The sequence below is a fragment of the Cannabis sativa genome, chromosome 4 (assembly GCF_029168945.1).
Source record: "Cannabis sativa cultivar Pink pepper isolate KNU-18-1 chromosome 4, ASM2916894v1, whole genome shotgun sequence".
Classification (NCBI taxonomy): domain Eukaryota; kingdom Viridiplantae; phylum Streptophyta; class Magnoliopsida; order Rosales; family Cannabaceae; genus Cannabis; species Cannabis sativa.
Window position 1 is genome coordinate 47,665,439 of NC_083604.1, and position 72,089 is coordinate 47,737,527.

The window sequence follows — 72,089 nt, forward strand, 5'->3', positions numbered from 1 at the left end:
TAAGTCGACGAAGTTTTCCCACGTCGATATCGATGCCTCAGGTAATTGGGTGAACCAATCATGGGCATTCTCCTCGAGTGTTGCCGCAAGAATGCGACACTTCGCAAGTTGCGGTACCTGGTCCACTTCCATTATAGTATTGAACTTTTCTAAGTAATCTAACGGGTTAGAAGTACCTTTATATTTGAGGGATTCGGATAAACGAAACCCTTTTGGAAGTTGGGCCTGCCGCACTTCTGCGGTAAAAGGCGAAGTGCCATGCAGCTTGTATATAGGCTTACGCTGCTGCTCGAGCATCTTCAAAGCTTGCAGCAGCATGCTTTGATCAATTCCTCCTGTCACAGGGGTTGGAGTCGCTGCGACTGCGGGGCTCGCAACTACTGCGGCAAGGTTCGAGGGGATATTAATCCCAGTGGTCGCGATCGGCGCGATGGGCGGGTTGTTAACTGTGTTGACACCCTGATCGCCCGTATGGGGATCATGGAGCGTCTCAGTGTTATGTGGGCCGCGAGAGCGTGCCCTAAAAACTGCGTTGAGGTGATCACGCAGATCACCTCGGTGTACACGATAACGTCCTCCCTGCTGTGTCTGTACAGAGCCAGACCTCGTATACCTGCTCGGAGTGCGGCCATGCGAGGATGAAGAGGCTGATTCTGCGTCGTTGTCTCGAGATGGACGACTGCGAGGATTGCGGCGCTCAGGATCCTCGTCGATTTGTGCGCTCTGGTTAGGAAACCTTGCAGATTGATCTCTTGACATCGGGTGATTCAGGTCCAGAGCTTCAGGGTCAGTTCTTCGTTCCCTGCGTACACGGTTAGTTTGACGTCTGGAAACTGTTACCTGAGGGTTTTCGTTGCGAACGGCAGGAACTCGAGGAGGGCGTCGAGCTCGACTCTGTCCATCTACCTCGGCTTGTAGTGCTCGCAATTGGTCCTGAATTGCAGCATATTGATCGGTCGTGAGCTGGACCATTCCTTCGGACACTACCGCCGGGGTGACGGGGGGAAAATGCATGGTTGCTGGTGGTGTGGACGTGTCTCCGACTTGAGGGCCAGTCGTTTCTGGGAATAGGTTGAGAAGTCTGATGTTGCTCCTCCCTACTCCGCCATCGATGACGTCCACAGGTGGCACTCCAGCTCCAGGCAATGGTACGCTCATCATTCCAACATTGATAGATTCGTTGTTAGCTCCGTTAACGTGATTTCCAGCCATGATGAATGGTGTTCTTTGAAGTGAATGAAATCTTTCAGTCGAATTCCCACAGATGGCGCCAAATGTTGTCGAGTGAATTTCGCAACACCAAAAAGTACTATTTAACTGATATAAAAGAGAATTTTTAGAGAAATGACAAGTGCGAGTATTCAACCTAGAATGGCGAGTACTCAACTGGGAATGCAAGAACAAACAACAAAGCTGGAAAAAGTAAACAAGACAAAGAATTATAGTGGTTCAGTCAGATTTCGATCTGCTTAGTCCACTGTAGCAAAGGATTCGTAGGTGCATTTTCATGGTGGATCACCCTTTTATATACAAAGTAGGTGTCCAATCGGTTACATAAGGATCACATTCATTGTTAATCCATTATTTACACATTGAATTGCAATAACTAAACTCAAACAACGTTAACATTAATAAATGTGTGACAGTTACTAAGTTCATCAACGTATGCGTCTTCCGCATCTGCGAGTTGACTGTTCATGTTCCGTTTGTTGAGATCGCAGGATCGCCAGTACGTTTGGAACGTCTGCGTCATTAGGTAATCGCCCATTGTAGATATCGCATGTTTGGAGCTAGTAAAATCTGGACATGCGAATTTATAGTGGTCTGTCAGGGCTATTGGGTCGTTGGGACCAGACTGCATCATAGGGAATTGGTCTCTATACTTGTCGCGAAAATATAGAGGGGACACTCGCACATGTTCTGACACATGCGAGTTGGATCTACCCTGCATGATGAGAATCACGGTTACGCGGTGCGACTTAAATCGCACTTGCAGTATCTCGCTGGTTTTATCCTGAGAGAGGTCAAAACTTCGAGACGTCTCTCGTGGACATTCAGCCTTCATTGGAAATCTGAATACACGTGTCCTTTAAAGAGGAGTCTGGTCTCGAGTATCTAGGTGAGAGAGAAATCTCACTATAACATAACACAAAATCAATTCAGAAATTATAAGCACATAGCAAGTAGGAATGATATGAGAAAATACTAAAAAAAAATTCAATCCTAAATAATTTCCAAAGTTTTTCAACAAACTGATATCAGTGTCCCATTTAGGCGAGAGTCAAAGCTATCATCTATTGAATAGAGTTGTCAGCTTATCTAAAATGTTAAACATTCTAGCAACCTTTTATTCGATCAAGATTGGAATCCAGCGTTGTCCCGTTTAGGCGAGAGTCAAGGCAATTCTATCTTATGAGCTACTACCATTGTTTCGAAATTTGCAAGTCAAATATGGTCGCCACCATTAGGGTGATCCATACCATATAAAACACTTACAAACTACTTATCTTTCGAGATTAAACGGTGCAAAATTGCTAATGAACGTTCCTCCATTAGGGAGGATTACTCACTAAAACAAACGCGATGTAAAACCAACAATGGAGATCGAATATCTTAATAATAATAAAGCTCATTCTTTAAAATGTATTTTCTTTATTATTCTAATAAATATATTCATTAAATATCAAATTTAGAATTAAAAAAAAATTCAAAAATAAGAATTTAATATAATATTTATAAAATTATACTTAGATGGTGAATGAAATAAAATTAATTATTTCCATCTTAGTAGTAATTTTAAATATAAATATTAAGGAAATTAATTTAAGTTGTATTAATTTAAATTAATTAGCAACTTAAAAATTTCCATAAGAATATATTTATTGTATTCGAAAAATAAAGTATAAAAAAAACTTTATAAATTTTCGAAAATACTTAATAATAAATACTTAGAAAAATTACTTCAAGCAAAAATATCACCTATCTAGATTTTCTTTTAACTAATTAATTCAATTTCTAATAATATATATTTTAAATTTCATTTATTTTAAATTAATCAATAGATGAAAAAATCATTGATTTAAGTTGGTCCAAGAATTAATTAAAATAAATGATTACTTTACAACTCAATCTATTTTTCAAGATAAATTCAAAAATATTGCATAATAAAATGCAATTTTTCGAAATTGATTAATTAAATAAAGAAAAAATATAGTTTGAAAATCATTTAAATTTAAGTTGAAAAAATTAAATTTCAACCTAAAAATAATTTTCTATTTAATTAAGTGTCATGAAAAATAAATATTTAAGTATTATGATAAGAATCAACTTAGATATTTAAATTTTTCCATTTAATTAAATGTATTAAATTCAAGAAATAAATAATTAAGTGTAGAGAAGGCTTAATTATTAATTTATAGTTTAATACTAGGAAAAATATACTTAAATAAAATTGTACCAAAATTAATTATTTAAATAATTAATTTCACAATATAATATTTTCCTATTTAAATATCAGAAATAATAAGTAGTCTAGAAATAACTATCTAGAAAATATCTTATTTGACTAAGTATCTTTTCATCAAAAATTTGAAAAATATCTAACTTAAGTTGTATAGAAAAAAATCTAAAACTTAAATATTTTCAAATTTAAATTTAATTAAATATCAAAAAATAAGTTGTAACCACTTAATTTGAAAAATATTCCATTTTAAGTTTAAAACTAACTTAAAAAATATCTTAAGAATCTTTAATAACTAATGCCTAGGATTCCTCAACTTAATTTAAAATTTAAATAAAATATTCAAATTTAAGTTAGATATTAAAAATCAGTTAAAATAACTAATTTATAACTTAAATAGGAATATTTAATTAATTAAGTTCCAAAAAGAATCTAGTTAGTTAAAATTCTTTATTTAATTAAATACAAGAAAAATACAAATAGTTTGTCTAGAAAAAATATCTAAAACTAAAAGTGTTTTTCTTAAAATTAACTTTAAAATATTAAAATGAAAATAAATTTTATATATTTTAAAAGTTAATTATGTTGCTAATTCAATTTTATTAGGTCAAACTAATATAATTAACCTAGTACAGTTATTCAAATCAGGCAAATGGGCCTTCACAATTGGGGTAGTTCATGTGAGGGGGTGCTGGGTTCAGTATGTCGTACCCACTTCTATGGCTCCCAACTCTCACACAAGGCCCAAAAGAAAGGAATTTAACCTTAAAATAAATAACTGTTATTAATTGAATAGGTCCAATAACTAAATGGACCTAAATAAAATATATCATGGTGTGACATTTTATTTAGCAACAACCTATATGCATCTATATAATAAAATAAACATATAGGCTCACACAGGCACACATTTGAATGGGTCCTATCATGTTGCTAGGTCATACACTGATGAAAGAAGATTGTAAAATTTACCTGTTACAAATTATTAACTTGACCAAGGGAGCCATGAGTTAAAATCAGATCATTGGATCTGTCAACAAGTTAACCATGACTATTTGCAATCAAGCAATAATAGGTTTTAAAAACTTACAAACAAGCTAAAACCACATACTCCTGCAAAAAGGTTAGCTGGATAGTTGGATGTAGGATTTATTTAATTTTAAATAATTAAATTTGGAAAATAAAATAATTAAATAGATAAATAAAATTAATATTTAATTTTTTCGGAAAAAATAAATAAATAAAAATATTAATTTATTTTCGAAAATTAAAAATAAAATAATATAAATTCAATTTCGAAATTATTTAAAATTAAACCTACAATTTTGAAAAATTAGGTTTCAACTAACCTAAATATCATTTCAAAATTTGCTAATTACTTTTAAAAATTAAATGTTATTTTATAAAATAAAAATTAAATAAAAATTAAAATAGATAAATAAAATATCTTTTTTTCAGATTTTAAATTTAATTTAAATAAATAAAATAACAAAATTTAAAAGTTAGTAAAATATCTTACATCTATTTAAAATTTCATGATTATAGTTATCTTATTTTAAATTTAAATAAGGTCAAATAATTTAAAAAAAATTTAATTTAAAAAATTTAATATCTGACCTTAAATTTAAAAATAAGATAAGATATAATCAAATTTAAAAATAAGATAGATAATTAAGCAAAAAGATAGATATTTACTATTTTTAAATTCAAATTACACTTATATCATTTATTAAATTTAAAAAATATTAAATAAATTAATTATGATAATTAGAATTGAATTAGGAATAGTAAATGTATAAATACAGAACTACACAAAAAATCGGAAGTTAAATCCATGAAAAAGCATGAAAAAACGAAGAAAAACAAAAAAATTGTGATTTCCGCGCGCGTAAGGGGCTTCAGACAGTGATTCCGCGCGCAGGGCGTGATTCAGACAACAAGCTCGGTCGTTGCTTGTCTGAATTCGTGCTGTCCGCGCGCGTGGGTGATGTGCAGCATCCCTATCTTTTTTTCGAATCTTCAAAAAATCATAACTAATTCAAATTAAATCGAAATTGAGTTCTGTAAAAAAGTAACTTGCTTAATTTTTTTCATGCTATCCAATAAAAATAATTCCAAAAACAAAATTTCAATTATTTTTCACGAAAATTCACAACCATCAATCAATCATCATATAACACTCAATACAACATGAAACCATCCAAAAAATAAACAATCATTTTAAAGTCCAAATTTCTTGCAAGCAAATCAATTACCATGGCTCTGAGGCCAGTTGTTGGATATTATTTTACCAGGATCTTAGATCTACTCACAAGTATGTTGTTTAACACCCTAAATATGAACTTTCTAAAACGATAAAATAAACACATATAAAGTTAAGAAAACCTTACATTGATGCAGCAGAATTAATGTCTCCTTCCACTCAGATCTCTAACCCTTGTATCCTTTCTGTCGCAGAGTATAATCAAGATCTGAGCCCGAATGTCCTTCTCTTTGAGTTTGATCCTTCACAGTCTTCCAATCTATGATTGAGTTACTGCTTGCAGTGTGTGGGCACTCACTCTTTCACTAGGGTCGAAATATAGAAGAAGAAAAGAGAAGAGAGGGGTTCGGCCAAGGTATAGAAAAGGGAAGGCTCAGTTTTTCTGAAGAGAGAAATTTCTGTCAGAAGATGTTATGAAAAACATGTTATTTGACTGAGCCATCACTTTCTATTTATAGGCAACTACTAGGTTTAGGTTAGGAATTATTTGGCATTAAAATAATGAAAATATCAATTTGAAATACCACAATAAGTTGCCGGCCAAGGTGTATAGAATGGGCCCCACTTGATTTTGCAGTTTTAACAAATTTTATTTCTATTTTCTCAAAAACGCCAATTTTCTAATTCTAACCATTTAAATGCCAAAACTAATTATGTAATAACTAAAATAGATTATTAAATAATATTGTCATTTAATTTAATTATTAACTAGACATATAAATTCCATTAATAAATAAATAAACCTAGAATCTCTTTTCTTTACAATTTCGCCCCTGCTTAGTGAAATTTCACAAATTAGACATAGTCTAACTTTAGAATTATAATTGATCAATCACGAATCAATTAATGAGTCTTACAAGCAGAATGTTCTCAACTAGAATGGGGACCATGGATCTATATGCTGAGCTTCCAATAAGTGAACCGAATTTACCAAGTAAATTCCTACTTATTAATTCTTCGTTGAATCCACTCTTAGAACTTAGAATTGCACACTCAGGCTTATATAGAGCATATTATATGTTCCACGACATAGATATGCTATCTCATTTAACCATTGTTATAATCTTATTGTGATCAAAGATCCTCTATATAGATGATCTACATCGAGATGGGATAATTTTACTGTTCTCACCCCTCAATGTATTTTGCCCCTTAAAACACTTAGCTACCTGTAAATGGTGTTTAGTGATCTAATAATTAGTCAGTTAAACAAGAGCTCATCCATTTACTTCTATTTGCTAAGCTCGAAGGGAATCATTAGTTGACTTCTATACACCAGTAGAAGCTATAGATTCCATATTTATGTTCAGCACTCCCACTCAATCATACTATCGTGTTCCCAAAATATACGTATCACCCTGACCCAAAAGTAGGCTTAACTAATAAATCAAAGAACATGAATAGTACTCTTGAGTTGAGCCTAAGCATATCAGGATTTAGATTCTTTTAATCTTAAGATCAACTACTGATATTGACTTAGAAAGATATATAACGGTAAGTTTGTAATATCTTAACAAAGTTGCAATATCGGTCTAGTCCAATGTATACTCCATACATTCGAAACTAGTATACTTTACTAATGTTCTGGAAAGAACATAACACTTACTCCAAGTATAAGTACACATCATCGCTGATTATCACATTAGTGTAAATCCAAAACACTGATGAAACAAGGACTTAGTCTTTTGATTCATATGATCACAATCACATTCCACTGTGTTGACGATACTGTAATTGTAAATAAACATATGATCTGAATTTAACTGATTTTGTGTGTAAATGTAATAAACATGTTAAACCATTAGCATGTAAAATTCATGCAAACATAAATCACTTCAAATTTCTTATATTGATAACTAATCAGATTATAAAGAGTTTTATTTAGGGCATAAAACCCAACAATAGAATCTTTGTGTTGGGAAGCTCCATTCACGTCTGAAGAGGTCCGACTAGGTGATAAGGCCTCCAGACCAGATGGCTTCAATGACACTTTTTTCCAAAAAAACTAGACTATGTTAGGGAACAAGGTCATCAAAGCTGCTCTTAGTTTTTTAAATGACAGAGCAGATTTAACACCTATAAATAATACCATCATTGTCCTTATCCCTAAAAAGAATCACCCTCAATCTGTCACTAACTATCACCTGATTAGCCTCTGTTCTTCTACCTTGTATAAAATCATCTCCCGTACCCTGGTTAACCGCCTTAAACCAATACTTTGTCTTATTATTTCACCATCTCAGAGTGCCTTCTTACCTAATCGCTTGATCTCTGATAACATCATCATTGGACAAGAAGTCACCCATTCTTTGACTCATCATAAACACGGCAAAGTAGGTTGGATGGCTCTCAAACTTGACATAGCGAAGGCTTTTGACCGTGTGGAGTGGGATTTCCTCCAGAAGGTCGTGGACAAATTTAATTTCCCATCCAAGTTCATCAATCTCATTATGGCTTGCCTCTCAACTGCCTCCTTCATTTTTTCCATCAATCAACAACTCCTAGGTTTAGTCATCCCTTCCAAAGGCATCTGTTAGGGCAACCCGCTCTCCCCATATCTTGTCCTCTTATGTTCTGAAGAACTTTCTTCACTCATCTCATAGAAAGTCCATCAACGCATTCCAAGGAAGCACGCTATTGGCCTAAAAATTTATATGACTGCACCAATCATATCCCACTTGTTTTTTACTGACGATAACATTCTTTTTAGTGTTGCAACCCCCGTTGCTCCTAACCACATCAAGGAACTGCTTCGTGACTACAATTTGGCTTCAGGCCAACTTATCAACTACGAGAAATCCTTGCTCTATTTTTCTCCTAATGCCACTAATGAGATCAAAATCCAAATCACCTCCCTGCTCCAGGTTCCTGTTCGGGACTCTATTCATAAATACTTGAGACTCCCTCAATCCTTTGGTCGCTCTAAAAAGGAAGCTTTCCTCTACTTTCAGGATCATGTGTGGTCACATCTTAACAAGTGGAACTCCACTTTTTTCTCAAAAAGGGGCAAAGAAATACTTCTCAAATAAGTGGTCCAAGCTATAACGTCTTACGTTATGGCCTGTTTCTTGTTACCCAACTATTTTCACAAAAAAAAAAAAAATAGAGTCCATGATGGCACATTTTTGGTGGGGTGGAACTGAACACAATAGGAAAGTTCATTGGAAGAGTTGGTCTCATCTTTGTAAGTCTAAATTCCATGGAGGCCTAGGTTTCTGCTCCATGAAAGTCTTTAATCAAGCAATGTTGGCCAAGCAGGCTTGGCGTATTCTTCAGGCTACTTCCTCACTTGTAGCTACCTTCCTCAAAGCCCGATACTATCCCCATTTCACATTTCTTGATTCTGGTAAAGGGCACCACTCTTCTCTAGTCTAGAACAACATTTCTTGGGGTAAAGAACTCCTCTTGTAGGGTTTACACAAAAAAAGTGGGCGGTGGTACCTCTATATATATCTTTAAGGATGCCTGGATCACGGGATACAAAAAAAATTACCTATCTCAATACACCAAACACCCTTGATAGGAATGTGTCCATTCTCATATCATCTAGCGAAGAATGGGATGCTTGTCAGATTCAATCCCTTCTTCCAAATGATATTGGCCAAGCTATTCAGTTTATTCCACTCCTAAATCCACCCGGCCAAGATCGAATCTATTGGTCATTCACCCCACATGGAACTTATTGTTGGGTTTTATGCCCTAAATAAAACTCATTTCAATATAATCAGATTTGCTTATTAATATAGATCAGAAATAACATTTAATGTTGCATGGTTCACATGATTTATTTCATGATTATATGTACATAATGTATAAATTCATCTGAAACCCTTTTCACATACTTGATCCTGTTTATTGTGCCGTCAACACATTGGAAAGTAAACATGACTGTGTGAATAAAGTTTCCTAGATTTATCAGACATAGGGTTTTACTGATATGATAATCTACAACAGAGTTTACTTGCATTTGGAGAAATGCTATGTTCTTTCCAGAGCATTGGTTAAAGTAAAGCTCAGGTTGGATGCATGGAGTATGCATCGGAAGGGACCGATATTGAATTTTGACTTAGATTTATTAAACTTACCGTAATATATATTCAAGTCAATATCGCCTAGTTGATCCTAGATCAAATGTTCTTAATCCTGTTATGATTAGGCTCAATCTTGAAAGGCTATTCGTGTTCTTTGATTTGTTAGTTAAGCTTACTTTTAGGTCAGGGTGATACGTACATTTTGGGAACATGGTAGTGCAATTGAGTGGGAGCGCTAGCATAAACATGGAATCTATAGCTTCTATCTGGCAAAGAGTAAGCAAAGGATGATCTCCTTCGAGCTTGACTAAACGAACATAAATGGTGGAGTACTCATTTCACATAAGCTGAAATATCATTTATACAGGGTCAAGTGTTTTAAGGAATAAATACATTGTAGGGTGTAACGGTAATCTAATCCCTTTACAGTGTAGATCATTCATATAGAGGATCATTGATCACATTAGGATTATAACAATGGATAACTAATGATGCATCTATATGGTGGAACATATAGAGCATTCTATATAACTGAGAGTGCAATTCTAAGTTCTATGCGTGGATTCAACGAAGAATTAATAAGTTAGTGAATTTTAGTGCTAAATTCTTGATCTACTTATTGGAAGCTCGGTTATATAGACCCATGGTCCCCGCACTAGTTGAGATAATATTGCTTGTAAGACTCATGTAATTGGTTTGGATTAATCAATTATAATTCACAAATTAGACTATGTCTATTTGTGAAATTTTCACTAAGTAAGGGCGAAATTGTAAAGAAAGAGTGAATAGGGGCATATTTGTTAATTATGATACTTTGTATGGTTCAATTAATAAATATGATAAATGAAAATATTATTTAATAATTATTTATAGTTATTAAATAGTTAGAATTGGCATTTAAATGGTTGAATTAGAAAATTGGCGTTTTTGAGAAAATCAGATGCAGAAAAGATAAAACTGCAAAATTGCAAATAGTGAGGCCCAAATCCACTATGTAGGGCCGGCCACTTTTGTTGGGTTTTTCCCTCTGTTATTTTCATTATTTTAATGCCAAATAATTCAAACCTAACCCTAGTGGAATGCTATAAATAGATAGTGAAGGCTTCAGGAAAATTACACTTTTCTTCTGACACTTCTGATTCAGAAAAACCTGAGCCTTCTCTCTCCCTATCCTTGGCCGAACCCACTCTCTTTTTTCTTCTTCAAATTTCGAAATTCTTAGTGTATGAGTAGTGCCCACATACAACAAGTGATACCTCAATCATAGTGAGGAAGATCGTGAAGAAAGACTTTCAGCAAGAAGGAGTTTCAGCATCAAAGATTCAGAGAAAGAGATCCAAGTTCAGTTATTGATAATTCTCTGCTACAAAAAGAAATCAAGGGCTAGATATCTGAACGGAAGGAGTCATATTATTCCGCTGCACCCAATGTAAGGTTTCCTAAACTTTATATGTGTTTATTTCATCGTTTTAGAAAGTTCATATTTACGGTGTTAATAAACATACTTGTGAGTAGATCTAAGATCCTGGTAAAATAAATTTCCAACACTTATATAGTCAACTCTGGCTATCATCATGCATATGAAATTTTAAACCAATTTGAGCCTCCACCTTCATTTACAAATAGCCAAGAAAAATAGTGGAAGTTGATACGGAACATGATATTGCCTCTGAAAATCAAACATTTTCTTTTGGCATGTATACCACGATGCTCTTCCCACTAGTGAGAACCTTCACCACCACCGAATAGTGAGCTCACAATTTTGTTGTCGTTGTCACAGCCAAGAAGAACGCTAGCACATGCTTTGTTTGGATGCTCCTCTGTCCAGAAAGTTTAGAAATTAACAACCTTTCATGAAATTATTATTAAAATTAACTTCTTATCTTTGTGTTGATTTATTACATCTATGTCCTTGCATTATGGTTACTAAAGACTTTCAGTTTTTTGTTTGCCTACTCTGGAAAATATGGCATTGCAGGAATGAAATACTCCACAAAAAGAAAGTTACAGATGCCTAGGGATGGCAATTATACTCGCACGTTCGGGTACTCGCGGGTACCCGCCCCTAATGGGGCGGGGACGGGGTTTGACTTTCTGAAGCGAGGCGGGTATGGGTTTAAATATGCATACCCCAGTCAGAAACGGGGCGGGTGGGGGAATAGATACCCGCCCCGATATGATATATGTATACATTTAAGTTTTAAAATTATAACTACTACAATTAAAATAACTTCATTGTTTAGGCTTTTTATTGATTATACTCTATTTTTTTTTACTATACACAATATTCCACTTAAATTTATTGTTTTACTGAGTTTTTATGATTATTTTCTTTTAATTCTTTTTGAGACATCATTTTTGTTAAATGGCGGCAAAACCTCCAAAACTTTCATTTTGGTTTCACTTAACCCTCAAAACTCAAATTTGGGCAGTAAAATCCCCAATACTCGCATTCTGTTAGCAATTTAACATTTCCGTCCATTTTTAGGTGTTAAGTGCCATGTTGGACTGGACACAGTGTACATGTGGCACAATTTTATTGGTCCACGTAAAAATTTATTTAAAAAAAATAAAAAATTAATTTGAAATTAAAAAAAATTATAAATAAATTTTTTTTTTCTTTTTTTCCTTTCTTTCTTTTTCTTTTTCTTTTTTTTTTTTCCTTTCTTTCTTTTTCTTTTTCCACGATGAAGGTGTTAGGTTTTATGCCCTAAATAAAACTTCATTTCAATGTAATCTATTTTATTCAACATCAATAAAGAAACAGAAGTATTTTTCATTCATTTGTGTATGTTTTGTTTCACTTTATCAATTGCTTGTCTATTTTGATTTATAAATTCATCTTAAACCCTTTTCACATACTTGATCATGTTTATTGTGCTGTCATCACATTGGAAAGTAAACATGACTATGTGAATAAAGTTTCCTAGATTTATCAAACACAGGGTTTTACTGATATGATAATCTACAACAAGAGTTTACTTGTATTTGGAGAAATACTATGTTCTTTCCAGAACATTGGTTAAAGTAAAGCTCAGGTTGGATGCATGGAGTATGCATCGGAAGGGACCGATATTGAACTTTGACTTAGATTTAATTAAATTTACCGTAAAATCTATTCAAGTCAATATCGCCAAGTTGATCCTAGATCAAATGTTCTTAATCCTGTTATGATTAGGCTCAATCTTGAAAGGTTGTTCGTGTTCTTTGATTTGTTAGTTAAGCCTACTTTTAGGTCAGGGTGATACGTACATTTTGGGAACACGGTAGTGCAATTGAGTGGGAGCGCTAGCATAAACATGGAATCTATAGCTTCTATCTGGCGAATAGTAAGCAAAGGATGATCTCCTTCGAGCTTGACCAAACGAACATAAATGGTGGAGTACTCATTTCACATAAGCTGAAATATCATTTATACGGGGTCAAGTGTTTTAAGGATAAAATACATAGTAGGGTGTTACGGTAATCTAATCCCTTTACAGTGTAGATCATTCATATAGAGGATCATTGATCACATTATGATTATAACAATGGATAACTAATGATGCGTCTATATGGTGGAACATATAGAGCATTCTATATACTGAGAGTGCAATTATAAGTTCTATGCGTGGATTCAACGAAGAATTAATAAGTTAGTGAATTTTAGTGCTAAATTCTTGATCTACTTATTGGAAGCTCGGTTATATAGACCCATGGTCCCCGCACTAGTTGAGATAATATTATTTGTAAGACTCATGTAATTGGTTTTGATTAATCAATTATAATTCACAAATTAGACTATGTCTATTTGTGAAATTTTCACTAAGTAAGGGTGAAATTGTAAAGAAAGAGTGAATAGGGGCATATTTGTTAATTATGATACTTTGTATGGTTCAATTAATAAATATGATAAATGACAATATTATTTAATAATTATTTATAGTTATTAAATAGTTAGAATTGACATTTAAATGGTTGAATTAGAAAATTGGCATTTTTGAGAAAATCACATACAAAAGTGTTAAAATTGCAAAATTGCAAAAAGCAAGGCCCAAATCCACCAAGCCATGGCCGGCCACTTTTGTAGCCTTTTTTTTTAAATTGATATTTTCATTATTTTAATGCCAAATAATTCAAACCTAACCCTAGTGGAATGCTATAAATAGATAGTGAAGGCTTCAGTAAATTTACACTTTCTGAATCAGAAAAACCTGAGCCTTCTCTCTCTTCCTTGGCCGCCACTCTCTCTCTCTCTTCTTCCTTAGAATTTCGAAATTACCTTAGTGATTAGAGTAGTGCCCACACACAGCAAGCAATACCTCAATCATAGTGAGGATGATCGTGAAGAAAGATCATCAGCAAAGGAGATTCAGCATCAAGGATTCAGAGAAAGAGATCCAGGTTCAGGTCTTGATAATACTCTGCTACAGAAAGGATACAAGGGTTAGAGATTTGAACGGAAGGAGTCATTTAATTCCGCCTCACCCAATGTAAGGTTTCTTAAACTTTATATGTGTTTAATTTATCGTTTTAGAAAGTTCTTATTTAGGATGTTAATAAACATACTTGTGAGTAGATCTAAGATCCTGGTAAAATAAATTCCAACAGAAGGTTCATATGGCTTCTGCCATGAGAACCCTAAACCTTGAATCCTTCCCAGCCACCCCCCACCACCATTCCCTTCCTTCCCAGCCATTGCCACCATCTTCCTTCCTTCCCAACCATCGCCATCGCCACCATCTTCCTTCCTTCCTTCCCAGCCATCGCCATCGCCACCATCCCCAAACCAGAAATGTCCACAGTGAGAGGAGAGAAGAAGGAGGTGTGATTCCTTCGCCCAGCCCGATTCCCCGACCACCCCTAACCCAAACCACCTTCGCCCCCGATTCCTCTCTCTCTCTCTCTCTCTCTCTCTCTCTCTCTCTCTCTCTCTCTCTCTCTCTCTCTCTCTCTCTCTCTCTCTCTCTCTCTCTCTCTCTCTCTCTCTCTCTCGTTTTTCTTTCTTTCTCTCTCTGCGTTTAGCTCAGCCCGAGAAGAAGGAGAGAAGAAGGAGGTGCGATTGGAGGTGTGAACAGAGGTGGGCCTAGGGCCTGTTTGGAGGGATTTTTTGGTGCGATTGGTGGTCCGATTGGAGGGAGAGAGAGGTGCATTAGGTTTAGGTTAGGGTTTTTTTTAGCAAAGAAAAAGATAGAATAAGAAGAAGATGAGGAAGAAGAAGTAGGAGGAGGAGGAGGAGGAGGGCGTGAGGGAATGGGATAGGGAATTAGGGTTTTTTTTTTTAATTTTTATTTTTTAAAATTATTTTTTTAATTTTAAATTTTTTAAATTTTAAAGAAAAATATTTTTTTTTAATTTTTATTTTTAAAATAATTAATTTTTTATTTTTTAAATAATTTTTTATGTGGACCAATAAAATTGTGCCACGTGTACACTGTGTCCAGTCCAACATGTCACTTAACACTTAAAATGGACAGAAATGTTAAATTGTTAACAGAATGCGAGTATTGGGGATTTTACCACCCAAATTTGGGTTTTGGGGGTTAAGTGAAACCAAAATGAAAGTTTTGGGGGGTTTTGCCGCCATTTACCCTTCAAAAATATATATGTTATGGGTACCCGATGAGAATCTTTACCCCGTTGGGTAATCCCCACCCCGCCCCCGCTTTAATTTAAACATGTATTGAGGCGGGTATGGGGTTGAATTTAGGAAGCGGGTATGGGGTTGGGGGAGCAATCCCCGCACCTGCCCCGCCCCGTTTACATCCCTACTGATGCCTATACGACCATCCAATGGATGGAAGACTATTTGTTCTAATATCAGTAACACAAATGCCAAATCAACAAAGCACAATACTCATGAAGCTACAAACTTCTCCCATCAATGACAGCCACCACCTCCAAACCTCCTGAAGCTCAACGTTGATGCAGCGCAAGATACTCAACGGAACAAGATGGGCTTTGGCATGATAGTTCGAACCCACAACCATGAAACTATCACAACCTTGGCTACCCCTTGGAAAGGAATCCACCAGCCACTAATCATGGAAGCACACTCTGCTTTATACTCTGAAATGGTGCCAAGAGCAGTCACTTGTGATTCACCAAATAGAGTCTGACTGTAAAACGCTTGTAGATGCGGTTATTTGTAGTTATTCCAACAATCTTCATTTGCAAGATTTCATTGCACAATTCAACAGCTTGCTGTTTTCATTTCCTCAAGCTTCGGTTAGCTATGTTTCACGAGAGGCTAATGACACTTCTCATTGTCTAGCTAAACATGCTTTAGACTTGAATAAGAAGGCTGTCTTCTAATATAAACCAATGTTGTACTCTATATCCTCAACTGCTAAATTTTTATTCAATGGATACTGCTATTCTCTCAAAAAAGAAAAGTCTGAATAAAAAAAAAAAACAGTACATTCCCTTGAAAAAACTATATTCGTGTTTTAGTATTTAATACCCCTGTTTTCAATGCACATGGACAAACCCGATAGGAAAGAGACCGAGCCAGTACCGTAAATAACGAATCAGACCAACAATAATATAACCGTATGAACGGCTGAGTTTTGACATAATAAGCTAAAAGCTTAAACACCTTCAATTAAAAGTTTGAACTCTAGAATTGTAAAAAAGAAATAAAGAAAAAAGAAAAAGAGGAATGTAAATCTGATGTGATCAAGTTAGATACACTCGAACAGTAAATTTATAAGCAAAAATTTGCAAAACAATGTCATCAGTGTATGACATTTTTACATTACAATATAAAAATGTAAGTTACAACTAAACGTATTGGACATGGTTTTTTTATTTTTTTTTAAAAAAATGTATTGGACTCAATTGTTTAAAGTAAAATTCTGTAAGCTACAAGGATGACACAGTAGAACAAGGCGACTTTCTTTTTTTTTTTTTTTTTTTGACATAATGTAACTGAACTTCCAATTTTAAGCCACCATCATTCCCTTTTTCCAAAAAATTCAATCCCTCTGAATATGATTAGTGTCTTTTTTTGCAATTGAATATTTTTCATGCTCCTTGGGGAAAGAAAAATTGTTTACTTGTCCTTCTTTCCACCAGCCAAAATACGTTGAATCTGAAGTCCACGGCTGAAGGCTTGGTTAAATAGCAATCTGGTTTGAAACTCTGATACAAAGGGGAACCATGCCAGTATAGCCACTGGTGCAAATATTACTAGCCCCATCATGTATTCATACCCTCTTCCCAAGGCTTTGACAGATCCCCAAAATCCAAGGCCCTTCATTAATGGCCTGAGAGACTGTGATATCTGTCCACAACATTGAAATCAGTAAGATCATAGTATTACTTTAAAACCCACATATCTCTAGTGATGTATGAGAGCTACATTTTAGTTTGGATGTTTTTCACCAAAACGAACATAAATGGTAAAAGAGAAAAATTACTATGAAAGAAGGTTAAGATCATCAGGATGTACCTGCAGTATTGCCCATCCAGTTGGCATGAAGGCTAGTAGGCTTGCAAATATATCTCCAACTGTAAGGCTAAGGAAAGTAAACAGGATAGTGAGAGTGACTATAAATCCAATGAAGAGCAAGAATTTGAGAAGTCTGAACATCAACTGAAAGTCTGCACTGAATTTCTTTCTACCCAAGGACACAATCTGCAACTCAGAGGTTTACAGAGGTCAGTAAAATAAATCGTCATAGACAGATCATTTTCATTCATCACACATAAGCTATTGGAGGCATGAAGTATAAACCTTTAAGATGATCATCACAGCAACAATGACCAGCCAAGAGAAACCATAAACCTGGGATGCAAGTAAAAGGAAAGATAAATGCTTTCAGTATTTTCTCCATAAATTACTAAAGTTCTTCAGTATAAAATAGACCTATTCACAGGAATCGCAAGCTCTAATTTAATTTTTTTAATATTGGACTATTTTTCCATAGTCCAAGCAATACAATGATTAATTAATTTGCTATCCCACCCAGCAAAAAGAATGAATATTGATTTTTCAAATACATAAAACTGGTCATTGATAGTATGAATAAAAATTCTAGCATCATTAGATTTAATAAAGATGTAACCCGTTAGAAGAAGCCAAGAAAGTAAATGACAGATGATACACTTACGATGATGCTTGTTTCATTCCTGGCCACATTTAAATGGTATACAATTCCATACTGATAAAGAAAGAAGCGCAAAGAAAGAACAATCTCCCAGAATCGTCCTAAGAAGCCAGTGTGCTGCAAATGCTCTTGTTCCTCATCCCACCAGGATTCCCAGCTCTTATTTGCTGGCACACCAATACCACCACGGCTGCTTATCCACTTACTCCAATCATCCCAATCTTCCACAATCTTTTGCCATTCAAATCCCATAGGGTTAAAAAGAAAAGGCGCAAACAGAAAAGATGCCACTAAGAACCACATGGAGAAGGTAAGGAAGGTATAGGTTGCAGTATCAGGTGCAGCAGAACCATATATATGATATGCTACAAGCAATATCATAAGTTCCAGCCCTTTCACAAAGTGACTTCTTGAGTACATTCTATAATTCTCAGCAAACTTCTCATGCTTGACAACAAAACCACGCCCAGTTGCTCTATATTTTGCACCACCATGCAGGATGGTTCGTCCATAATAATGAACCTTTGTGCCAAGAGAAAATGTAAAAAACACAGCTGCAAGCTGCAGCTGCATAATTATCATGTCCCCTAATGCAGTTCGAAATCCTCTCTCTAATCCAATTTCCATGATCATTGGCAAGGCCATTAACAGGCCTAATTGAACAACTGATTGTGAAGCCATGGCTGCCTTCAGAGCATTGTTTCCTTTGGCCCTAGCAAATTTCACTATTGCTTGCTCTAGTCCACTCAATGACAGATATAGTTTCCCGTACAAGTAAACATATACTGTAAGGACAACCAACTGCATAAGAAAATAAATGGTTAGTGAAAAAAAGGATGAAGTTAACTAACCTTTTATTTTAACCAAAAATAAATGGTTAGTAAATACGACTGGCTGAATTATTTTTTCTGTCTATTTATACCACTAACTGTTTCCTTAAACTAATCACATTGGCAACTTTACTTAAGGCAGAGTTTGGTGTGAAAAAACATTGAATATAATTTCTCTATCATGAACTCCCAACTAAAGAAACAATGAAAATATATATATATATATATATATATATATCTATTTTTTTTTGTGAAACGAAGGGAATACTAGTAAGACATAATATTAGTAACTTATTTACTTCAAGTAAGATGATGAATAACCAATGAAGAATAAATATCAGAACCATCTCCTTGTATATAGACTAATCAAATATCTCAATTCTGCATTAAGTAGTAAGTATAAGATTTACCATGGCATTGACATAAAATCCTACTGTCGTAAAATAGCACGACATCATACGGAAGAAGTCGAAACGGTGCCCTAATCGATAGATATCCCTGCTGAGTGTCTGCTCTCCATTACCACAAGCCACCTTTGCTTCAAAGAGAGATATTTGATTGAGCCCAACATCTCTACCCTTTCCAACCTGAAGATACTCGTGGTGAGTGACATTCCCTCGCCTAAGAGTTGAGTTGAAACCTGAAAGACCCAACATTAATAAACAGAAGTTAACAAAATCCCCAGTGCCCATTGCTAAATGAATAATATCGTTTCTTTTATTTTTATTTTGTCATGAGAGTGCTACCAGCAAAGATATCCTCGCTCAAGTTGATTCCGCGAGAAGCCTTGCTAATACCACCACGAGTAATGTGAAAAATTCTGTCGAAGACGTCTGGATGACCATAGTGGAACCGAACCCTGATTCAAATCAATGCAGCTTTAGGTATAATACGGAATGCTGTCTAGACTTTTAGCCTAAGTAGTACCCACACCATCTCTTCTTATAGAGAAAGTTTTGAGTTCAATCCCCACCCCTAAATATAATATATATTTATATTAAAAAGTATAACAAGGTATGATATGGAATATTAATCCTGGAGGATTAAGAAAATGCTTTCCACATACATGTATGATGCCCATTGATCATTTTAATGAGAACATAGCTAATGTTTTTCTATAGAAAGCTGACACAAATTAGTTTAGTGAAAATAAAATAAAATATGTGCCTTCATTTTTCATTACAAATGACTTGCTCATACTAAATACGATGATAAAACAAATACGTGTCTAAAACATAGCTGCTGTGGTGTTTCTTCCCGAGGATAAAGTTAAAGAAAGCTTACTTCAAAGGTCTTGCGAGAACTCTTTGACCTATGGTCACAAAGCTTGTTTCTTGATTTGACATAAACCAAGCCAGAGAAGACACACTGCCATGCATATTATTTATAAAAAGTATCAGCTAGACTTTACTGGATTAAATTAAAATAGATTGGAGCTCCGGATAGAAAAGAAAAAAGAAATAATATTCTCACCTTCCAGTAAAAATATGCTCACGAACTCCCAAGATTGTAGGTGGACGCACCCCATGATCCTCATTGAATTCTTCCAAAAGGTTACGCATTTTCAAAGCTTCTTCCAAATAATTGTCCTACAGAAATTTGAAAGCTTCAAGCCTCAAACTTGGCCTCAATTCAAAAGACAGCATAAAATAACTTCAAATTCTAATGGTAACCTGATTCATGTCAATCGTCTGAAGAGCTTCTCCTCGAGTAAAAATTATAGCATGGTTTTGGTTTTCCGGCTTTCCTTCTCCTATCTTGGCTGAACCCGGCAATTTTATCCGATAGATTTCCTTTAAACCAGAACAAAATAATTATATATATATGGAAAATACTTCTCAATAGATATTACCCATTGATGGTTACTAAACAAATTTAACTATACATATTAATTTTAAATATAAATATATATATATTTATCATAAGGCATAGAAGCACAATTATTGTTCTGAATTTACCTGATCAAGATTATCAACAGCTTTCACCAATACTGAATAATAAACCTTATGTACTTTTCCTCCTTCATTCTCTTCAACTTCATCAATATATGCCACCCTAAGAGAAGGGTTACTGTACAAAGGAAAAAATAAATTAAATTAAACTCTTGAATGAAATGAAGAATTGACATGTCACATTAATTAACAAACAGGGAACATACTTGACCATCAAGTTCAGGATGTCTGTTGCACGACGGTCTCCACTTCGCTTCTGGTTGCCATAGTTTTGACAGGTAGCGATATATGTGAATTTCATGTCAGCAACCGCTTCTAGTTGAGCATAAAGAGATCTTTGGCTTTTTTTATCTTCCTCTGATGGAACTGTTATGGCTTTGTAGCCTCCAAGTATCTCTGTTCACAGCAAGAAATTACTAACATGAAGAAAATATAACTACCTATACTACCTCATAAGAACAGCAAGCAGGAAAAACATTCATTGTGTTCATACGCAACCACCACCGGCATATGATAAAGATGAACAATTAAATAGACTAAAAGAGGACTAGGAAGTAACTAGAACACAGAAAGATACATTAGAAATTTTATGAAGCAACTAAAATAATGTTTTTAGAAGACAGAATAGTTGATGTTGATTTCTATAAAAGCTACAATCCCAATTTGGACCTAATATATGAAAGCACCAGAGTTTACATGATTTTTCAATGTTTCTTGGTTAAAGATATGGAAGTAAATGCTCTTACCACTTTCATTAGCCATGTCAAGAAAAGCCTGAAGCTTCAAAGCTCGTCTATAGTACATCATTCCTCGAACTGAAACACAAAAACTTAGTCAGTACAGGAAGCTGATTATTAATAATAAACATGAAAAAGGAATGCATCCAATACTTGTTCTGCAGAGAGTTTGTCCTCTTAGGGAGACCCAATGACGAAGTTGTAAAATGTTTTCCTCAGTTTCCCATATCTCGCTATCTTTCTTACAATTAATTCTCTCCATGAAGTTATTCCACTCATCTACAAGTTGCAAAATGGTTAAATATTAAATTCAAAGTCATAAATCAAATCTAAAATTTACTGTGAAACATAGTTAAAAGATAGAACCACACACCTGGGAAAATTTTCTGCAAGTAATATAAGATTGATACACCATCTTCATTTTCCAACTCAAGGTCAGTTTTAGAGTACACTGTCTCCTCACTGTAGTATGGGGTCATGACACTGCCAGTAGCAGACAAGTAAGAACAAATCACGCATCAATATTTCATTTTATGAGCCAAAGCTATGGCTGCAAGAATGATCTATTGCAGATAAAATATTTCTTGCACATATAACATAGAAACATAAAATATTTCTAGCCAATTTGTTTGAAGAAAATAACCGCGTGAAAGGTACTGGTAGATTCTATGCTGAGGCCTTAAAAAACCTTGCTATTCTAATTATGAGTACACTTGCTAGTTTCAAGAAGAATCAGACATATAGAATTCAAAGTGTTCCATTTATATGAGTAAAAAACTTTATCCAACCTGAAAGAAAGCATTTTCCGGACTTTGGGGGCACGTGGCATATCCATGAACAGTGAATTTGTGAAAAATGAGATTCTTCTACAAGCTTCGAGGTTAGTCGGCACATCAGTAGCAGATTCCTTCACTGTCAACAAGAGGTATAGGCGTCTTATCTAGAATGATAGCAAGCAATAAGCATGTTTCAGTTAAACAGTTACTACAGATTGCAATGAAAACCCATCTGAGTAATTTTTTATACCTGTTCTTCCCACTGAGCTGTGACAACTGGGGGGAATGCTATGGCAGGTCTTGTATCAGTACCTGCAAAAAGTTGTCTCCCAGTATCCTTGCTACTATGACCAACTTCAACCAATTCCCTGAAATGTATAACATAAGAAATGTATGCACTGAGCATATATATGTCCACCGCTACAATTCGTCTTTAAGACACAGCAGTTTCTTCAAATAGAATGACGTAACGTTTGACCTACCTAAGCTCATTCACCATCATGTCACGGGTGACAACTTCCAGCATATCTTGCAGTAACAACACCACTGTATCTTTATTGGATGGTTCAGCATCTTTCTGCAACAGAGAAATTGCAATAACAAAGTTTATTGCATTTTCAAACTAAGCACATACCATGTATATAATTACATATACATTCTTCTAATGATATACCAGGATTTCTACAAGCTCCACAAATTTCTTGCAGAGAGTAGGTAAAGGACCCATTCTGAAGTTTGCAAGAAGCAGATTTTTTGAGATGCTACTTTCAACTTCTTTAATAATGATGCTAATTATCCTGCAAACCACAAAATCAAATCAGAATTTATAGCAACATTTTATATATGTTGAGACATAATAATTGTTGATATCCACGCTCATTAAAATATTAAACACTTATTTGTAATCTCTACAGGTTACATTATGGTACAGGTTATTTGGATCAAGCATAAGACTGAGCTTAAATGAAACAATATGTGATGCGAAAAAGAAATCGTTGAAATTTGGCTCAGACATGGAAAATGCAAAACAATAAAAACAAAAATGGAACGATCAAAATCAAGTGGTCCACGCTAAGAAAGTCATTGGAAAATTACATTCTTTTAAGACAATGTAATATCTCAGCACCTTTTTCACTTCTCAATTTAGTTTTGAGCTTGTCAATTGTAAGAGCAGATTTTAGGTATGACAAAGAAGTTTCAGAAACTGTAAGAAGTGTAACTCATTGATATTATAGACTACAAAACAAGACATTACTTTATTCTGACTCTTTGATTGCTAAAAACTGTAACAAACAGAATTATATATTCTAATTGTAAAGAAACCAATTGCTGCCAATATAACCTTTTCTCATTTTCTCCAACCACAAGAACACTCAAGACATGCTTGAAAAATTCATAACATTCAATCACTGCACATTTCATGTATTCATCAGCACATATACGCTTCCAGAGATCAGAGTCCTTGGATTTAAATTGAGCTGCCATGTCTAATGCTATTGGTATCTGCAGAGGTAAAAATGAAAAGGTCAAATACAGCACAGTAACATATGTAAGACCTCAAAAATGTTCATACTTACCTTGCTGGCAAGCAAAAAAGGTGGCCACTGAATAATCTTTAGGCCTGGATCTGATGAATAAGGAACTAACAGCAAATCCATTTCCCTGGAGTAAAGAGCCCGGTATATCTTTAATAAAATGATGAGCACAAGTTAGTGGTAATTAATCACAATATGACTGAATTTTAGGCCTTTCCTGTCACTAATGAGATCTTCCTCTCGGAAGCTACAGATAACTTCATTCCACAACTGTGCAAATTTCGCAGCTTCACTTCTCCTGCTTGCTGTAATCTGAAGGGTGCAGTGCAAACAAAGATATATTGAATGAATCTATACAATTTCTCATGCGACTAAAATTAAAAAATTTTAAAAAAGCAACCTCAGCAAAACGCTTGGCAAAAGAAAATCCTCTTTTCTGCGACCTATCTGAAGGCACCAGATATGTGTTGAATGCACCGGGTAAGGACTGGAACCTTGATCTAAGCATCCCCAATGTTCGTATCTGTAAGAAAAGTAGGCATGCTTTAATCAGTGACAGTTTTTATTAAAGAATGAGAAGAAAAGAAAGTACTGATTTCATTCATCACCAGGCTATCCCAAGAAGTGAACAGGAAGCGTAAGATACATCTTACATTAAATTAAATTGATGAAATAAAAATGATAATAAAAAGGAATACCTCTCCTAGGCGATCGAAGGCCCCAATGACACCACCATACAAAGTTGAATAAATTGAATACCAAATTTGTGTATCCATAAAATAAACCTGATGAGATGGGGCACAGCGTCAGTTGTCTTATCAAAAGCAGCAAGAAGTTCCATTTATACAAGGGCATATTAATGAATCATTATATCAAACTTAAGGAAAGATGTAGTAAAAGGACCATGATAACTGGTGCCCAAAGTGATACAACCGCTCCATAGTTGTTTTGAGCTGCGTTGGAAAGAGATTATTAGCATACATAGAAAACAAGTTAATTTTGTGCTCATGCCACAAGAAGAAGCAACAAGTAGTACCCTTGGGGAAAAACTCATGCCATTCATATTCCACTCTGTGAATACTCATTATATCTTTTGTTGGCTTCACTAGAGGTTTAATCTAGGAAAAGACAAATGGAAAGTTAACGTAACAATAGTAGATTGTCTAACATATGGATAAAAAAAAATATACATATGAAATAAATGAATAAAACCTGGGCAAGATAGCTGAATGCAAGCTTGGAACACAAAAGTATCACCCAAAAAAGTGTATACCTGAACATATCAAGAAATAAGAACAATTATAAAGGTTTCACCAAAAAATACAGAGTTGGTAAATATAGTTCTTGACATTCTCACTTTATAAGTGCAAATTGACTTTCGTGCATCCCCCTGCCAATGTATATTCTGGGCTGCATAGAACAAATAATATATTAAAAAAAATATACAAATTACAATTTCTTTAAATGCAAAAAGTTAGTGCAATTAGGAAAATATCGAAAACAGAAGTAGCTTCCAAATATATTTAAGATTCATGGAAACTAATATCATCATAAACAGGGGAAAAGAAAGCAAAATCTGAATAATATGCAATATGCATGCACTACTTACACCAGTAAGTAGTTCGTCTGATGCAAACTTGAGCTAATCAAATATATGTCAGCCTTAAACATTGATTTGTTGAATTCCAAATTCTTAACATCATATGAAAAATAATCTTACAGAACTTAACTTGGAATCAATTATTTCAATTATCATAATTAGTCGAAGTTGTTTATCTAGAAAACTAAATATTATGCTGACTCTGGATACAGGAACAAAGAGAAGGAAATGAAAAAAAAGAAGAAAATACAAAACTTTTTTTTTAAATAATGAGAATTATATTAAGAGTACATGTTAGTGTAACCCAAAGAAGTATTTGAGATCACCATTGTCCTAAAACAAAATGCTGCTGGATGAGGGTTTCAACATTGTACTAAATACATAAATGGAAAGATAAAAAGACCAGAATGATACAAGTACCTGTGACCACCATAAGAGGAACCGAATAATGTGCCAGTCTGAATTTTCAATCCAACGCCGGAGCATTGGGAATATGAATAAAGCTGCTGCTAGCAAATTTGGAATCAAATATATTGCAACGGCAAGGATGTAAAAAGGAGGAACACCATTTACTTGCTTAAGAAATGAAAGCATATCTCTGATTTGGACAGGGGCTCCCTTAAACGAATGCATGTAAAAGAGAGGAAGAATTACAACCCATGCAAGACTAACAATTATCTTCAGAAGATTTCTCAGTACATCAGTAGACTTCCACCTATGATATCCCGGAAAATTCAAAAACAGGTCCAATATACCTAAAAAGAAAAACGAATTCATAACTAACCATAATACACACTTCTATAGCCAAAAACTGTTAGAACTATATAGTATGCATAAAAGACAAAAATGTTCTTCATATAACTACATGCCTAATAAAATATTAGCAGCTGTATTTAAGAGTTGAAAATTATTCATCACATCTCTTGTTTGGAGATTAATTACTTATAACTCTGTTAGATTTCAGATGTACTTTACTTAGCCAGTACCACCTATAATCAGATTCTTCTATAATTATTTTTCCTGTTATCATTCAAATTATGCCTATAAGGTATTCGTGTGACAGTATAATAATAGCTAATGTAAGAAACCAGAGTGCTTAATAAACAAAGCACAGGCAGAATTACTGCTTCTTGCACTTTTGAAATAAAATATCTTAAATTACAATTTAAATAAATAGATCATATAGTTCTTTTAATTAAGATCAACATACTTTGAAGTAAGCGAAGAAAAGCTGCTGTAATGAAAACACTAGATACATGATACAGGACATCCTTTCGGAAAATGTCTATTGGTGAAATTCCTTTCCATGCAATAATAATCATTGCCTGCGATTAAACAAACATTAGTAATAAACAAATGATATGGGCATCCAACTAAGAGCATATCAAAATACAGTGAGTTCTTTCCTCTCTTTTACAGAGCTTGATACCTGTAGAGTAAGTACATAAAATGTCCATAATCGATCAAAACTTCTAAAAATGTGCCAAAATGTTCGAGTTTCAACAAAGTATGACTTTCCTGTGCTTCCAGACTTTCTTCGAGGACCCTTCCTCCCCTGATAGTGACATTGTATTAAACACCAAATTTCCTTTTAAGAATTTGAGAAAAGTTGTGTAAATGTTCAGGGTACCTGTTTCAGATCACGAGTTGATTTGAAAAAGTCGCCATCATCACGCATTGGCCAACCAAGAGAGAAGCAATGAGATGACCTGAAATTTTATAAGTGAAAATGGAAGAATCAGCTTAAGATGACCCAAAGCAGTCAAATCTTTATAAGAAGTTGAAATGAAATGACTTCGACCATACCAGAAATACTCATTCAGATCATCATAGTTGCACCAACCGGAGTGAGGAGCTTTTCCGTTTCCACTCTTGTTCGACTCCTGGAGTATCATAAATGAATAAATAAAAACAATTGCCTAAAACACATATAGCAGAAACTTGCTGACACTACCCATGTTGTTGCTGAATCATACCTTTTCAATAACACGGTAAAGAGGTGTTATAACCTTACGTAGAAATGCCTCATCATCCCCACCATAGGAAGGCTTGATATTTTCACCAGTAACAATGCTCACATTTCCGGCCAATAAGCCATGTAACTCGTAGGCCATCTAAACATATCACTGGACTTTGTTACTGATAAGGTAAAGACATAACGTACAATTTATAAAATAGTATTCAGTTAAGAGAAAACAAATAAGGTAGTGAGCCACTGACATTGTGAAAAATGTAACATAAACACTCTGGCATGAAGCGGACATTTGCTGCTTCACCCCAGATAAGAAAGTATAAACCCATGTAGAGAATTTTCCTCTGCTGTATCTCTTGCTGACCTTGAGGAAGCCTACACAGATTTACAAGACATTTATTAAGGATAAACTAAACTATAAAACCAAATCTGATTTCAAAAGTTAAAAAGAGAAGTGCACATAGAAACTGTTATATCTCACCTTAAACTATGTTTTCGGCCCAAAAATTTACACCAAGTCTTATAGTTCTTAAAAAGCTTGCTCATAACTATATCAACAGCTCGATCATCAAGCTGCATATAAAAAAAAATGAGTTTTACAGGACAAAAGGAGAAGTAACACAACAATTTTATCAAAGAAAGAAAGATGCTATAACATCAAAATTGAAGTAGGATAATTAATTTATACCTTGTTAAGTGGTTCAGCCTTGGGCTGCAGCCTTATATGAGCGTCAGCAAGCAGCAAAATCAAATGCTCTCTCTGGTTCCTGACATTGTCTCTCTGTAGCAATCAATACAATCAAACCAAAAGTGACTTTCAAGAAATCATGCAACTATGATTAACTAATAATGCTATTTTTTTTTTCTTCTAATACTCAAACACACATGCCTGGAATCCGAACATAGCTCTAAGCCAATCAAGGAGGTCTAAATCCCCAGCTTTCTGCCGGTGCTGCTCGAATGCATGAGGCCAATTCAAGCCTCGAGTGTTCCACAAGGCAGCTACGGCAGCCTTGACCTGTTAAAAACAGGAATAGGTAAATTGCAAGTACTAAAAAACATAATGCAAGAGAAAATCTAAAATAGCAGAAGGAATACCTCATCAAGCTGCATGATAGATTGAGAAGCCCCAGCTGAATCCAGAGGGAGAATGTTATATGGTGTATAAATCTCCGTTTTTTCTTGGACATCTCTTGCAGCCGCTATAATCTGTTAACGGGATATTGATGAATAACACCATCCAATTTTATGTACGCAGACAAACACAAATAAGATAATGATGAGAAAGAGTTAGACTAACCTCAGGAGCAACTTCTTCAACCTTCTCACTCTTGTTAACGGCACATAGCACTTCAAAAAGAACTCCAGCAGTCTGGTAAGCCTTGGCGAGTTGGGCTCTGTTACAGAATTGGGAATAGTTATAGTTTCAACGAAAGTAGTGTAAAAACTGGTATTTCTTTGAACACGCAGAAAGAAAACTTGGGAAAGACTGTTCCTTTTTAATTGTTTTTGTCTTTTTTAAACAACGTGACTAACCTATCTGCCTGTTCTCCCTGGTCAAGAGCTCTGATGTAGTGTTCATAGTATTGTTGATAGAAGCTCTCAATTTCCCTTGCATCTGTTTTTTTAACCCGAGAAGCAAGACTTGAAGAATTGTCCTAGATTAAATAAACATGAAGTCAGTTTTCTCTATTCCATTCCATCAGATCACTTTTAACAAGAATTGGTAACAAATGTCGGTATCAGCTGATTCTCATTTTCACATGAATAAAACCAAAGAGCAAAATAACATTATATTTGATCTAACTTGAAGAAATGGACCGTTACCAAGTAAACTTTTCCCCAAATTATATATTTTCTTGTTGAGGGAGAGCAACTTAGCAAGCCTCTGGTCTTTTCGTTTTCAAAAATAAAAATAAATAACTAAATTAAGGATAAAAAAACCCTAAAATTGTATATGACTCACTGACCTGACATTAAAATCGCAAACAAATAGAACTCGTTATTTTTAATAATCTATAAATTATATGGAGACATTATTTTCCTGGACATTTATACTAATGTATTATGAGTTATTCAGTTGAATATATATAAACAGAAAACTTTATAATCAGTCATATTATTATTATATTAGTAATTTACTATTACATCTTATACATTTTTATTTAATAAATAATATTAAAAATCATTATCTACTCATGCTACATCAATATCAATGTAGTGTTAGACCTTTAGCAATGTATGGCTTGCTAAACAAAAATAGTCAAATCAAACTTATTAAATTTTACTTTAAAATGCACAATGTATTTTTTTTTTAAGTAGTATAAAATAAAAAGAACGTGTGAGCATTGCTTAATATATAGAATAGATTATGCTGTAAACATATTTAGTCTTTGAATTAGTATAAAAGTGTTGGGAACCCTGTTTTTTTATTTCAAAAGAATTCCAAATACTATTAGGAAAAAAATAGATAAACCACAGAAAATAAAAATGGTCTTAAAAAAAGAATGAACATTGACAAACGTGAAATGAAAAAAAAAAAAAACAAAAAAAAATCAACACAAATAGAGAGAAATATAGGCTAAAGGATTGCAAACTTTAAAATTAGAATGAGCTAAAATCAAGTACAACTAAACACAAAGATATCATTAACAAACAATGTGTACATGATACTTAAAAATGCCTAAATATGATGGAGAAAAAAGTTTTAAAAAATGAGAATGTGGGATAGCAAGTAGAGAATTAAGATTCTTTGTTAAAAATTAGTGTCACAGTTAAATCAATTTAAATTAAACACATTAATTATTTTTTATTGATTCAATTAGAGATTTAATTTTTTAATAAATAAAAAATTAATTAACGTATCAAACTTAAATTCGTTTAACACAGGACACTACTCTTTAATAAAGAATCTTGATCGACATTTGAAAAAGAATTTTGTTTTGCAAATTTTCTCTTACTTCTATTTATTTATATAGAGAAAAATAAATTGTATATCACTTGATCCTGTTATATTTAATTATTAATATATAACAAAGACAATAGCAAATTACCCCTATCCTCTTAATTTCTTGTATAGCATATAAGCTTTACTAATGGGATACTATGTCAATACATCTAAAATAAGACACAATAGCAAAGGACTTTCCCCATTTTGTAAGGCTGCTTTCTTTTCTTCTATATGCAATTATTTATGAACGTAAAAATGGAAAATATCATGTAATAGTTAATAATAATTTTCCTATCTATTAAAACTATTTTATAATTTTTCTTTTTCTTTTTTAAAGCAAAAAATTTCATTGAGAATACTATAAATCAGCTATAAGCAAACAATCTACTGAATTGGGACAACTTGGCCATCAATCAAACAAGTTCATTAACATCATTAATTAAGCAGAAGCAAAGTTATTACAAAACAATGAAATATCAGAAAATAAGTACAATGCTAGCAGCGGACACATTTAAAGAACTATTTTATAATCTATCATGAAGATTTAATTTTTATATTATTTATTAAATTAAAATATATAGGACTTAATATTAATTTACACTAATTTTAAACTTTTCTAAAAAAAAAATTAATCCAATAAAAGAGTAATAGCATTCACAAATATATATTTATTTATATTTATATACCATATGCAATTACAAAAGTTTAAATGACCTGACCGGGAAAATTGTTAAATTGGAAAGAATATTTAGGTGACATTTGATTGGGAGGAATCAAAATAGAGAAATAAGAATGAAAATAAGAATAAGAATAGAATAAAATTTAAAATACATGATAAAAAAAAATTATCAAATTAATTTTTTCTCATCTTGAAATAGTTTTTCTTTTTATTTCAAAATAGAACAACCATTCTATCAAAATGGTGGAAAGATTATTCTATTGAAATGAAATTCCAATATATTATTTAATATGCAACTAAATAAATGAATGAAATAAAGATTGTCTCATTTTCATTCTATTCAATTTCATTAGTTTCAATCAAACATCATCTTAGAGGATTACTATACTGTTAGTCTTTTAGGTGACATTTCATTGTTAGCTAACTATATTTTTTAAAACGTATTTTTATATAAGACTCAATTGTGATACGAAAAAGGTAGCAGGCAACATAAATATCTTTTAGCAATTCTCTAACATTTAACAGTAAAATTAATTCAACTTCTGACATGGTAAGGAAAACTTTGCACGAGTAATTTAATTTCCTAGCTCACCACCTTCGGACACGTTCATTTAATTGCATAGCACAATGATTTTTTTATTCTTATATTTATACAGAAGAGTAAAAACAAAACAGGAAAGTAATAAGTACCCTCTCTAAACGTTGAAGGAGCAACGTTTTAAACTGCCTCACACCACGCCCGCTGGAGCTGGGATCCAACCGGTGAGCTTTCTCAAACGCGTAAAATCGGCCTGGTGAAGACAAAAGAAAAAACAGTTGAACAATTTCGTAAAACACTACTGAAAATCAATTATTCCCAAACGATAAGCCTGTAAGGTGATGGAGTTACAGTGATAGGCGACGCGAGGTCGCTCGTTCTCGATTTCATTAGCGACACGGAGAATGGGAACGATGGAAGCCAACGACGAAGGAACCACCTCATTGTCGAACACCTCCGTCGAGAAGGTGGTGGCGGCACTGCGCGATGGCCGCCTCGTCAGCCCCTGGGGGCCTGACTCGAGGTTAGACATTGATGTAACCTCGAGGCCTTATGATATATACTCCTCCGCGCGCTTCAAAATTTCCCTGTCCCTGCGCCAAGTTTCGAAACCATATGATACTAGAAAATCAAGAACTGAAATCAATTTTTAAAGATACACGTCTGTAACCCGTGAGGTTGGTTTCCTGGTCGAGAAATTCTAGAAAGGAAAATGGAAATCGGTACACATTACGTTTCCCAAGGTTTTTCTAGCTAAACAAACAGAAATCACAAAATTGCGGCCTTACAAGTATTTGTAATAATAATATACATTGGAAGCGAATTTGATTTTTTAAGAAATCAATCGACGTAGGGATGATCGTTAAACGTACTCAACCCCGGCCGAAATTAAACCTGAAAGCATATTACCATCAGAAAATGCATAATATTCACATTTTTCCCAAGGTTTTTCCAGCTAACCAAACAGAGCCGCGTTCTAACGAGAATCACATTGATATACCGAATTTCGAAGAGAACAGCACAGAAAATTAATCGGTCATACTAAAGAAAATCTACATTACATTTGATTTTCCAAGAAAATGAAATTATCGGAATAAAGAAAATTAAAGAAAGGAAATAACCTAAAATTCCGTTTAGCTTTGCATGGTTAAGGAGAGAAGAAATTATTTGAGAATTGTATATATATATATAGTTCGTGAGCTTACGTATATTATATATATATATATATATATATATATATAAATAACTGTATGAATACCTGTATATGGGTGAAGCAAAGTGATAGCTAGAAATATGAAATCCAGATCAAAATGACATGATCGAAAGAAGAGAGAGAAAGAGAAATTTATTATATTTGTAGAATTAGAGGGGAGTGGAAAGGAGGAGAGAGTTGATACAACGGGAAGTGACACGTGGAGGAAGAAGAAAGGGTCATGCAATAAGGAAGACAAGGCCCGATTTCAGAGAGAGAGAGAGGAAATTGGAAGGAAAAGTTGGTGGATGGTGGGACGGGTTGTTCGGAGGGAGAGAGAAAGAAAGGAATGTCCAGTGAAGAGGAGTGGATGGAGGGCCGTGTTTCTCTTCTGCTGCTCTGTACGGAGAGAGAAAGAAAGAGCTGAATACAGTGTGGCTGTGCGTAGTTGTAATTTGCATGCCTTTCTTTCTATCTTTGGCTTAATTCAATTTTTATTTATTTTATGATGAGCTGCCACACACTTAACTAATTACTTACCTGTGCTCCGTTTTACTCATTGCATCAAATATTATGTTTGTTGAGTAATCAGTTTCCATGAGATTGTTTAAGACGGAAAAAATATCTATAAATTGAAATACAGTTACTTTCTTCTGTTGAAATAAATTGTTTTTCATTTTGTTTAATTTTATTTGAAAAAATTTCGACTTAAATAAAGTATGTATGGACCATTTACACATAAATTTGAGAAATTTTTAGAAAGTTTTTGAAATTTCTTTTATAGGAATTGGGGAATAAAATCATGATCTTTATAGTTTTTTTTTTTTTTTTTTTTTTAGAAGTGGAAACTGTATCCAAAGATCAAAGGAGTACATGAGCAGAGAGGTAAATGTATACAATCAAAGAAAAGCCACTTGTTCTAAGCCTAAAGCTTCTTTAGCGGCAGAATTAGCCTCTCGCGGGACATAGCTAATTGAAGCTTGAGGAAGATCGACAAGACAGAAGGCTAATGATTTTGGTGAGAAATTCCTACAGATGAATGTTATCAGTGTGACCCAAGCGAATAGCATGCATGAGATTCTTGCAATCAGATTCAATGTGTTGAATTGCAAGCGAGTTCTCGTGACACCATTGGAGAGCAAGTTGAAGAGCATGTGCTTCCATTATAAGCGGTTGATGAATACCGTGCCAGGAAATAGCTAAGGCTGCAATTGCATTTTTGGTACGATTTCGAACAATGAAGTCGAAGCCCATCTTGTTTTGTTGAATATTTTGGGCAGCATCAACATTGAGTTTAAGATGGCCAGTTGGTGGTGGTTGCCACTGGGATGAGGAATGACGAGTATCTTAAAGCTTGTGTGGTGTGTTGCTTTCATTATGTTGCTGGTATTGGAGTAGGTAATTTTCCGTCCATTGAATGAGTGTTGGGTCATCTTAAGCTGGCTTGTGATGTAATACTTGATTCCTGCAATGCCAAACTTTCTAGAGGAGACAAACAAAGAAATGAAAGTCTTTGGGTGTCATAATATCAGTACTTAAAAATAAAATATCATTGCAATGTAAGGAGTTTAAATTAATAGAATGATTATAAAAGATGGCTAATTTCTAAACCTTCTGGACGGATGAACAACCAAACAGAGCATGTGCTAAGGTTTTCTCATGATTATGGCAGCGACAGCATGTATGAGAACCCACTATTCGGCGGTGGTAGAGGTTTACACTTGTAACGCCCTGTCCAACAGGGACGCCACGTGTGTGTTTTTATAAAATTCTTATTTGAATACTATATAATTATACCAAAAGTGTGGGTAATTAAATTTTTGATAATTAAAATCAAGCATATAAAAACTTATTTATAGTAAAAGATAAGTAATGAGAACTATGGGAACCTTCTGTTTTCAAAATATTACAAACTAGTTTATTAGTATTTTTACAACATAAACTTTGCAATCCAAAAATACTATCAAAATGGAGCATCCTGTTCACTGGGCCGAGTCGCTGCGGCTGATATGTACATTGCTGCTACGACCTCAATCTCATGGCTGGTCAACCTTTGCTTGCCCCTTACCTGCACAATAAAGCACCTGTGAGTCACAGAGACTCAACAAGAAAAGTGAATAAAATAATAACCAGTAATATTCAGCAATTCAATCTCAAATTAACTTGCATACACATTTACACAATATTATAAACACAATTCTGGTACTTTATAAAGTACACCTTTACCACTCATTAATCACGAGCTGAATATGTCACTATCATTGCCCGATAAAGCAAACGATAAGTAAGAAACCTAACCGCGGTTTCAAGAGTAATTACTAGTAACGGTAGTAACCGTTCCCAATCCCTATGATATAACCTAGGCTCAACATACTTTTAATCAGAATCTTGATAATAATCAAGATATAATCATTCAACCGTCAAAAATTAACCACATATGGTGCTTACCACTTTTCTTACCTTAGTTCAAAACTCAAGCGTGCGAGCCGACCTGAGTAGAAAACAAGCTAAGCAATCCCGGCTCCTATGTCACGACAAGGAAATTCGATAAACAACTTATCCATATTCCAAACAAACCCTAGCTCCATACTCAGACAAATTTCTAACTCTCCACTAGTTTAAAATAGCTTAAACATCACTAAAACAACCTATTCTAAGTTTTGAAAAACACCCCGAGCAAAACCGGTTTCGAAGCCATAACTAGGGTTTTCCCCCACTGCTGCCAAAACCGGTCGACCGGTTTCACTATGCCTGTGAAACCGGTTAACCCTGCTGCAGAAAATGGAAACTCGAGTTTTTGGCTCCAAAACCAAACCAAATCTTCTCCAAACCTGCTCAAACCTTCCAGAACAGTATAACAATCATAATACAACATATCTCAAGCTTAAAAACACAACAATTCAATCTCTAACTCAAAATCACATGTTCAAGTGAAGAAATTCAACTTTTAGCTTCATCCAACACATTTCAATCCAAGCAGCCAAAGAAACCTCTCAAAACCATTCTTAACATATTCAAAAACCTAGCCTAAACACAACTCAAACTTAATCTAATCCCTACAGCCACGGAAACACAAAACCCTAACCTTAAACCAACCAAAATTCATAAAATTCACAACCTATAAGGTGTAAAATTACCTCAATCACTTCTAGGTTGATCTTAGGTTGAATAATATGCTCCAAAGGCAAAAGAAAATGGTGAGGAGAGCCTCTCTTGCTGGCTGGTTGGCTTGCACGAAGGGGAGAAGAATAATGGAGTGTTTTGGTGACTTGTTTCATAAGCTTTCCCTTAAATAGGTTTTTTTTTACTTTATTTATTTTCTTATTCTATCTATTTTTTTTTCTAAAAAAAAAAAAGAATTCATCCCATAAACAATTAAACTTAAAATACCTATTCCAAAGAATGACAAAATTACCCTCCAAAGAAACTTAAATTTTTAAAAATAACCTAGGGGCATTTTTGGTAATTTTACTAATCCATTAAACCGACATTCTAAAAATTCTAACCTAGTCCAAAATACTCTCAAAATAATCCATCCATTATTGTCGTGACATTTCTAACCACAATGCTTAATTTCCACAATCGTCGGGCCTGATAAAATATTTTTATTTCAAAAATAGTATCTTCGATACCCACATATCTCAATATAATTGCCGTAATTAATAAATTACGCTGTATATATCATTCAATAAATTCTCAATAGTTACCCTAAGTAAGATCATAATCTTACTTTACAAAAATAATTACATATTTAATAAAATATGTCTATTTAAATATTATTTTATTTTTCGGGATATTACAACACTAGTTGGTAAAGCATCATGGTAAACACGCCAAATAAAATGTTTGATTTTGAGGGGTACCTTTAAGTTCCAGATCATGTTCCACCACTTTTCTTGTTTAGTTGTAATGGAGGGGGAGGGCTCAAATTGGTGGATAATGGTGTAAGCTTGGTGGTATCCCAAATTTATGGTGTATGATCCATGTGGAGTATGGAACCAATAGAGTCGATCTTGACCTAGAGGTTGAAGGAGGGGGATGGATTGTATATCTTAGCACACATCCCTGGGGAAAAGATGTTGGAGTTGGTGTGTATCCCAAGCTCTGTTAGTGGAAATTAGACTGGAGACCTTACTGTCAAGGGTAGGTGATGGCTGAAGATAGTGTAGTTTCCCATATCCCGGAATCCAGACATCCTTGTAAATATTTATGGAGGCACCATTCCCTACAATATTACGTAATTCAGATCGGATGAGAGATTTTCCCCAAGAGATGCTATTCCAGACAAGAGAAGGGGGATGTCCTTTCCCAGAGTCAAGAAATGAAGAGTGCGGGTGATATCGGCTTTTGAGAAGTTGTGCAACAAGAGATGTAGGAGCCTGAAGAATACGCCAAGCCTGTTTAGCTAACAATGCTCGATTGAAAGCTTTCATTGATCAGAAACCAAGGTCGCCATGAAATTTAGATTTACAAAGGGAGGGCCAATTCTTCCAATAAATTTTCCTGGTGTGGTCAGTTCCTCCCCACCAAAATTGAGCCATCATGGCTTCCAGCTTTTGGTGGAAATAGTGAGGTAGTTTAAAACAAGTCATCGCATAGGATGGTATCGCTTAAACCACCGATTTGAGAAGAATTTCTTACCCCCTTTTGAGAAGAAAGTGGAGTTCCACCTGTTTAGATGGTTCCACACATGATCTTAGAGGTAAGTAAAGGCTTCTTTCTTTGAACGGCCAAAAGATTGAGGTAGGCCCAAATATTTCTCGATAGAGTCACGAATAGGCACATTGAGCAAGGAAGTAATCTGACTCTTAACAAGGTCAGTGGTGTTTGGTGAAAAGTAGAGCGATGATTTGTCGTAGTTGACGAGCTGACCCAAAGCTAGGTTGTAAGCATGAAGGAGATCCTTGATTTGAGCTACTGCGATGGGAGAAGCTACACTAAAAAGGATGTTGTCATCAGCATTAAAGAGGTGTGAGATTATCGGTGCAGTCCGGGAAATCTTAAGGCCAAGAGTATGCTTCCAGGGGAGACGTTGATTGACTTGTTAGGTTATGAGCGATGAAAGGTCTTCAAAGCATAATAGGAAGAGATAAGGGGAAAAAGGATCTCCTTGACGAATTTCATGGGATGGGATAACGGATCCACACAGTTGCTGATTGATGGAGAAAGAGAAGGAAGCGGCAGAAAGACATGACATGACAAGATTGGTAAAATTTGAGGGGAAGTGGAATTTTTCCATAACCCTCCTAAGGAAGCTCCATTCAACTCGGTCAAAAGCCTTGGCCATGTCAAGTTTTAATGCCATCCAGCCAACCTTACCTTGTTTCCGATGAGTTAAGGAGTGAGTGACTTCTTGCCCGATGATGATATTGTCAAAGATCAAATGATTGGGAAGAAAGGCATTTTGGGCTAGCAAAATAATTCGACAAAGAATTACTTTGAGGCGATTGACCAAGGTATGGGAAATGATTTTGTGCATTATAGAACAAAGGCTAATTGGTCGATAATCTGTGATGGCTTGAGGGTGGCTCTTTTTGGGAATAAGAACAATAATGGTATTAATGATAGTCGATAAATCCACATTGTTATTCAAGAAGCTAAGAACAGCGTGCACCATATCAGCTCTAAGCAAATGCTAGTTTTTTTGGAAAAAAGTACCATTGAAGCCATCAGGGCCGAGAGACTTATCACTGGCCAACTGGAATACGACTTGCTGGACTTCATCAACCGTGAAGGGTGCTTTTAGGCATGAGTATTCCGTATCGGTAAGTCTGTTAGAGATTCCAGAAAGGACATAGTCCATTTGCTCAGTTGTAGGTTGTTTGCTGGTAAATAGTTGAGTAAAATGTTGTTCAATTGTTGTCAAAATGCCCTGAGTATCAGTGACAATTGAGTCATCAAGGCGAGTGAGGGAGCAGATCTTATTTTTGGCTCGGCGAGAGGAAGCAAATTGATGAAAGTAGCGAGTGTTCTTGTCCTCGAGTTTTAGCCAAGTAATGCGAGAACGTTGTTGCCAGTATTCTTCTTCTTTATAGAGAAGTCTATCGAGGTCCTCTTAGAGTTGGTGACAATGAGTAATCTGGGAATTTGATTGTTGGGGATTGTTCTGAGCGGCTTGAAGTTGAGATTGAACTTTTTTATTTGTCGAGGTAGGGGAGGCCCTAGTGTTTTCTGCCACTTGGATAGAGTGAGGGCACAATGTTGAAGCTTGTTAGCGATATTGGAAATATGGTCATGGCTCTAAAAATCATGAATTTGATTCCGCGCGTGACTGAGACAATCCTCAAATCCGCTCTCGGCAAGCCATCTGTTATCAAAATGGAAACGTTGCTGCGAAGGATGACAACTAGTCTCAATTTTGTTAAGAAAAAGGATTAAAGCTCAATGATCGGAACCAAAGAAGTCTCCATGGAGAAGGTGGGTGTTATGGAAAGAGGATATCCATGTGAGGTTCGAAAGGCCCCAATCTAGTTGTTCTTGTATGCGGGTGAGATGCGAATGTTTATTAGTGCATGTGTAGGGGCTGTCATGACCATGAATGGAATTAAGAGTATATGTATCTAGGAAAGTTCAAAAAAAAAAAAAAGACAAGGGTCATTTATTGATAGCCCCTCAATATTTTCAGATGGGGAAAGAAAAGCATTAAAATCACCTATTAAAAGCCATGGATTATTATAAACAGTATCACCAAGACAGTTGAGAAGTTACCACGTATTAGCGCAATTATTGTGGTGCGGTTCCCCATAGAAGCCAATGAAAGTAAAAGTGCAATGATTAGGAAACTGAACATAGCAATGAAAGTGATTTATATTATAGGAATGTAGAGTTACATCAACATCCTAAGTCCATACCAAAAGCCTCTTTCTTTCCCTTCTCTCTCTTTGAACCCAACATGAACCAAGAGGATTGTTGCTGAATTTCTCATTTCAGCAAGGGATTCAAACTAAGGTAACCCCTAGAACACTTACTTGTTATTTTTCAAGCTTTGATTTTGGTTTAGTTGTGTGATTTTGAGATTTAGGGGTTTTAGGGTTTGATGTATGTGTGGTTCGATTTCTAAGATTTAATTGAGTTGATTTTAAGTCCTTGCTACTGTTTTCGGTGAGTTGAAAACTCAAACTTGGGTCATCAATGGCATATTTTGATTCTGAGTGTTTTTCTGAGTTCTATTGGTTGGAATATGTTGTGTAAGCTCAGTTTAGGTACTCTGGAAAGTTTGGTGGCATTTGGAGAAGTTTTGAGCAAGTTTGGAGTTGTTTAGGGAAACCTAGTACAAATCGGTTAACCGGTTTGCCAGGACCTGTAAACCGGTTAACCAGTTTTGGCAGATTCTTAGAACAACTTGTTTTCTCGATTCAAGTCCACTTCAGTGCCTTAGTTGGGTGATTTCTTGTTCCCTAGGGTATTGGGATTTCTTTTAGTAATAGCAGGACCTTAAGTTGTAGGTTTGGGGTTCCCAGATTAGGGTTTTGACATGTGATTTACCCAGTTATGTTATGTGATTAGGGCATCCATCCAGCACGAGACTTTCCGTTCAGGTCGGCCAACTCACTTGAATTCGGAAAAGAGGTAATTAAGAACAACGTATAATATGTGATATATATGCAAATGTATGTATGTGTTAAATGTATATGCATGCTTATATGGTTAGTTCACTACCAACACTCGTACGAAAAAGTGGTAAAAAGTGCATTGGTTTAGTGTATATTGTTTAAAGAGTACATTACGGTGTTACCAGCACAAGTACGGGAAAGTACAGGGTGTGCGTGGTATATCACTTAGTGGTACTCGTGGTACAAAACAAACCCTACCAACACTCGTACAATGTTGGTACGAAGTGTATGTGGTATAGTGGTTGTACCCTAGTATGGAACGTTATTACTCATCTGTTAAGCCTTGTAAATAGGTGTATGAGCGCCTAGATACAAGTTGTTATTATGTGATATGTGTTAGGTTTTATGCCCTAAATAAAACTCCATTTCAATGTAATCTATTTTATTCAACATCAATAAAGAAACAGAAGTATTTTTCATTCATTTGTGTATCTTTTGGTTCACTTTATCAATTGCTTGTCTAATTGATTTATAAATTCATCTTAAACCCTTTTCACATACTTGATCATGTTTATTGTGCTGTCATCACATTGGAAAGTAAACATGACTATGTGAATAAAGTTTCCTAGATTTATCAGACACAGGGTTTTACTGATATGATAATCTACAACAAGAGTTTACTTGTATTTGGAGAAATACTATGTTCTTTCCAGAACATTGGTTAAAGTAAAGCTCAGGTTGGATGCATGGAGTATGCATCGGAAGGGACCGATATTGAACTTTGACTTAGATTTAATTAAACTTACCGTAAAATCTATTCAAGTCAATATCGCCAAGTTGATCCTAGATCAAATGATCTTAATCCTGTTATGTTTAGGCTCAATCTTGAAAGGCTATTCGTGTTCTTTGATTTGTTAGTTAAGCCTACTTTTAGGTCAGGGTGATACGTACATTTTGGGAACACGGTAGTGCAATTGAGTGGGAGCGCTAGCATAAACATGGAATCTATAACTTCTGTCTGGCGAATAGTAAGCAAAGGATGATCTCCTTCGAGCTTGACCAAACGAAAATAAATGGTGGAGATCTCATTTCACATAAGCTGAAATATCATTTATACGGGGTCAAGTGTTTTAAGGATAAAATACATAGTAGGGTGTTACGGTAATTTAATCCCTTTACTGTGTAGATCATTCATATAGAGGATCATTGATCAAATTAGGATTATAACAATGGATAACTAATGATGTGTCTATATGGTGGAACATATAGAGCATTCTATATACTGAGAGTGCAATTCTAAGTTCTATGCGTGGATTCAACGAAGAATTAATAAGTTAGTGAATTTTAGTGCTAAATTCTTGATCTACTTATTGGAAGCTCGGTTATATAGACCCATGGTCCCCCCACTAGTTGAGATAATATTGTTTGTAAGACTCATGTAATTGGTTTTGATTAATCAATTATAATTCACAAGTTAGACTATGTCTATTTGTGAAATTTTCACTAAGTAAGGGCGAAATTGTAAAGAAATAGTTAATAGGGGCATATTTGTTAATTATGATACTTTGTATGGTTCAATTAATAAATATGATAAATGACAATATTATTTAATAATTATTTATAATTATTAAATAGTTAAAATTGGCATTTAAATGGTTGAATTAGGAAATTGGCATTTTTGAGAAAATCAGATACAAAAGGTGTTAAAATTGCAAAATTGCAAAAAGCAAGGCCCAATCCATAATGCCATGGCCGGCCACCTATTGTAGGTTTTTAAGTTGATTTTTCATTATTTTAATGCCATATAATTCAAATCTAACCCTAGTGGAATGCTATAAATAGATAGTGAAGGCTTCAGAAAATTAAGACTTTTCTTCTGACACTTTCTGAATCAGAAAAACCTGAGCCTCCACTCTCTCTTCTCTAGCCGCCACTCTCTCTCTTGCTTCTTCCTTTGAATTTCGAAATTACCTTAGTGATTAGAGTAGTGCCCACACACATCAAGCAATACCTCAATCATAGTGAGGAAGATCGCGAAGAAAGATCATCAGCAAAGGAGATTCAGCATCAAGGATTCAGAGAAAGAGATCCAGGTTCAGATCTTGATAATACTCTGCTACAGAAAGGATTCAAGGGTTAGAGATCTGAACGGAAGGAGTCATTTAATTCCGCTGCACCCAATGTAAGGTTTCTTAAACTTTATATGTGTTTAATTTATCGTTTTAGAAAGTTCTTATTTAGGATGTTAATAAACATACTTGTGAGTAGATCTAAGATCCTAGTAAAATAATTTCCAACAACTGGCCTCAGAGCCATGGTAATTGATTTACTTGCAAGAAATTTGGACTTTAAAACGATTGTTTGTATGATTTTTGGATGGTATCATGTTGTATTGAGTGTTATTTGATGATTGATTGATGTTTGTAAATTTTCGTAAAAAATAATTGCGATTTTGTTTCTGGAATTATTTTTATTGGATAGTATGGAAAAAATTAAGCAAGTTAGCCTTTTACAGAACTCAATTTCGATTTTATTTGAATTAGTTATGAATTTTTGAAGATTTGAAAAAAATCGGGGCTGTGCTGAAATTTTCATGCGATCGCAAATCTGTCCGTACAGTTCACAATTTTTTTTGTTTTTCTTCGATTTTTCATGCTTTTTCATGGAATTAACTTCCGATTTTTGGTATAGTTTTGTATTTATACTATTACTATTCCTAATTCAATTCTAATTATCATTTTGAATTAATTTAATATTTTTTAAATTTAATTCAAGATATTAGTGTAATTTGAATTTGAATAGAATTAGTATCTATCTTCTTGCTTAAAAATCTATCTTATTTTAAAATTTGATTATATCTTATCTTATTTTAAATTTAAAAATAAGATATTTATAATCATGTAATTTTTTAAATGATATAAGATATTTTGCTAATTTTTTAAATTTTGTTATTTTATTTATTTAAATTACATTTAAAATTTGAAAAAGATATTTATTTATCTTTTCTAATTTTTTATTTAATTTATATTTATAAAATAACATTTAAAATTTAAAAGTAGTTAGCAAATTTTTGAAATGATATTTAGGTTGGTTGAAACCTAATTTTTCAAAAATTGTAGGTTTAATTTTAAATTTAAATTTTTTAAAAAATTTCAAATTTTTCAAATTTTTTTTTAAATTTTCGAATTTTTTTTTATTATTTAATTAATTATTTTCAAAATTAAATATTTAATTTAAAATTAAATAAATCCTACATCCAACTATCCAACTAACCTTGTTGCTGGAGTATGTGTTTTAGCTTATGTGTAAGTTTTCAAAACCTATTATTACTTGATTGCAAATAGCCATGATTACTTTTTGCCAGATCTAATGATCTGATGGCTCCCTTGGTCAAGATAATAATTTGTAACAGGTATATTTACAATCTTCTTTCATCTGTGTATGACCTAGCAGCATGATAGGACCCATCCAAAGTGTGCCTGTGTGAGCCTATGTGTTTAATTTTATTATAGATGCATATAGGTTAATGTTGCTAAAATAAATTATCATAGTTCTTGATAGAATTTATTTAGACCCATTTATTTTTTGGGCCTATTCAATTAATAACAGTTGTTCTTATTAAGGTTAAATTCCTCTCTTTTGGACCTTGTGTGAGAGTTGGGAGCCATAGAAGTGGGTACGACATACTGAACCCAGCACCCCCTCACATGAACCACCCCAATTGTGAAGGCCCATTTGCCTGATTTGAATGACTGTACTAGGTTAAATACACTAGTTTAACCTAATTAAAATTGATTAGCAACATAATTAATTTCATTTATTTTGAAATTAATTTAGAAAATCATAGTTTAAAGAATTTTATATTCTAAGCTAAACTATATGTATTTTCTTGTATTTAATTAAATATAGAATTATAACCATCTAGATTCTTTCTGAAGCTTAATTTAAATTTTTCATTAAATATTCCCATTTAAGTTGATATTTAGTTATCTACAACTAACCAACTTAAATTTGAATATCTTTTGAATTCAAAATTTCAAAATTAAGTTGAGGAATTTTAGGCATTGGTTATTAAGATTCTTTAGATATTTTTTAGGTTAATATCTTTTCAAATATTAACTTAAAATGGAATATCTTCAAATTAAGTGGTTACAACTTAATTTCAAATTTAATTAAATCTGATTTGAAAGATATTTAAGTTGATTTTTTAGATTCTTCTAAAACAACTTAAGTGAGATATTTTCAAATTTGTTCCATTTAAATATTCGAATTTATTTTTCGAATTTAAATAATAATTGAAAATTAATTAAAGTTGATTTTTTAATTAAACCAACTTTGATTTGTAATTTTTCATTATTATTTTATGGAACTTGTTCCATTTATTATTCAAATTTATTTTTTGAATTTAATTAATAATTGAAAATTAATTAAAGTTGATTTTTTTTATTTAAACCAACTTTGATTTGTAATTTTTCATTATTATATTATGGAACTTGTTCGATATTTATTTGAATTTATTTTTCAAATTAAATAATAATTGAAAATTAATTAAAGTTGATTTTTTTTAATTAAACCAACTTTAATTTGTAATTTTTCATTATTATAATATCGAATATTATGATTATACAAAATACATATATTATTTTTTAAATAGTGAGCTTTTAATCAAAAGATATTCGATCTCCATTGTTGGTCTTACAATAGTTAAACTTTTTCAATATAACCTCGAGACGCTAGACTTCGTCCCCTATGGATGGTTATTCGTTGAACACTTTTAACACCGTAAGATTTCATTTGATAAGTGTTTTGTGAGTTTTCGTCTCTATTTAGACTCTCCCCTACGGTGACTACTTAGAGATAAACTCATAGAACATGAAACAATGGTGGAAGCTCATAAAATGAGAATAACCTTGACTCTCTCCTACCGGGACAACGTTGGATTCTCATTTTGATCGAATAAAAGGTTGCTAAAATGTTTAATTTTAGATGAGCTGACAACTCTATTCAACTAATGTTATCTTTGACTCTCGCCTACCGGGACACTGTATTTCATTATGTTGGAAACCTTGGAAAATAAACTATGTTAGATTTAGTATTTCTATAACATATGTCATGACTTGTTATTTTCTGAACTTGTGTATGAATTTTGAACCAAAACCTTACTTCTGTTTTATTGATGTGTTGTAGTGTCTATAATCCCCTTCTCATTCCACTCCTAGTTAATATCTTAGCAATTGAACTTGAAGTTATAAACTCCTTGTCAGAGTAATACTTCACATATGCTCATGATGGACTTTAAATTCCAGAAAGCAGGTAAGCTGGGAATTGTTCACTCTGAAGAGCAAATAGTTCATAACTCCATAAATTCTACTACTTCAAGCTTAGTTGAGAAGATAAGAGAAAGTGATTCTACTTCCTCAAGTTATACTTCACAACAAAATGAACTAGCAAGAACAACAATTAACAAACGAATAAGCAGTAATGCTTTAGTCTTCGAATCATGTGTGTTAGAGAATGATAAATCCATTTGGATTCTTGATTCTGGGTCTACAAACAATGTAAGTTGTTCATTGCAATTGCTTGAGAATTGGAATTATTTGAAATCCGGAGAGTTGAAACTTAAAGTTGGTAATGGCGAAATGGTTTCGGTTAGAGCTAGAGGAAAAGCCAAACTCAAGTTTCAAAACAGAATTTTGGAATTAGACAATGTCTTATACATTCCAAATTTCAGTAGAAACTTGGTTTCTGTTTCATGCTTACAATTGCAACAATACAAATTAGATTTTTCGGATTCTGGTTCTACCATTTCTCGAAATGACATTCAGATTTGTGTTGCATCCATGGAACAGGGGCTTTATGTTCAAATCACAAAGTAAAGTAGTGTTGGAGGAAATGCTTTCAGATATAAGTCCTTCCAATGTTCCGTTCCCTTCCACACGTGAAGAGGACAATCCCACTCCCTCAGTTGAACAAACTGAGAAATCTACTACTAAAGTTTCTGTTCAGAAGACAACCGTACCTCGTCGTAGTGGGAGGGTTTCAACAAAACCTGCTCGTTATGGCTTGGATGGTGAAATCAATATGGTCGTAGGTGACGGTATTGATGACGATCCATTAACCTATAAACAGGCAATGGCTAGTCCGCAACAGAAACGATGGTCAGCCGGCATGGATTCAGAAATGGATTCCATGAAAAAGAACAAAGTCTGCGAATATGTAGACGCACCTGACGACTATCATCCGATAGGATGCAAGTGGGTTTACAAGAAGAAAAGAGGAGCTGGAGGCGAAGTCGAAACTTTTAAAGCTAGACTTGTAGCCAAGGGTTATACCCAAAGAGAAGGCGTGGACTATGAGGAAACTTTTAGTCCTGTTGCCATGCTCAAATCCATCTGAATTCTTCTCTCCATAGCTGCTGCTTTCGATTATGAAATCTGGCAAATGGATGCCAAGACTGCCTTCCTTAATGGGGTACTTGAAGAAACCATCTATATGGAGCAACCAGAAGGTTATGTTCTTCCTGGGCAGGAAAAGAAAGTTTGCAAGTTAAACAGGTCTATCTATGGACTTAAGCAAGCTTCTCGCTCATGGAACAAGAGGTTTGATGAAATCATCAAGACCTACGGCTTTCTTCAGAATGAAGATGAACCTTGTGTTTACCAACTCAAGGAAGACCAAATAGTAGTATTCCTGGTCCTTTATGTTGATGACATTTTGATTATTGGAAACAATGTCAAGAAAATGACTCACATTAAGGAATGGCTCAACACTCAATTCAATATGAAAGATTTGGGTGAAGCAGCCTATGTTCTTGGTATTCAGATTATCAGAAACCGGAAGAACAGATCTCTTGCTCTCTCTCAAACAACCTACATAGACAAAGTCTTAGAGAGATTCTCCATGAACAACACCAATGGGGCAAACATGCCTTCTAGATATGGTATTCGTCTATCTAAGGCACAATCACCGACTGATCCTCAAGAGATAGAGGACATGGCGAGAATTCCCTATGCCTCTGCAGTTGGAAGTCTAATGTATGCAATGTTATGCACTACACACGACATCCGTTATGCTTTGTTGGAATCGTGAGCGGTATCGATCTAATCCGGACAAGAACATTGGAATGCGATTAAGTACATTACGAAATACTTAAAGAGTACAAGGAATCTTGTGTTAGTCTACAAGGGTGGTGCTTTAAATCCCATAGGCTACACCGATTCGGATTTCCGAGCAAGTCTTGAAGACGGAAATCTACATCCGGGATGGTGTTTACTCTTGGGGGTGGAGCGGTGGTTTGGAGAAGTGCTAAACAAACCGCGATATCGGACTCAACTATGGAAGCCGAATACATAGCGGCACGAAGCCGCTAAAGAACTTGTACGGCTAAGAAAGTTCTTCACCAAAGCATAGGAGTTGTTCTGGAATGGAAAAGCCTGCGGTACTACTGCGTGATAACAATGGAGCAATAGCAAACAGTAAAGAACCTCAAAGCCACAAGAGAAGCAAACACATTGAAAGGAAGTATCACATTATCAGAGAATACGTGGCAAGAGGGGATGTACTAGTTGAGAAAGTTGACACAGAGGACAACCTAGCTGATCCATTTACCAAAGTCTTGGCCGTGACAGCCTTTGAAAAGCACCGTCAGAATTTAGGATTAATTGATATGTACTAATTAGTTTTATATTAGTGCAAGTGGGAGTTTGTTAGGTTTTATGCCCTAAATAAAACTCCATTTCAATGTAATCTATTTTATTCAACATCAATAAAGAAACAGAAGTATTTTTCATTCATTTGTGTATGTTTTGGTTCACTTTATCAATTGCTTGTCTAATTGATTTATAAATTCATCTTAAACCCTTTTCACATACTTGATCATGTTTATTGTGCTGTCATCACATTGGAAAGTAAACATGACTATGTGAATAAAGATTCCTAGATTTATCAGACACAGGGTTTTACTGATATGATAATCTACAACAAGAGTTTACTTGTATTTGGAGAAATACTATGTTCTTTCCAGAACATTGGTTAAAGTAAAGCTCAGGTTGGATGCATGGAGTATGCATCGGAAGGGACCGATATTGAACTTTGACTTAGATTTAATTAAACTTACCGTAAAATCTATTCAAGTCAATATCGCCAAGTTGATCCTAGATCAAATGATCTTAATCCTGTTATGTTTAGGCTCAATCTTGAAAGGCTATTCGTGTTCTTTGATTTGTTAGTTAAGCCTACTTTTAGGTCAGGGTGATACGTACATTTTGGGAACACGGTAGTGCAATTGAGTGGGAGCGCTAGCATAAACATGGAATCTATAACTTCTGTCTGGCGAATAGTAAGCAAAGGATGATCTCCTTCGAGCTTGACCAAACGAAAATAAATGGTGGAGATCTCATTTCACATAAGCTGAAATATCATTTATACGGGGTCAAGTGTTTTAAGGATAAAATACATAGTAGGGTGTTACGGTAATTTAATCCCTTTACTGTGTAGATCATTCATATAGAGGATCATTGATCAAATTAGGATTATAACAATGGATAACTAATGATGTGTCTATATGGTGGAACATATAGAGCATTCTATATACTGAGAGTGCAATTCTAAGTTCTATGCGTGGATTCAACGAAGAATTAATAAGTTAGTGAATTTTAGTGCTAAATTCTTGATCTACTTATTGGAAGCTCGGTTATATAGACCCATGGTCCCCCCACTAGTTGAGATAATATTATTTGTAAGACTCATGTTGTAAAGCCCGCTTAGTTAATTTGGAAATTAGCAGTTAATCATGATTATTTATGAAATTATTTGTAGCTATTTAAATAATTTATTATACTGTTATTTATGGAATTCAGAAATGCATGGTTATGTTATTCAGTAGTTTTCATATTTTGCATTTCCGGTGCCTGGTATTTTGGAACTCGGCGTTTGGCTCAGTAGAAATCACAACTTAGCATGTTTTTAGTTTGGGACGGGTTTTAGACATTGGGAATGTCGGGAATGGCCGGGAATTTAGAATGTCCCAAAAATACCCCTTTAGTGTGTTTTATGTGATTTTAGTGTGGAGGGGCAAAATGGTCTTTTTGCCCCAATGATATTTTTTCTTTTAGTGATTTTATTTAATTGAAAAAGACATGTTAAATGCTTATTACTTAGCTGAAATAAGGTTGATATATGTTAAGTGATTTGTTAGTTTATTTTACAAAATTTCAAAGTTTAAAAAAATAGAAAATTGGAAGCTTTTTCCTCTCAATCTCTCTCTCTTGTTCGGCCTCTTTGGAGCAGCAAGAACCTGGGTTTTTCTTTTGATTTTCAAGCCTTTCCCCTTTCAATCTAAGCATTCTTCAACTTTGGTAAAGTCCCTAATCTCTTTCTTCTTTAATTTCTTGAAAAAATGTGTAAAAATTGATGGTTGCATGTGAATTGTTGTGTTACTTGCTGCTGTGATTTGTTGTTGTTTTCTAAGGTTAATCTTGCTATTTTTAAGTAGTTTAGAGTTAGTGTATGCATGATGGTTACTTGGAATCAAGTTTTGGAGTTTCTAGTTCAAGAGCATGAATTTTGAAAATATATGTTGAATCTGTAAATTACTTGCTGTAGTTAATTGTTTTCATTTTCAGAGGCTTAGTTATGCATAATTATGTAGGTTTGATCTAGTTTGATTGCATGTTAGTGGATTCTAACCAAGTTTGAGTTTTGGAACTAAAAGCTTGGTCTTTAATGGTGTTTTGTGATTCTGTGAGTTCTGGGTGGTTTTGTTGCCGTTGAATGGTTATTTGGGGCATATAGAACAGGTCTGGAAGATCTTGTATGATTTGGGTTAGAATTGATCGAGTTATGAATTTTCGAAAAATTCCTGCGAGGAACCGGAATTCTGGTTGGGCAACCGGAATTCCGGATGAGGGTCCAGTAATTCCCAGAACCGGAATTCGGTTGGGCAACCTGGTCACGGCTGGGGAATTTTCAGAACCCGTGTTTTTCCTCGTTTTTATGTTTTAGGGGGTATTGCCATGCTTTTTATCGATAGGGAAACTTTTAGTTCCTAGTTTAAGTCCCCGGGAAGTGATTTAGCGTGTCACTTATAGTGTTGTGATTTTTATGGTTTAGGAGCTCGTAAATCCGCCGCTCATTTAAAAGTTCCGGTCGGGTTGACGGCACAAGAATTCGGAATCCGAGTAAGATTAGTATAACGGTATGCATATTTTGATTACATGTTTAGCGTGCATGTAGGAAGCCTGTTAGATTACATTAGATATGTATGTTGGCTTCGAACCATCCAACCTGTCACGTCGGTACAGTGGAGTATGACCGGCGGCGGAGTATGATCGGTTTGACCGATCAGGCTGACACTTGGTTGGTGGTTCCGTACTATTGACGTATCCCGTCGGTACAGGCTGGAGTATGACCAGCAGCCGGAGTATGACCGGTTCGACCGATCAGGAGGATATAGTAACACGTCGGTACAAGCTGGAGTATGACCAGCAGCCGGAGTATGACCGGTTCGACCGATCAGGTTGTTACGTGTCAATAGTACCGTCCCTATGAACGTTCAGAACTCAGTACCATGTTGGACATGGCAGTAGTGGCTTAGTACCATGTTGGACATGGCAGCAGCGGGACTCAGTATCGTGTTGGACACGGCAGTTAGAATTATGTATGAGTATTATTATGCTTTTCTTACTGAGTCTGTCGACTCACAGTTCTACGTTTATGTGTAGGTAAAGGCAAGGCTAAAGTTGATGGACCGTGAGCGAGCTTGTGAAGATTGTACATGTCGGGGCGGTTAGGCCTGGAGCGTACGATCATCGGGACATCGAGGCTGATTTTTGTAACTGGTCGTTAGACGACGTTTTTTTTATGTATCAGTTAATCAGTTAAATCTTTTTGTAAATGATTTTATAATCGGGATCCCGAGTCTTTTGTAATATTATTTTATAAGTTTAATTAAAAAGCAAAAATTTTAATTAATCACGTTTTTCCATAAACCTCGTTGATTAGCAACGAGCTGCACAGTATGTTTAAAAATCACGTAATACGCCTATGTTAGTTAGGGTGTTACAATTTGGTATTAGAGCCGCCAGGTTGTCTTCCGAAGATCGTCACAACATGTACAATCATCATCAGCAGTTAGCTCGTTTCACGGTTCAGTAAGCCTTTATTGCTTTAGTAGTTTATTTTATTCAGTTATGAAAAAGAAAAGCCTGTTAGGAAGCATGTTAGTAGCCTGATAATAGAATAGGCGCATGTTTCGTTTTTAATTTCCAAATTAAGCGACATTAGTAAGCTCTCCTTGAATACGACCTGATATGCCAACTCTTGGTTTCGCAGGCGGTTCTAATCAGATGGACGCCAGGCGGACCACCAGGAGTCAGGGCAACTCAGTGGGGTCGAATCAAGGTCAGGGAGCTCAGTTTCCCCCACCTGTTAGGGGCCGAGGTAGAGGTCCCCGAGGCAGGGCTCGTGGACGGGGTGATGAGAACCCGCCACAGGCTGCCCAGGCTCCCCCAGCCGATCAGGGAGCCCAGAACTGGGAGTTACAGTTTGCGGAGATGCAAGCCCGGATCGAAGAGCAAGACCTCGAGATTCAGAGGTTGAGACAGCAGGGTGCTCCTGCAGTACCAGTGCCCGTAGTTCTAGTGGCACCTGCCCCTGCTGCCCAGGCCAAGATAGTGGTGGCGGCCCATAGATTGGAACCTTTGTACGAACGGTTCCGGAAGCAAGCACCTCCGGTTTTCCTGGGAGGTCCGGACGTGATGAAAGCCGAGCAGTGGCTGACGGTGATCACCAAGATCCTGAATTTCATGGGTGTCATCGGTAACGACAGAGTGGTGTGCGCCACATTTCAGTTCCAGGAGGATGCTCTGGTATGGTGGGACATGGTGTCTCAGATCCATGACGTCACCACCATGACCTGGGAAAGGTACCAGGAACTCTTTAATGCAAAGTACTACAACGAGGCGGTCAGAAGCTCCAAGAGGAAAGAGTTCGCTCACCTGACCCAGCATGAGAATATGAGCGTCACTGAGTATACTACTCAGTTTGACCGGTTGGCGAGGTTAACCTCGGGAATTGTGCCGACCGACTTCAGCAAGAAGGAGAAGTATCTTGACGGGTTGAATGCCAAGATCAAGCATGATCTGATGATTATCACGGACGACAGCACCACCTATGCTCAGATGGTGGAGAAGGCACTGCGAGCTGAGGGCGCAGTTGGGTGTATGTCAGAATCAGCCAGTACTCCGGTGAGTGGCGGGGCTCCTACCCCTCCTGCATCAGGCTATAGCAGGGGAGTAGTGGTTCGACCATTGATCGGAGGAAGAGAGCACCCATCGCTTCCGTGGCTCGAGTCGAACAAGAGGTTCGGGGAACCGAACGAGAGGGAGTCGTCCTGGTGGTACTGAGACCCGATTCTCCTATCCCGAGTGCCCTAGCTGCAAGAGGCACCATCGGGGCGAGTGCAAAGGTCAGGGATGCTTTCATTGTGGCATGCCCGGACACTTCAAGAGGGATTGTCCCCAGCTCCGACCAGAGGCACCGCGAGCTCCAGCGATACCCACTCCAGCCAGGGTGTTCGCTATCACGCAGGCTGATGCAGATGCCAGCCCATCAGTTGTCACAGTCGGCTTTTTATTAACAACTCGCTATATTCGATCTTTGTTTGATTCTGGGGCTACACATTCTTATGTGGCGGCCAGAGTCTTTGGTAAATTGGGTAGACCGTATGATAGATATGAATCAGGGTTTGGAACCCTGTTACCTGGCGGAGAATTGGTTATCTCCAATAGGTGGATTAGGTCTATGCCAATCAGGATAGATGGTAGAGAGTTAAGTGCTGATCTGATAGAGATGAGTTTAGTCGAATTCGATATTATTTTAGGAATGGATTTCCTATCTAAATATTCGGCGAGCATTGATTGTAAAAGGAAGATGGTGGTCTTCCAACCGGAAAGTGAGGAATCATTTGTGTTCGTTGGCTCAGTTCAGGGATCTCGGATTCCGGTGATCTCGGCTATGTCAGCTAGAGAATTGTTGCACGGCGGTTGTTTAGGGTTTCTGGCCGTGGTGGTGGACACCACTCGGCCAGATACCATTCGGCCAGAAGACATCAGAGTGGTTCGGGAATTTTTGGATGTTTTTCCCGAAGAACTTCCAGGGTTACCACCTCAGCGGGAGATTGATTTCGTGATAGACTTGGTACCAGGGGTGGAACCGGTTTCCAAAGCCCCGTATAGAATGGCTCCAGCTGAACTTAAGGAATTAAAGATTCAGCTCCAAGGGTTGCTTGACATAGGGTTCATTCGGCCCAGTGTGTCACCCTGGGGAGCCCCGGTTTTATTCGTCAAGAAGAAGGATGCATCTATGAGGATGTGCATTGACTACAGGGAATTGAACAAGCTGACGGTGAAGAATAAATATCCATTACCTAGAATCGATGACTTGTTCGATTAGCTTCAGGGGAAGACAGTCTTTTCTAAGATTGATCTCCGTTCGGGTTATCATCAGTTGAGAATCCGAGAGGAGGACATTCCAAAGACGGCCTTCCGCACTAGGTATGGACATTATGAATTTCTGGTTATGTCATTCGGACTAACCAATGCTCCTGCAGCATTCATGGACCTGATGAATAGAGTATTCAAGGATTTCCTCGATATCTGTGTGATTATCGACGACATCCTCGTGTACTCTCAATCAGAAGAAGAGCATGAGTTACATCTTCAGATGGTACTGCAACGGCTTCGAGAACATAAACTTTATGCCAAGTTCAAGAAATGTGAGTTCTGGTTATCTCAGGTGTCCTTCCTAGGGCACATTGTGAGCAAAGATGGGATCAAGGTGGATTCCGGGAAGATTGAATCCGTCAGGGATTGGCCGAGACCGAAGACAGTGACAGAGATCAGAAGCTTCTTGGGTTTAGCTGGGTACTACCGTAGGTTTGTCGAAGGGTTCTCCAAAATTTCAATGCCTCTAACCGAGCTTACAAAGAAGAATCAGCGGTTTATTTGGTCAGACAAGTGCGAAGCTAGTTTTCAAGAGCTAAAGCAGAGGTTGATTACCGCTCCGGTGCTAGCTTTGCCTTCGGACAAGGAGAAGTTCGTAGTATATTGCGACGCATCCAAACAGGGTTTGGGATGTGTATTGATGCAAGCCGATCGGGTTATCGCTTATGCCTCCCGTCAGTTAAAGGATTATGAACAGCGATACCCGACTCATGATCTAGAGTTGGCCGCAGTGGTTTTTGCATTGAAGATTTGGCGACATTACCTTTACGGGGAGAAGTGTGAGATCTATACCGACCATAAAAGTCTCAAGTATTTCTTTACTCAGAAGGATTTGAATATGAGACAAAGGCGTTGGTTGGAATTAGTGAAGGATTACGACTGTGAGATCCTCTATCATCCCGGAAAAGCCAATGTAGTGGCCGATGCCCTGAGCAGAAAGGGTCCCGGGCAAGTAGCTAGTATGGTTCAGATCTCACCTCAGCTAGCAGAGGATATGGTTAGATCCAGCATTGAGTTTGTGGTAGGTCAGCTTCACAACTTAACGCTGCAATCTGATCTATTGGAAAGGATAAAAGTCGCTCAGATGACAGATCCGGAGTTAGTGAAGATCCGAGATGAGGTGTTGGCTGGTCAAGCCAAGGACTTTTCAGTGTCAGACAGTGGGATGCTTTTATATAAAGCCAGGGTTTGTGTTCCGAACAGTGTGGAACTTTGAAATGAGATCTTTGAGGAGGCTCATTCTACCCCGTATTCTCTGCATCCCGGCACCACCAAGATGTACCAAGATTTGAAACCGTACTTCTGGTGGAACGGTATGAAGGAGAATTTGGTAGAATTCGTATCGAGATGCCTCACTTGTCAACAGATTAAGGCTGAACACCAGAGACCAACAGGGTTGTTGCATCCTCTAACCCTACCAGAATGGAAATGGGAGGATATTACGATGGATTTTGTGGTCGGGTTACCTAGGACCACGGGTTTATTTGATTCCATCTGGGTAGTGGTGGATCGATTTACGAAATCTGCTCATTTTCTGCCGGTTAGAACAACATTTACAGTGGATCAGTTGGCAGAGTTGTATGTCAGAGAGATAGTGAGACTTCACGGGGTACCGAAGTCTATAGTTTCGGACAGGGATCCGAAGTTTACCTCCAAATTTTGGCAAAGTTTGCAACGGGCAATGGGTACAAGGCTGAAATTTAGTACAGCATTCCATCCTCAGACAGATGGTCAGTCCGAAAGGACAATTCAGATATTGGAGGACATGTTGAGAGCCTGTGTTATGGACTTTGAAGGCTCATGGAATAAGTATCTACCGTTGATAGAATTTTCTTACAACAACAGTTATCAGAGTACGATAGGGATGGCTCCCTATGAACTGTTGTACGGTAGGAAATGTAGATCCCCTATCCACTGGGATGAGACAGGGGAGAGAAAATACCTAGGTCCTGAGTCAGTACAGCGGACCAATGAGGCGATAGAGAAGATAAAAGCTAGAATGCTTGCCTCACAGAGCAGACAGAAGAGTTACGCAGATCCGAAACGCAGAGATGTTGAGTTCCAAGTAGGGGACCATGTGTTTTTACGGGTATCTCCGATGAAGGGGATTAAACGTTTCGGGAAAGGAGGCAAGTTATGCCCTAAATTTACAGGACCTTTTGAGATTCTCGAGAAGATAGGTCAAGTGGCATATCGGTTAGCATTGCCTCCAGCCTTATCAGCAATTCACAACGTATTCCATGTCTCGATGTTGAGAAAATACGTTTCAGATCCCTCTCATATACTCAGTTATGAGAGTCTTGAGCTACAGCCAGACATGACTTATGAGGAACAGCCAGTGCAGATCCTGGATAAAAAGGATAAAGTCCTTCGGAATAAGACCATAACATTGGTCAAGGTTCTCTGGAGAAACAACAAGGTGGAGGAAGCCACCTGGGAGCTAGAGTCAGATATGAGAGCTTAATATCCAGAGTTATTCAGGTTAGATTTCGGGGACGAAATCCTTTTAAGGGGGGGATAGTTGTAAAGCCCGCTTAGTTAATTTGGAAATTAGCAGTTAATCATGATTATTTATGAAATTATTTATAGCTATTTAAATAATTTATTATACTGTTATTTATGGAATTCAGAAATGCATGGTTATGTTATTCAGTAGTTTTCATATTTTGCATTTCCGGTGCCCGGTATTTTGGAACTTGGCGTTTGGCTCAGTAGAAATCACAACTTAGCATGTTTTTAGTTTGGGACGGGTTTTAGACATTGGGAATGTCGGGAATGGCCGGGAATTTAGAATGTCCCAAAAATACCCCTTTAGTGTGTTTTATGTGATTTTAGTGTGGAGGGCAAAATGGTCTTTTTGCCCCAATGATATTTTGTCTTTTAGTGATTTTATTTAATTGAAAAAGACATGTTAAATGCTTATTACTTAGCTGAAATAAGGTTGATATATGTTAAGTGATTTGTTAGTTTATTTTACAAAATTTCAAAGTTTAAAAAAATAGAAAATTGGAAGCTTTTTCCTCTCAATCTCTCTCTCTTGTTCGGCCTCTTTGGAGCAGCAAGAACCTGGGTTTTTCTTTTGATTTTCAAGCCTTTCTCCTTTCAATCTAAGCATTCTTCAACTTTGGTAAAGTCCCTAATCTCTTTCTTCTTTAATTTCTTGAAAAAATGTGTAAAAAATGATGGTTGCATGTGAATTGTTGTGTTACTTGCTGCTGTGATTTGTTGTTGTTTTCTAAGGTTAATCTTGCTATTTTTAAGTAGTTTAGAGTTAGTTTATGCATGATGGTTACTTGGAATCAAGTTTTGGAGTTTCTAGTTCAAGAGCATGAATTTTGAAAATATATGTTGAATCTGTAAATTACTTGCTGTAGTTAATTGTTTTCATTTTCAGAGGCTTAGTTATGCATAATTATGTAGGTTTGATCTAGTTTGATTGCATGTTAGTGGATTCTAACCAAGTTTGAGTTTTGGAACTCAAAGCTTGGTCTTTAATGGTGTTTTGTGATTCTGTGAGTTCTGGGTGGTTTTGTTGCCTTTGAATGGTTATTTGGGGCATATAGAACAGGTCTGGAAGATCTTGTATGATTTGGGTCAGAATTGATCGAGTTATGAATTTTCGAAAAATTCCTGCGAGGAACCGGAATTCTGGTTGGGCAACCGGAATTCCGGATGAGGGTCCAGTAATTCCCAGAACCGGAATTCCGGTTGGGCAACCGGTCTGCCGGTTGGGGAATTTTCAGAACCCGTGTTTTTCCTCGTTTTTATGTTTTAGGGGGTATTGCCATGCTTTTTATCGATAGGGAAACTTTTAGTTCCTAGTTTAAGTCCCCGGGAAGTGATTTAGCGTGTCACTTATAGTGTTGTGATTTTTATGGTTTAGGAGCCTGTAAATCCGCCGCTCAGCTAAAAGTTCCAGTCAGGTTGACCGCCACACCTGAATTCGGAATCCAGGTAAGATTAGTATAACAGTATGCATATGTAGATTACATGTTTAGCGTGCATGTAGGAAGCCTGTTAGATTACATTAGATATGTATGTTGGCTTCGAACCATCCAACCCTGTCACGTCAAGACAGCCGGAGTATGACCAAGAAATGAGTATGACCGGTTTGACCGATCAGCCGACACTTGGTTGGTGGTTCCGTACTATTGACGTATCCCGTACAGCCGGAGTATGACCAGACGGAGTATGACCGGTTCGACCGATCGGGAGGATATAGTAACACGTCGAGCCGGAGTATGACCTGAGTATGACCGGTTCGACCGATCAGGTTGTTACGTGTCAATAGTACCGTCCCTATGAACGTTCAGAACTCAGTACCATGTTGGACATGGCAGTAGTGGCTCAGTACCATGTTGGACATGGCAGCAGCGGGACTCAGTATCGTGTTGGACACAGCAGTTAGAATTATGTATGCGTATTATTATGCTTTTCTTACTGAGTCTGTCGACTCACAGTTCTATGTTTATGTGTAGGTAAAGGCAAGGCTAAAGTTGATGGACCGTGAGCGAGCTTGTGAAGATTGTACATGTCGGGGCGGTTAGGCCTGGAGCGTACGATCATCGGGACAGCGAGGCTGATTTTTGTAACTGGTCGTTAGACGACGTTTTTTTTTATGTATCAGTTAATCAGTTAAATCTTTTTGTAAATGATTTTATAATCGGGATCCCGAGTCTTTTGTAGTATTATTTTATAAGTTTAATTAAAAAGCAAAAATTTTAATTAATCACGTTTTTCCATAAACCTCGTTGATTAGCAACGAGCTGCACAGTATGTTTAAAAATCACGTAATACGCCTATGTTAGTTAGGGTGTTACACATGTAATTGGTTTTGATTAATCAATTATAATTCACAAGTTAGACCATGTCTATTTGTGAAATTTTCACTAAGTAAGGGCGAAATTGTAAAGAAAGAGTTAATAGGGGCATATTTGTTAATTATGATACTTTGTATGGTTCAATTAATAAATATGATAAATGACAATATTATTTAATAATTATTTATAATTATTAAATAGTTAGAATTGGCATTTAAATGGTTGAATTAGGAAATTGACATTTTTGAGAAAATCAGATACAAAAGGTGTTAAAATTGCAAAATTGCAAAAAGCAAGACCCAATCCATAATGCCATGGCCGGCCACCTATTGTAGGTTTTTAAGTTGATTTTTTCATTATTTTAATGCCATATAATTCAAATCTAACCCTAGTGGAATGCTATAAATAGATAGTGAAGGCTTCAGAAAATTAAGACTTTTCTTCTGACACTTTCTGAATCAGAAAAACCTGAGCCTCCACTCTCTCTTCTCTAGCCGCCACTCTCTCTCTTGCTTCTTCCTTTGAATTTCGAAATTACCTTAGTGATTAGAGTAGTGCCCACACACATCAAGCAATACCTCAATCATAGTGAGGAAGATCGCGAAGAAAGATCATCAGCAAAGGAGATTCAGCATCAAGGATTCAGAGAAAGAGATCCATGTTCAGATCTTGATAATACTCTGCTACAGAAAGGATTCAAGGGTTAGAGATCTGAACGGAAGGAGTCATTTAATTTCGCTGCACCCAATGTAAGGTTTCTTAAACTTTATATGTGTTTAATTTATCGTTTTAGAAAGTTCTTATTTAGGATGTTAATAAACATACTTGTGAGTAGATCTAAGATCCTGGTAAAATAATTTCCAACAATATGTTATATGTTTTTCTTACTGAGTCTGTCGACTCACAATTCTACTTTTATGTGTAGGTAAAGGAAAGGCGAAAGCTGAACAGGAGTGAGCCTGAGCTAGGATGAGGTTGTATATGTCATGGTGGCACGACCTGGAGTGTTCGGTCTCGAGACATCTGGGGTTATCATTTTGTAGTCCCTGTGCGACTTGACTTTTGTATTTTGTATATTTTGTGTAAAGTTTAGAAATGGGATCCCGACACTTGTAAATTTTTAATAAAGTTTATAAAGTTTCATAGTTAATATCAAAAGTTTTAATTTATCACGATTTTCGAGAAAATTCTTTGATTAGCAAAGATTGCATAGCAACTAAAAAATCACTGTAGCGTGCCTTAGCATTAGGGCATTACAATAGTTGTCTTATGAAAAACCTAAATTTTATACTTATTAATTAAAACTTCTCATAATGGTATACATACATATACACACATATATATATATATGTATAAAGCTTAACCTTGAATTAATCTACACATCTCAAAACTAAAATAACATGATCACCATACCTTGACTTGAAGAGGAACTCTAGTCGAGTCTATGAACAATTATTAAGCCCAAAACTTGTAAAAATTATCCTAAGGTTGATCAAAGAATAACATCGAGAAACAACATATCGATAACAATGATGAGGCTTGTTTAAGATATTGGCTGTGATGTTAAGAGGATAATGTTGACGTAAGGGAGAAGAATGAACCTTGAATGATAGTAGTATTTGACTATTAGAGATGACAAAATATAGGTAAACACTAATGTTTAGTTTTAGAATGATGGGAGGAAGATATGAGAAAAGTCAGGACTTGGGGATGATACTATAGTGTTGGCTAAGTGAGCTACATGTTGGGTTTTATGCCCTAAATAAAATTTATTTCAATATAATCAGATTTACTTATTAATATAGGTCAGAAATAACATTTAATGTTGCATGGTTCACATGATTTATTTCATGATTATATGTACATAATGTATAAATTCATCTGAAACCCTTTTCACATACTTGATCCTGTTTATTGTGCCGTCAACACATTGGAAAGTAAACATGACTATGTGAATAAAGTTTCCTAGATTTATCAGACATAGGGTTTTACTGATATGATAATCTACAACAGAGTTTACTTGCATTTGGAGAAGTGCTACGTTCTTTCCAGAGCATTGGTTAAAGTAAAGCTCATGTTGGATGCATGGAGTATGCATCTGAAGGGACCGATATTGAACTTTGACTTAGATTTATTAAACTTACCGTAATATCTATTCAAGTCAATATCGCCTAGTTGATCCTAGATCAAATGATCTTAATCCTGATATGATTAGGCTCAATCTCGAGAGGCTATTCGTGTTCTTTGATTTGTTAGTTAAGCCTACATTTAGGTCAGGGTGATACGTACATTTTGGGAACACGGTAGTGCAATTGAGTGGGAGCGCTAGCATAAATATGGAATCTATAGCTTCTATCTGGCGAATAGTAAGCAAAGGATGATCTCCTTCGAGCTTGACCAAACGAACATAAATGGTGGAGTACTCATTTCACATAAGCTGAAATATCATTTATACAGGGTCAAGTGTTTTAAGGATAAAATACATTGTAGGGTGTAACGGTAATTTAATCCCTTTACAGTGTAGATCATTCATATAGAGGATCATTGACCACATTAGGATTATAACAATGGATAACTAATGATGCGTCTATATGGTGGAACATATAGAGCATTCTATATACTGAGAGTGCAATTCTAAGTTCTATGCGTGGATTCAACGAAGAATTAATAAGTTAGTGAATTTTAGTAATAAATTCTTGATCTACTTATTGGAAGATCGGTTATATAGACCCATGGTCCCCGCACTAGTTGAGATAATATTGCTTGTAAGACTCATGTAATTGGTTTTGATTAATCAATTATAATTCTCAAATTAGACTATGTCTATTTGTGAATTTTTCACTAAGTAAGGGCGAAATTGTAAAGAAAGAGTTTTAGGGACATATTTGTTAATTATGATACTTTGTATGGTTCAATTAATAAATATGATAAATGACAATATTATTTAATAATTATTTATAGTTATTAAATAGTTAGAATTGTCATTTAAATGGTTGAATTTGAAAATTGGCGTTTTTGAGAAAATCAGATGCAGAAAAGATAAAACTGCAAAATTGCAAAAAGTGAGGCCCAAATCCACTAAGCATGGCCAGCCACTTTTATAGGCAATTTAAACTGATATTTTCATTATTTTAATGCCAAATAATTGAAACCTAACCCTAGTGGAATGCTATAAATAGATATTGAAGGCTTCAGGAAATTTACACTTAAATTTTCTACTTTTTCATTCAGAAAAAACTGAGCCTTCTCTCTCCCTATCTTTGGCTGAACCCACTCTCTCTCTCTTCCTCATTGAGATTTCGAAATTCTTAGTGTAAGAGTAGTGCCCACACACAGCAAGTGATACCTCAATCATAGTGAGGAAGATCGTGAAGAAAGACTTTTAGCAAGAAGGAGGTTTCAGCATCAAAGATTCAGAGAAAGAGATCCAGGTTCAGATATTGATAATGCTCTGCTACAGAAAGGAATCAAGGGCTAGATATCTGAACGGAAGGAGTCATTATGTTCCGCTGCACCCAATGTAAGGTTTCCTAAACTTTATATGTGTTTATTTCATCGTTTTAGAAAGTTCATATTTAGGGTGTTAATAAACATACTTGTGAGCAGATCTAAGATCCTGGTAAAATAAATTCCAACACTACAGGCCGGGTGCTCCTTTGGGTTGTGAATGAGTGAATAAGTGAAGACTAGAGTCCTCTATTTATAGGACTGAAAATTCATTCTTACCCCTTTTTTTACAAACTCAAAGAACCTTTATTCTCTCAACTATTCCCTCCTCTATTCTCTCCAACTTATTTGACTGCCATCGATAACAACCACGTACACACTATCCACATCACTCACTTAGTATGTTCCTCTATCCTTGTAACTAGGTTCGGTCCTCAAAAGTAATTTCTTTCAATACTTGAATAAGAGCTTAGAAGGAAAACTCCACCTCTTAAGCTTGCCATGACACCTAACCAATAATTCAAAATTTAAATTGTTTTTCTTTTTTCTCTACACATGAAAAGAATAATGAGACTAACAACTTAGTCTTAGTTTTCTTATCTAGGTTGGACTATCACTCCCTTGTTGCCACGTTTCCGTTATTTAAAAGATTGAAACTAAGTAGAAAATTACTTTCTTATATTAATATGCCATGAATAAATATTCTAATTTTTTAAATCCCTACATTACTCAACAACCATACATGAACACCTCTAATGATTAGTATTAGACTAAGTCTCCTCTATTTTAACTTGTATATGCCTCCATAAGTGTACACGTGCAAGCTGATTATGCTTTATGGTTTTATTAATTAAGTCCCACTTAGATAATGTGACTAAAAAAATTTCTCATGCTTCATATGCATGTAATACCCTAGAGTTATTAAATGGATTAGAAAAACCTTAATTAGATAATTATGAATAATTGAGGAATTATATTATTATATAATTTAATATATGAGAATTTATTTGATTAACGATATGTTAAGACCCCGTTGGTGAGCCAGGGGCATTTTAGTAATTTTGACCCAAGATGGGACTATATTATTATATAGTATATCTGTGTTGTATTTTTCAGGTGTGTTCTGACAAGTTGGCACGGTATAGTCACAACTGGGTATTTCGGGTCGAACCGGGTTCGGGCCCGAAATGCAATTGGAATTGATTTAGTGGCATTTTAAATATTGGTGAATAATCTGAAAATATATTTGGATTTATGTGTATGTGAAATGATATTTCTACCTTTGTGTGTGGGTATGTTATTAAGCCCTAGGGGCAAAATGGTCATTTTGACCTTTATTTGATAATTAATAAAAGAGTTGAATTTTTAAGGAAATGAAATGTGATTTTCTGGTTTCTTTACCCTAAACCCGAACCCCTCTCTCTCTCTCAAACCCTCTTCTTTTTCAATTTTGATTTTGGAGAGAATCACTTGGATTGGAGCTAGATTTTGGAGCTTGATTTTGGGGGTTTTTCTTGGTAAAACCTTGAGGTAGTTTTTACAGATTTTAATTGAGTTTTCTTGCTGAAATTCTTGCTGAGTTTATGATGGAAAAAGCATGTTTTGGATTGTTTGCTCTTGATTTGCATGTTAGAGGAGTAAGTGTTGATTGTGATAAAGTTTGAGTGTGATTTCTTGATTTAGATGTGGATTATGTTGTTGTGTTCTTGGATTAGGTTGTAGAGTATTTTCTAGGTCAAAATTTGTGTATTATTTGGTGATAAGGTGTTATAAAATTAATTGAGTTGGGTTGAGTTGAAGCTCAAGTTCTTGAGCTTTAGTTTTTGTTGGATTAAAGCATGATTTTGGGTAATTTGTGCAATCTGAAATATGGGGTTTATTGTTCGATTTTAATGCTTGAAAATGTATTTTAAACTCCCTGTATGATTGTTAGAAAATCTATTGCTTGGCGTTAGGTTTTGGTTGGTTTTTAGCATGATTTGGTTGAGTTTGGAAGCTGAAATTCGCGAAAATGGTTGCTGGTTTCTGGGTTTTGAACCTAGGTGCCACGGCATGGTATTTAGCATGCCGCGGCGCGCCTCCTTTCTGGACCTGGGAGTTGATCCCAGGTGCCGCGGCATGGCTTTTACATGCCGCGGCCTGCCCTCGAGTTTTTGGGCAGATTCAAGTGCAAACTTTGAAAATCCATAACTTTGTGATCCGAACTGGGATTTGGGAGTTCTATATACCGTTGGAAAGCTCCTTCTGAGCTCTATGTGATTATATGAATTTTAAATGCCATGTGAATACTTTATGAATGTGAAATCAGGGGTTAACCCTATGTGTGAAAATCTCAAAATTTGTGACTAGGATTACCGGCACCTAGCCAGGAGCACCCGAGGATTTGAAATTCTCTACTATTGCGGGACATGAGGTAAGACAGTAGTATGCACGTAGAGTTAAGCGCAGTGGCGCTCATAATGTATGTTGTGATTGTGATTAATTAAGAACCAGGATTAGGGTTATTACCCTAAAGTGAACGGTTATTTGGTCTAGGGTTATTACCTTAGTAGTTAAAAGATGTTGAATATTATGCCATGTTAAATATGTTGGAATAAAGAGTTATGCATCTAAGGCATAATTAAGCTAGACTCGGTAAAGTAGTACTTTGAATTTAATTTTAATGTGGTCTAGGGTCATTACCCTAGAATATTATGAAGGTGAGAAAGCATTAATATATGGTAATATTATTAATCCAGTGAAAATATAAGTTAGGGTTATTACCCTAAGATTTATATGATGTGGTAAATATTGAATACACACATGTATGTTAAGAGTTATGTGTATAAGACATAACTAGGTTAGACCTGGTATACATCACCAGGATAAACCACCGAAAGAACGTAATGTATGAATTACATATATATATATATGAATAGGGTTATGCGAGCAAGGCATAGCCAGGTTAGGGTCGGTAACCAAAACCGAGGTAAACCTACTAAGGCCTTGTTGTATATAAACGTGTGAGAGCAACACGTAGGTCTACGCCACGTAGACATAAAAAGGCATGTGAACGTAACATGCATGACTATAGCACATAGACAAATAGTGCAGTGGTACTATTAATTATGTGTTATACATATGGAGATTAAGGGTTATGCGTTCAAGGCATAATCAAGTTGGACTCGGTAACCAGAACCGAGATGAAATATTTTAAGGCATTATTGTATTTAGACGTGTGAGAGCAACACGTAGGTTTACGCCACGTAGACATAAATAGATGTGTGAGTGCAACACGTAGGTCTACGCCACGTAGACATAAATAGGCATGTGAGCGCAACATGCAGGTCTGTGTCACACATGCATATATGAATGGCATTACTGTTTATATAGTAAGATAAACATGTTTTTGATATTTTATACTGTCTTGCTGGGCTTGGGTCACGGGTGCTCTACTGTGCAGGAAAGGGTAAAGTTGTTTCTGATCAACCATGAGTATAGGAGTTGGACGAAGAATGTACATGTTCAGGCCACACTACACCAAGCGGGTTGGGGTCTACCAGTGATGTAATTTTTGAAACTCTGTTTTGTCGCTTAAGTCGGCCAATGGAAAAGGACTTGTAATAATGTTTTGTAAATATTTTTGGGATCCCGACTTTTGTAACTTTTAGTTTGTAAAGTTTAAATTACTACAAGTTTATTTTCATTATTTGTTATTAAAATTTAAACTCTGCGCTAATTTTATTAGTAATCCCGTTTAAGGAATTAGGGTTTCTTAAGTATCTTGAGTAGCGTGCCTAATTATTTAGGGCGTTACAATGCATTTCCTATGTAACAAATTAAACTATCTCCCACTACTATTTATTTTCAAGTCGCGAATCCTATAGCCTTTACTACTCCTTAGCCTTTATTTTATTTAATGATTAAATACAATAATAACATACCTAAATCTCTGAATATCACCGTGCCACTCATTATATATGTATATTAGACAATGAAAATCCAACTTAAATATTGTTCATAATCATTCATGAAGTCAATAGTCACCCGTTCTCACCACTTAGTTACCGTGCCCACAATCATTTATGAAAGTCTAATTTATTAAAATTACATAATTTTCATAGCTTAAAGTAATACTATTCAAATAACATATTCTAAAAATTCACTATCTTCACATCTAGTTAACATAAATAATAATAATAATAATAATAATAGTATATATATATATATAACATAGTAGAAAATAATAACAAAAGAAATTGGTTATTACAGATTTTTAGTTCTTTCTTTGTTTGTTATGAAAAGTGTGGGACTGCAGGAATGATCAATTATATTGACAGAAAATTTCCAAGCCCCAAATAGTTCTTCACTGGACAATGACCTACATACAACAATACTAGTTTCCTACCGAGGCTCCCACATCTTCCTTGGAAAATCTGGCTACTCGTTCTCGCCCCTAATGGGATCCGCCACCAACTGGTCATTTGAAATTGAATATTGATGTAGCCCAGGATATCATAACTTGTAAAATGGGACTAAGCTTTATAGTCCAAGACTATAACGGTGTTATTCTTGCTGCTGCATCCTTTCATTGGACTGGCGTTTTTTCTCCTATTTTGATAGAAGAGCTCTCTCTCTTCAACAGTCTCTTAAATGGTGTCATGAGAATTCTCTTCGCATTGATTTTAATGAAACTGATTGTAAAGTTTTGGTAGACAGCCTTAAACAATCTACCATTACCAACATCCATTTACAAGGTTTTGTTACAGATATTAATAGCTTGTTATCTTCTTTCCCTCAAGCTACTCTTTGCTATGTGGCTCGAGAAGCCAACACACCCGCTCACTACCTGACAAAGTATGCTTCGGGCTAAATAAGCTATATGACCATAAGAACATTTCAATTTACTTGCTTCTATCTTTGACTTTTAACTATATATCAATGGATACACATGTTTTCTTAAAAAAAAAAAAGAAATATAAAGAATATTTATAAAATTAGATGAGAAAGAGAAAAAAGTAAATATAACAATTCTTCAAATTAAGATCACCTGTGAAAAATTGGTGTCCCATAATATATTAAACCAATCTAAGTGTACCAACTTAACTAACTATCTTTCTTAAAAACTATTAACTATGTAAACAGTTTTTTATAAAATACTCAAATTAATTGACGTGTCATATTTAAATTGGTTTAATACACTAGTATACCATCTTTTAACAGAAGATCTTAATTCATATTAGATAGTGGTTGGTCAGGAGTCTTATGGGGTCGACTTGACAAAGACTTGTGTTTTTATTTTATTTTGTTATGTCTTATTGTCATTCATGGGATGAATGCGTGCACGCACTCTCATAGGTTACGGGTGTTCATAAAATAGCCGATCCAATCTAATCCTTACGATCCAATCCAATCCAATCCGCAAAGTGCGGATATCCGCACTTGTGCGGATTGGATTGAAAAATTCAAAATCCGCACTTATGCGGATTGGATGTTGATTGACATGTAAAAGTAACCGATCCAATCCAATCCACACATATTTATAATAAAATAAAAAAATTATATATACAAATAACATTTTAATGTAAAAAAAAATAGTAATTTAAAAGTCTAATACATATAATACAATTAAATTGCGAAACTTAAGAGATAAAATTTATATTCTATTCTTATATATTTTTTTTCTACATATAATTTAAAATAAAATTTATTTTTTATATATACAATTTTTTTTTCTTCCTTTGAATTTGTTATTTGTTATTTTATTTATTTAATGTGTTGTTGTAGACATAAAATGACTATAATTTGTTTTATTTTATTGCTAGTTATGTGAAAAAAAAAATATTTTTTTTCATAAATATTAAATAATTAAATATTAAAAAGTAACCAATCCAAAGTAACCGATCCAATCCGCACTTTTGCGGATTGGATTTGAGCTATTGTGCGGATTGGATTGGATCCAAAAACTGAAATCCGCACTTAGTGCGGATTGGATGTTGTTTGACCAAAAAAGTGCGGATTGGATTGGATGAACAACCCTATCATAGGCTGTCTAATGTTTTTGACTCAGGCGCCGCTTCCAAGAACCTAATTCTACATTAATTTAAAAATTGATAAAATATTTAAATAAAATAATTAGAAAAAACAACGGTAATGAAAAAGTTCTAATAGTCGGGAATTGCCATGTATACTGCATTTTTTTTTTCATTTTTTTTTCATTTTTTATTATTTTTATAAAAGTTGTTTCTATTTTGAAGTTATGCTATTTCTATTTCGAGATTTTGCTATTTCTATTTTATAAAAGTTATTTTCATTTTGAGGCTATGTTATTTCTATTTTGAGGTTATGTTATTTCTATTTTGACGTAATGTTATTTTTATTTTTATAAATGAAAAAAAAAGTCAAAGAAGTTCTAAAATAAACTATGCGAATAAACTTTTTTTAAGCATCACTTATCTGTTTCGTTATTTAGAATAATTTAATTTTTTTTAATCTAATTGATTTTCATAATAATATACTATATTTGTATTTATTTTCGTATAAAAATTTTCAAAAACATTTAAATAATTAATAGTGACTAAAATAAAATTAAAATATTTTTTTACTGTTTACCACATAAGGTGTATTATAGATTACCTAATATAATATATGATTTTAAATTTTTATGTTAGGATACTAAAAAAAATTATGTTAGTGATTTGTCTTGAGAATATTTTTACTTAGTCTCTCAAAAGCCACTTTTCATGAACTTCTCTTCCACTCTCACTATATATAATCAAAGCTCTTTAATCTCTCTACACTATTTTCATACATAGTAATTTAATGGGAAATTTGAATTTCTATGCTTGCATTAGGGGATAATTTTTTTTTCCTAAACTTAAAATAGGGGATATTGGTAAAATGGGATAACATTTTCTTAATTCCCACAATACCCCCCCCATTTGAAACCTGGTGCCTCCTCTCTCTCTCTTTCGCCTCTCTTTCTCTCTTTCTCTCACGCTCGGTGCCGCACCCACACACGCAGACCACCCACGGCCGACCGCCCCCCTCAACCCATATCACCCACGCCGACCACCCCCCTCAATTTTTTTAGTGATTTTTTCTATTTTTTTCCTTTAATTTTTGGTGCTTAAATTCATGAAATAGAATAATATGTTGCAATTTTGTGTGAAATCTGTTAGTTAAGGTTAGATTTAAGAAGATTAGGAAGAGATTTGTCGAAAATGGAATTTTTTTAATCGGGTCCGATGGGGCCCGATGCTCGTCCGATGGTCGGGTCCGATGGGGGCATGGCTGGAGGTTGAAGATGACAACTCGATGGCCACGATGGCCTGATATAGAGGTCCAATGGCCTGGTCCGATGGGGCCCGATTCCTTGGGCCCGATGGGGCCGATGGGCCCGATGGCCTAATATAGGGGTCCGATGGTGCGGTCTGATGGGGCCCGATTCCTTAGGCCCGATGGGCCCGACGGGTTCGATGCCTTGGGCCCGATGGGTCCGATTTACGTTTAGGGGAAAAGGTGGGAAGAGAGGAGTTGATGTAATTGGGGGAGGGTATATTTTGGGAAAAACAATAAAGTTGTCATACATTAAAAATATTGGTAAGGATAAGTTTAGGAAAAAAATTTAAGGTAATTGTAACGCCCTAATGCTAAGGCACGCTACAGTGCTTTTTCAATTATTGTGCAAACTTTGCTAATCAAAGTAATTTCTCGAAAAACGTGTCAAATTAAAATTTTTGCTTTAAACATTAAACTTTATAAAATAATATAATATTTACAAATCCCGGGATCCCGATTTCAAACTTTTGAAAATTTACTGTTTAAACTTTACATTCAAAATATACAAGTTCAGGGTCGCACAGCGACTTTCAAAATACAACACCCAGATGTCCCGAGACCGAACACTCCAGGTCGCGCTGCTTGACATGTACAATCTCACCCGAGCTCAGGTTCACTCCTGTTCAGCTTTCGCCTTTCCTTTACCTACACATAGAAGCAGAAACTGTGAGTCGACAGACTCAGTAAGAAATGCATATAACATACCATATAATTTCCGACCTGTAAATAGGCGTCCATACACCTATTTACAGAGCTTAACAGATGAGCATGAACGTTCAATACCAGGGTACGACCACTATACCACATACACAACGTACCTAGCTGTACGAGTGTTGGTAGGGTTTACCTCGATCAGTGAGTAACACTGAGTAATGTACCACACACCTTAGCATTTCCCTATGCTTGTGTTGGTATCACCGTATCGTACTCAAATCAACAACAATCACTGTACCAATACACTCTATAACTTAATTATACAAGTGTTGGTAGTGTTTAACATAACTCAAGCATGCATATATAAACACATATACACACATTCAGATAATCACATCATACATTATACACAGTTCTTACCTGTTTTCCGAATTCAAGTGTGCTGGCCGACCTGAACGGAATTCACGTGCTAGATGGATGCCCTTGCTTTGATTCCTCTTGAATCCTTAGCTGAAAACACAACTTAAGCTCCCAAAATTCCTTGCCCCTTGCTGCCTTCGAAGAGAGAAAGAGAGAAGAGAGAGCTTCTCTTGATTTTCTTTGATTTTTTTTCCTTATTTTCCAAATGAAAAATGAGTTAATTACTTAACTCTTCCAAATTAGATGCTAGGTGTCAACTATATGGGCAGCCACCACACTAACCTTAACCAAAAGACTAAAATGCCCCTAGACTTAAAACTAGGGTATTTCTAAAGCTAGGGGTAAAATGGTCAAAATCCATAACCCCGCTCAATCCCGGTAATTTATTTTCTCTAAAATATTCCCCACTATAAAATAGGGTTCTAAAATTACCCATGTGATTAATCTAGCCATCCATCGCATTTTCCGTTGTCGCCGAATAAAAATTACAAAAATAACATATTACACATATAAGCTAGATAATACCCCTAGAGTTTAATAAAATCTCCGAAATTGAGAAATTATAACTCTAATATTTATTTCTAAATATTGGGGTCCACATTAAAATTTAATTCACAAATAATAATAAAATAATAAAAATTAGTGCTAATTGCCTTTACTAATTCATAAACTAGAGCGGTCATTACAATTATCCCCCCGTTAATAGGATTTCGTCCCCGAAATCTAACCTGAATAGCTTCCGGATGTTGAGTCCTCATATCCGACTCCAACTCCTGTGTGGCTTCTTCCACCTTACTATTCCTCCAGCAGCACCTTAACCAAGCAATAGTCTTGTTCCGAAGAACTTTTTCTTTTCTATCCAAAATCTGAACAGGTTGCTCTTCATAGGATAAGTCTGGTTGAAGTTCAAGGGCTTCATAACTCAAGACATGAGTCGGGTCTGACACGTATTTCCTTAACATAGAAATGTGAAATACGTCATGAACAGCTGACAATGCTGGTGGTAAGGCTAGCCGATACGCTACCTGCCCGACCTTCTCAAGTATCTGAAATGGCCCAATGAACCTAGGGCTTAACTTACCCTTCTTCCCGAAGCGTCTAATACCCTTCATTGGTGAAACCCGCAGAAAACATGTTCCCCCGCCCGAAATGTAACATCTCTGCGCTTCGGATCAGCATAACTTTTCTGCCTGCTTTGAGAAGCAAGCATCCGAGCCTTGATCTTATCAATAGCTTCATTGGTCCTCTGCACTAACTCAGGACCCAGGTACTTCCTTTCTCCTGTCTCGTCCCAATGAATAGGAGAACGACATTTTCTACCATATAACATCTCATAGGGAGCCATCCCTATTGTACTTTGGTAGCTGTTGTTGTAGGAGAATTCAATTAGAGGCAAGTACTTAACCCATGAACCCTCAAAGTCCATGACACAGGCTCGCAATAGGTCTTCTAAAATCTGGATAGTTCTTTCTGACTGACCATCAGTCTGAGGGTGAAAGGCTGTACTAAACTTTAACTTGGTACCCATAGCCTTCTGGAGACTCACCCAAAACTTCGATGTGAACTTTGGATCCCTGTCTGATACAATAGATTTAGGGGCTCCATGGAGACGAACTATCTCCTTTACATACAATTCAGCATATTGATCCACTGAATATGTAACTTTCACTGGTAAGAAGTGAGCTGACTTTGTGAATCTGTCCACGATGACCCAAACAGAATCATACATCCCTGTGGTTCTAGGCAAACCAGTTACGAAGTCCATTGT

General features: G+C 35.5%; 1 protein-coding gene across 1 annotated transcript; it reads right to left on the reverse strand.

The window, feature by feature from the left end:
* Positions 1-16,452: 16,452 nt before the first annotated feature.
* Positions 16,453-33,016, reverse strand: LOC115714911 (callose synthase 5). The gene is made up of 43 exons (XM_061114154.1): positions 32,672-33,016; positions 31,765-32,006; positions 31,566-31,666; positions 28,783-28,904; positions 28,547-28,643; positions 28,345-28,455; positions 28,136-28,264; positions 27,935-28,027; positions 27,728-27,819; positions 27,495-27,621; positions 27,251-27,388; positions 27,081-27,157; positions 26,905-26,983; positions 26,704-26,829; positions 26,485-26,599; positions 25,695-26,029; positions 25,032-25,084; positions 24,887-24,947; positions 24,711-24,792; positions 24,578-24,627; positions 24,373-24,459; positions 24,075-24,197; positions 23,891-23,986; positions 23,717-23,800; positions 23,482-23,642; positions 22,813-22,936; positions 22,622-22,716; positions 22,390-22,507; positions 22,152-22,303; positions 21,737-21,846; positions 21,517-21,642; positions 21,373-21,441; positions 20,833-21,022; positions 20,633-20,744; positions 20,348-20,467; positions 20,148-20,263; positions 19,959-20,042; positions 19,421-19,533; positions 19,085-19,314; positions 17,848-18,645; positions 17,472-17,522; positions 17,187-17,372; positions 16,453-17,018 (listed from the first exon to the last, which is right to left on the reverse strand). The coding sequence occupies exons 2-43, from the start codon at positions 31,943-31,945 to the stop codon at positions 16,788-16,790; spliced, it is 5,745 nt and encodes a 1,914-aa protein (XP_060970137.1). The 5' UTR covers positions 31,946-32,006; positions 32,672-33,016; the 3' UTR covers positions 16,453-16,787.
* Between the last annotated feature and the right edge of the window lie 39,073 nt (positions 33,017-72,089).

Coding starts and splice junctions, on each gene's coding strand:
- LOC115714911 (XM_061114154.1), bottom strand. CDS start 31,945: ATGTCTAACCTCGAGTCAGGCCCCCAGGGGCTGACGAGGCGGCCATCG. Junction 27,622..27,727: donor GGCCGAAAACATAGTTTAAG/GTGAGATATAAC, acceptor AAATCTGTGTAG/GCTTCCTCAAGGTCAGCAAG. Junction 26,984..27,080: donor GATCTGAATGAGTATTTCTG/GTATGGTCGAAG, acceptor ATAAAATTTCAG/GTCATCTCATTGCTTCTCTC.